Source organism: Rattus rattus, chromosome 2 (genome assembly GCF_011064425.1).
Source record: "Rattus rattus isolate New Zealand chromosome 2, Rrattus_CSIRO_v1, whole genome shotgun sequence".
Taxonomy (NCBI): domain Eukaryota; kingdom Metazoa; phylum Chordata; class Mammalia; order Rodentia; family Muridae; genus Rattus; species Rattus rattus.
In genome coordinates, this window is record NC_046155.1 from 121,318,757 (window position 1) to 121,389,289 (window position 70,533).

General features: G+C 48.6%; 2 protein-coding genes and 1 long non-coding RNA gene across 5 annotated transcripts; all 3 read right to left on the minus strand.

Moving 5' to 3' along the window:
- Positions 1-13,903: 13,903 nt before the first annotated feature.
- On the minus strand, positions 13,904-28,886 carry Isg20 (interferon stimulated exonuclease gene 20). 2 transcript variants are annotated; one of them, XM_032893392.1, is made up of 4 exons: positions 28,778-28,886; positions 19,667-19,917; positions 17,550-17,750; positions 13,904-14,235 (listed from the first exon to the last, which is right to left on the minus strand). In XM_032893392.1, the coding sequence occupies exons 2-4, from the start codon at positions 19,892-19,894 to the stop codon at positions 14,119-14,121; spliced, it is 546 nt and encodes a 181-aa protein (XP_032749283.1). In that variant the 5' UTR covers positions 19,895-19,917; positions 28,778-28,886; the 3' UTR covers positions 13,904-14,118. The 2 variants fall into 2 exon arrangements, with proteins under 2 accessions (XP_032749283.1, XP_032749284.1); XM_032893393.1 differs by lacking the exon at positions 28,778-28,886 and adding an exon at positions 20,193-20,450.
- On the minus strand, positions 26,297-33,009 carry Aen (apoptosis enhancing nuclease). The gene is made up of 3 exons (XM_032893391.1): positions 32,007-33,009; positions 28,778-28,978; positions 26,297-27,597 (listed from the first exon to the last, which is right to left on the minus strand). Exons 1-3 carry the CDS (start codon positions 32,667-32,669, stop codon positions 27,325-27,327), a joined length of 1,137 nt encoding a protein of 378 aa, XP_032749282.1. The 5' UTR covers positions 32,670-33,009; the 3' UTR covers positions 26,297-27,324.
- A 9,601-nt stretch (positions 33,010-42,610) lies between these two features.
- LOC116891953 lies at positions 42,611-48,902 on the minus strand. Of its 2 annotated transcripts, XR_004386877.1 has the most exons (4): positions 48,535-48,902; positions 45,556-45,674; positions 45,368-45,446; positions 42,611-43,627 (listed from the first exon to the last, which is right to left on the minus strand). It is a non-coding gene; the product is annotated as an uncharacterized LOC116891953 (long non-coding RNA). The 2 variants fall into 2 exon arrangements; XR_004386876.1 differs by lacking the exon at positions 48,535-48,902 and having other exon boundaries at positions 45,556-46,463.
- Positions 48,903-70,533: the final 21,631 nt, after the last annotated feature.

The following is a 70,533-nucleotide window of genomic DNA, read 5'->3' on the forward strand; positions in this document are numbered from 1 at the left end:
AGAGGAGGAAACTCCAAAATCTAGGCAGAGATGCACAAAAGAAAGGTCTTAACAATCAGTGGTGCTGGGAGAATCATGGGTCAAGTTGAGTTTGGCAGCTAAGTGAGTCATAAATGGCAGAAGAGGAATCGCAGTGGAAATCTTAACACCTCCTTTAGGATCAGCACTGGAGAATGCCCACAACACGTGGCCTCTGGAAGGTTGTGGAGCCTTGGTGAGAGCAGTTTCACTGAGGCACTTGTGCCAGTTGCGTGCCAGGTTGACACAAGCTAGAATCATTAGAGAGGAAGGAGCCTTAACTGAAGACACACCTCCACCAGACTGACTTACGGGCAGCTTATGGTGTTTCTTCTTGGTCAATGAGGGATGGCCCAGCTCAGTATGGGTGGTGACATCCCTGGGCTAATAGTTCTGGAAACTATAAGGAAGTAGTCTGGTGTGAGGGTTTGTATATGTTTGGCCCAGGGAGTGGCACTGTTGGAAGGTGTGGCCTTGTTGGAGTAGGTGTGGCCTTGTGAGTGTAGGCTTTAATCCCCTTGTCCTAGCTGCCTGGGAGTCAGTATTCTGCTAGCAGTCATCAGATGAAGATGTAGAGCTCTCAGCTCTGCCTGCATCATGCCTGCCTGGATGCTGCCATGTTCCCACCTTGGTGATAATGGACTGAACCTCTGAAACTGTAAGCCATCCCCAGTAAACCTTTATAAGAGTTGCCTTGGTCATAGCGTATGTTCACAGCAGTAAAACCCTAAGACAGCTGGGCAAGACATAAGGTGCAAACCACTGAACAATACTCTTCTTTGGCCACAGCTTCAGTTCCTGCCTCCAGGTTCCAGCATCAAGTTCCTGTTCTGACTTACCTGGATGATGGGACACAAACCCTTTTCTTCCCAAGTCGCTTTTGGTCATGGTGTTCTATCACAGCCATAGGAATCTGAAGACAGATGCCAAGAACAGAAGGCAACACTGGGGAGGGAAAAGGAGAGAATACAGTGACCTCAAGCTTCTGAGTGTTCAAGAAGCAGCCATGGTTGGAGAGGAGCCCAGGCTCACCAAACACAGATGAACACGTATGGTGGGACACCTACTGTTTGGAGACCTCAGTCCAACAGGACATCCAAATATTGACCCAAGGTTCCAAAGATGAAAACACTTTTCAATATTCTGAGGCCCCACCTCAGCGTGAGGGGGGATCTGAGAAAGGCGGAAACCAGAGTAGCGCTAATTCAGTAGCGACTTGGAGTCAGTAGTGAATGCCCAGCTGTCTGTTCAAGTGCTCTCTCTTTGACCAAGGATTCTCATCATTCTTCCTTCCTCTCCTTTCTTCCTTTCTTATTCTTCTGCCTTCTCCCAACCAGAGAACCTTAACCTGCTCTTTTATTTACTAAAGTTACATCATCAATGCTTTGATCATTATGAATAAAATTTGGGGGAATTCGAATTTACATAAATTCTGTGAATCCCGGATCATTAATTCCAATCCCTGCTTCCTTAGAGCAGAAACTAAACACAAAGCAAAAGCACATTTCCTCATAGCTTTACACAGCCTGTTCTTCATGGGGATCTGGGCACAGCTCTTGCCGTTCCCTGCAGTCTTTAGTAACTACATTCATGAGGAACAGAAAGGTGACAAACTGCTAGAGTTAAAATGATTTCTTACATTAAAGTTTATGCAAGAGAAGTGGCTAGCTCTCTCTAATATCTCTCTAGGCACTGTCATCCCCAATCCTTCAAGTAACTAGGAGAACAAGTACTAACTTTGTATATGCTTAGATTATACATCATCTTTTAATTCTCTAATCTTTGTTTCCTCATCGTGGCAATTCCATGGCCTCCTATACGATCCTTCTAATACTATTTGATTCTAGATCTTGTATAAACCTTTCTTCTATAAAATAAATCCATCTATCATTCACTTGTATTTTATAGATTCCTATTTTTTTATCCATATCTATATTAGTCAGGGCTCTCTAGAGTCACAGAACTTATGAGTAGTCTCTATATGGTAAGGGAAATTGTTGACGGCTTACAGTCTGTAGTCCAACTCCCCAACAATGGTCAGCAGCAGCTGTGAATGGAAGTCCAAAGATCTAGCAGTGGCTCAGTCCTACAAGGCAAGCAAGCAGGCAGAGAGCATCTTCCTTCTTCCAATGTCCTTATGTAGGTCTCCAGCAGAAAGTGTAGCCCAGATTAAAGATGTGTAATCCCAACTTCTGGATCTGGGACTTGCTTTGTCCCAGATGACCTTGAACTCAGAGATCTCCTTGCCTGGGATTCATAGCCACTGTGCCTCAAGATCTTCATGACGAGATCAAGGTCAGAAACTTGTATCTCCCAGCCCCCAAGACCTCGATCACAGTTGAGCCTTCCAATTCTGGATAGTAGTTCACTCCAGATACAGTCACGTTGACAACCAGGGATAGTCACTTCAATACCTTTTCTTCATGAAATCACTTTAACTCTCTATCCTTGACATCCCCAAGTTCACCCTGGCTCATTAATGCAACAGTCATTGGACTGAAGGTACCTGTATCTTCTCATGATTGCGAATTCAAGGCCAGTCTGGCAATGAACTATGTCTACAAAAGGACCGTAGGCTTTTATGGCCTCTGTGGTTATGTTGTCTAGATCCTTTCCCACGGCCCTGAAGGCCTCATGACCATCTCCATTCCTCATTCCTGAGAACCACATCTGTTTCGGTTACTAGGGTGTGATTAGCTCTGAGTAATGGAGGGAGAAAGTATTATTCTCCGGAAAGAAAGATTGAAAGTAAAATAGAAGAGACAGCAGATTGTTTCCAGGCCAACAGCAGTCATCAGCGCCGGTGAGGGATGATGGGGATGTCACACCTCCCCTTATAGAGCCACGCCAGACACGGCATTAATGCCTGAAACATGATCAGCCGTGAATCATGATGACAGCAGATTGAGTCTGCTGTGTAAACAGTGGAACGTGTCTGTTATCAGCCTGTGAAAGTAGTCCAACTCTTTTAGATCAAAACTAGAAGACAAATAAAAACAAACAAAAAATAATTACAGCAAAATCCTTTGCTACCAGCTTGTAGCTAACATTCTTGCTTTGGGGGGTATTTATTTATTTATTTATTTATTTATTCATTTATTTATTTATTTATTATTTTTATTCTTGTTGAGATGAGGTCTCATGTAGCCCAGGCTAGTCCCAAACTCATTATATACCTGAGGCTGGCCTTGAACCTCTGAACCTTCTGCCTCCGCCTCCCACCTACAGACATTTCAGGCATACATTACCATATCTGGTTCACTCTTGCTTTCTTCATCAATGTATTTCTCTTCCATAAGCCCAGCAACACCATGGAATGCTGGCTGCCACCGTAGGGGGACAAGGCATGGGATACCCCTCCTCATAGTAATCCTAGTTTGTCAATTACGACCAAAATACCTGGCAAAACAGCATGAAAGAGGGAAGATTTACTTTGGCTCATGGTTTCCTGGCATTCCACACAGGGCTGGTTGTGCCCCATGCCCAACCCCATAGTTAGGCCGAATACTATGGCAGCTGGAATGTGCAGTAAAGAAGATTCCTTACCTTTTGGTGAACAGAAAGCAGACAGAGAGGAAGCAACTGGGGACAAGGTACAACTTTCAAAGCCATACCCCAATGACCCACTTTGTCCAGCTGAGTCCCACCCAGCTCCCAAAGTAGTACCACCAGCTGTAGACTAAGCATCGCCCTGTGAGCCATCAGGGAACATTCCAGATCCAACTCATCGCATCCCAGACTCTGCAGACTTCCAGCCTCCAGCACAGAGAGAATTTTATTCCTGTAAGCCCTCTAGGTGTGGCAGTTTGTTATAGTAGTTGGTAGAAAAAGAATGCACTCCTATAGCTCCCCTCTGTCCAGCCAAGACCCAACTGCGTTTCCTGCAGGGGAGTTTGTAAGCCCTCGGCTTCTCCCAACTATAATCCAACCGTATCTGCATCGCCACAGCATCTCACTCCTCCTGGTAGAGTTGGGGCTGCCTTCCTTTTCCCATCCCATGTTGTCATCCGCACTCTGTCCCGTCTCCTACACTCTGGTCCGGACCTTCAGTTACCTACTCGTCACCCCATCGTTCCTCAGTTGCTATAATAAAAACTGCATCTGAGGGCCAGTGGGATGGCAGAACAGGCCCTTGTAGTCAAGCTTGATCTCCCAAGTCCCATCCCCCAGGATGCATGTGGTAGAAAAGAGAACCCCCTCCCACGACTCTTACCTCCACATACGTGTTCTCAAACATATATGCCCACATAAACAGATAAATGAATGTAGCAAAAGCCTCACTTATTTGAGATGCACAGAAATAGTGTTTGCTACCTGAGAAATGATACACCGTTAGTGTTGAAACTACCCTCGTGTGACTCCATAACTCTATTCAAACACCTGCCACTACAGCGTGCTGGATTCTCTTTTTCTACAGAGTTAACATCGGAAAAATTTTAAAAGAAAGTAAACAATACAACAAATCCTATCATAGCAGACAGTGGCCCTTGGCCCAGCTCCCATCATCTACAGCAAAGGTTGTTCAATGGTCAGAATTTTCAGTGTGCATAACGCTTTCTTCTGGTGGTTACCTCAACTTTCTAAATAGCACCCATGTGCTGATTGTTTCCTGTTTGGGATATCCCTGATGTGAAATGGGAAAGTAACAGTGCAAATGTGCACACGCTCCCCAACCTCCCCAAATAGTTACATCATCTGGGGTAAGGGCCATTAATCAATATTCAATACTTGTGGTGTGTAATATATAAATAACTACTTACTATTTTTGCTCCTTGGTTTGAATAATTGTCTCATTTTTTTAACTGGCTTTTCAATGCGCCTATAATTAATGCTGCTCCAACCAACCCATTCTCTCCTTTAGGAATGACTTCCCCTCTGTATAACCAGATCCAGGTCTCTAGCTTTCCTGCACTCTGCACTGGCTTCGCTGGGCACCACACATACAGTGTGTATCTGGAGGCAGCCCCTTTCCCTTTCCTGGGCACATCTTTTACCTGTCTGTCCTACAGTAACATTTTCCTTTTCCTTCTTTGTTTGTGTGAGGCGCACGCACGCACACGCACACACACACACACACACACACACACACACACACACACACACACACACACACACCCGACAACAGATCACCTCTCTAAAAAGGAATCAGAAAAATAAGCATTTGTAAGTACAGACTTTTTTGTATTGGTTGACCTGATACTCAATATAAGGCTTAGGCTTGCCTTGAACTCAGAGCCATTGTCCTGCTTTAGCCTCAGAAATGCTGGATTACAAGCATGAACCATGTCTTACAGTTACTATTGGTGTCATAAAAACACCATGACCGAAAAGCAAGCTGGGAAGGAAAAGGTTTATTTGGCTTATACTTCCATATCATCATCAAAGGGTGTCAGGACAAGAACTCAAGCAGGGCAGAAATCTGGAGGTAGGAACTGATAGATGCAGAGGCCATGGAGGGGTGCTGCTTACTGGCTTGCATCCCGACTTGCTCAGCCTGCTTTCTTATGGAACCCAAGACTACCAGCCCAGAGACAAGGCACCCACCATGGGCTGGGTCCTCCTCTATCAATCACTAATTAAGAAAATATCTTACAGCCTGATCTTATGGAGGTATTTTCTCAATTAAGGTTTCCTTCTTTCGGATAACTCTAGCTGGGTCAAGTTGACATCAAACCAGCAAGCACAAACCATCTCAGAGTTCTTAAAATATATGCCTTTATCACGCCTTCATATGTGACCTGTGGTTGTGGCAGGTTAGTACTGAAGGTTGGAAACACTACTTCAGGATAGCAAGACATGGCACACTTCAAGTTTCTGGTCCCAAGACATCTGACGCCCTTTAGATGCCTAGTCCATGAGGGTGGACCCTGATAATCCTCTCTGAAGGCTCTAGAGTCTTTTTTTAATCCACAGGAATCTAACTCCCACAATGGTGTGACGTAGTGTAAGCCTTTGTTTAGTAATCTTACTGAGCAGTTCTCAAGCTCTATGTCTACTCACAGTGAACTGCCCCCAGTGCCCGGAACTTTTCTTCCTCTCTGTGAATGAGAGGACCCACTGTGGGGAGATTGAGATGTTGATGTTGAAGGTCCAGAGCCTAACTGCAACTTAACTTGGGCCGTCCAGCTCCCTTAGAAGGCATTATTGCCCACATCTGGATGAGACCTAACATCTTTGCGAGCACTAGGTAAAAATCTGGCATGTATAAACAGACCGCTAGCTTTCATCGTTCAGAAGGCTATGAGTGTGCCTGCCTGATGTCTGGAAAGTTCTTTGTGGCTTTCTTTGTTTCGTTGCTATAAAAACTTCAGGAAACTGCCACCACATTAAAGAGTGGACCTTGGGGTAACCTGAATCAGTGTTCCCAGGACCGTGGCCATTCATATACTGAATTCCTAGCTGAACTTTCTCTCTCTCTCTCTCTCTCTCTCTCTCTCTCTCTCTCTCTCTCTCTCTCTCTCTCTCTCTCTCTCTCTTTCTCTCTCTCCTTTTTGGTACAGAATTTAAAGCTTATGCTATATCTTTAATTGCAAAGAACACTTTAATTCTTAAAATATTTCTTTTTAAACAGTGTTATTTGGGGAGAACAAAGCCTCTTGATTTTCTGAGTGTATTAATTATAGTTTCCTTTTTTTCTCTCTGAGTTTCCTTCCCACATCCTATCTATCCTTTATCTATTCTCCCCTTCTGCTTGTCTACTGTGGGCCTCTCACATCCGTTGCTGACCACTCACATCAACAAATAATGCACTTCGAGTGTGCATGCTGTCATGGCCTTGACTCTGGCTTTGCTGGGCCAGGGGACAGGCTGGGTACTGGGCAGTGTTTTAGTTGCTTTCCCTCTGCTGTGGAGCATATGCAGAGGAATGCCTTATCTAGGCTAACAGCTTTAGAGGTCTCAGCCCATGGCTGCTTGACCCTGTCACTCAGAGCCGGTGACGATGCAGAGGGTGATGCTGGGGACAATGAGGTCAACCAGCGCTACTTACTTTCATGGTGACTGAAAAGGAGAGAAACAGAAGAGAGGGACCAAGGTCTCCAATGTCTCCTTCAGGGGCATGACCTAGCTAGTGAACTAACTTCCTCCATTAGACTCCATCTCCTAACATTTCCACCCCCTCCCAGTAGCATCACAGGCTGGGGACCAAAGCTTCTATAAGGAGGCTTTGAGGAGAACTTAAGATTCCAAAACTACAACAGGGACCCTACTCTGCAGTATCTGTATGTCAGTGCCATTGGCTTGGCTTCCTCGGAGAAATCCTTCAGTCTCATAGGAGGGACAAGAGATGACAGAGACATTCTGTGGGTATAGCATGGAGAATCAATCCTACAGTTATGAGAGGACTCCCCTCTCAGAATGCTACACTTTGCATTACCCCCGAACTTAGCTCCCAATGACCACAAAACTAATCTCATTTGGGGAGCTATGTCATTTCAAGACACTTCAGTAAATGGAACTACACAGTCTCTATCTGCTGGGTCTGAGTCTTCACTTGACATGATTCTCTGGAGAGCAACCCACATTGTGGAGCATGTGGACAGCTACGTGTTATGGACACAAGATAGTTTAGCTAAACATTCACTCATCCATGAACACCCAGGTTGCCTACCCTGGCGAGTGTTAGAAGGAGAGCTGCTAGAAACATTGTGTTCAGGCTTTTGGTGCAGGTGTGCATTTTTGTTCCTCTAAGATAAAAACTCACTCGTGCAATTACACGAGTATTCTAACCAGAGACTAAGGGGAAGCGCCACAGACCATGACTGCCTCAGAGGACCAGCGATTCCATTGGGTGGTGCTTCCCACCGGCAGCAGCTAGTCTCCTACATACCTTGCTGCATGTTTGCTCAGAGCCTCTGTCTGAGCAGTCCATGCAACCCAGCATGCACAAGGCTGTCTCTGACGCCCACGTTAGCACTCAGAGGATGGCACTCTCTTCCTCTGGCTTCAGCTTAAGAAGCAGAGAGGAGACAGCTTCTGTTCAGAGTCACCCAGCCAAGAAACAAAGCAGCCAAATCCAGACCTCATGCTCGCTGCTTAACAGAATCCACCCTTTTCTCTGCTGTGTCCTGGGCCAGACTTACAGGGTTTCAGAGGCACGCCAGTCTGTACTATACAATTCCAGCCGTTCCATGTCCGATGCAGGAAAGATGCTAACTCCATAGAAAGAATGCTTATTTTACATCTGCCCCTCACCCAGGACTCCCGCTCCACCCCAGATCCGCAAGACCCAGGTTGGGGGTCAGACAAGCAGACTTGTTCCAAGTCCTAGAGCAGAGGCAGAGTCTAGCTTCAGGTATGGAGAATGGGCCAGCAGAAGGGGCTGAGACTCCGGCCTACAATCATGGGTTTAGACTTTGTTCCTGAGGCCTCCCTGGAGCAGAGGCCTCCAGGTTCTGCCACGAAACACATGTGGCTGGAAAGGAAAGAGCTGGTGCCGGGCCAGCGCCCTGCCTTCCCCCCCAGCTTTCTCATCCCACAGCAGGAAAAGCATATGTTCTTTCCATATAGAGGAAAGATTGTTCCGAGGGTGAGTAAGTCTCTTGGCCATGAAGCTGGCACAGCCCACAGACCACTGGGCAGGAAGCTGGGCAGCACTGGCTCCCACTCTTGGAAGCCGGACCAGGCTGAGTTGGCTGACACCCCCGAGAGGGCAGGACGGTGCGGGTGCTGAATTGTGGTGCCTAGGTTACTGACGTCTTCAGGGCAGGAACCTGGGGGATGCTAAAGGTCTCTTGGGTGGCTGAGCAGGGAGCACTCTTTCCCATTCAGCTGCTGGACAAGACGAGCAAAGCAGCAGGGGTTGCCAGAGGCAGGCGACCTGAAGTCTGGGTCTGAGTCAGGGTGACTCAGGTGTGTGCTCAGCCAGGCAGGGTCGGTTCCAGCCCGTTATTTCCAATGCCTCCCCAAACTTCCCTCTGTGCTTCAGTGTTAGGTGGCAGTGGGTGACTCATCTTTGACGCCACATATCCTTCCATTAGCCCTAGATATATAGAAGACACTTCTCTCTCCTGACTGGGATGGGCCCAAATTGTTACCCCAATTTGCCCCATTGGTTAAAGAACCTACTATGTGTGGAGTCTGAAGAAGGTGGGGAAAGTAGGCTTGGTGTAGTAGATAGGACGTTGGGCCGGTCAGGTGATCAGAGTAAAAATATTTTAAGAAGAAGTGTGGGACACCATTTAGAAAGTCAAGGGCTTGGGGCAGAAGAGAAAAGTCATGTGGAGATGAGACATGTCCCTGGGTCCTAAGCATAAGCTATAGGGGTCCGTCCCTACTGTATAACCTAGGGGTCTACCTGCCGCCAGACCCCTCCAGTCCCAGGATAGACGGCTCCAAGTGAACGGAGGCCAGAACCAGCTGGCAGGCAGAGTGGTGGCAGACTGGTCGTCTTAGAGACCAGAAGCAGCCCTGAGGTTGACCCCTTGGCCAGTCTTTCTTTGTAGCCCACAGCCTGCTAGGGATAAATGGTTATTGCTTACTCCAGTGGGTGGGCACCCTGGTTCTCATGGCTAGACTTGCTCCTGGGACATTTCCTTCTGGGCCCTCAGAGCAGATGCTGACTTGGAGTCCTCCTCCTTCCCCAGTCTTGTCCAGAGAGTCCCCTCAGGACAGCTAGGAATAAAGACATGGTGCTTTGCAAGATGCAGGCTCTTCCTGTAGACTTTGTACCCCTGGGTAACATCTAGGGTTCAGGGCATCCACACATCCCGGCCTGAGGCAGGAAACTGAATCAGAGCATCCCTTTAAGCATCTAGGTTTGTCCTGCCTTTCAAAAGAACGTGAAGGCACAGAAAGGTGAGCTTTGAGTTGGAGAGCCTGGAGTTATCTTGGACCTGGACCATTTCTCAGCCCCTTTCTGAGACTAAGACTAGCAGTCCCTGATCAGCACTCAAGCTTTTAAAAGGTTTTCTCACTACACCCCATCTTCCTGCCTTCGGGGCAGCCTTGTTAGGCCGATGGTCCATGACTGCCACCTAGTGGTGACTGGCTGCCAGATAGGGTAAATGCACCGGGGAGGGGTGGGGGGAGGGTGGGGGGTTGGAAGTTCATAGAAAACAATAGAACAGTAAGCATGGGGTTGAGGAACACACCCTGAGAATAAAAACTGCAGTCTCCACTCCTGGGAGGAAGTCCCTGAGTTCTGTGAGCTCAGTATCACAGATGACAGGCACGGCCACCGTAAAGCCCCTCAGGATTGTGGTGAGAGAGGGACCAGACCCGAATCCCTCAGATCCTACTTGATCTGCTGTATTGTGTTTTGTGCTGTGTTGAGACGGTATTGTTGAGGCCTAGGTAACTTTTACCTGTCCAGCCTGCCATCTCGTGCTGTGGATAATGGTATAAGGAAACTTTCTATCGTGCTGTTACTAGGAAACTTTCTCATGCTCTGGTTGCTTGCAGGTTTTGTTCTGTTCTGTTCTTTGGTGTTCTTGGAAACCAATCACAACAGGAATCAGCTAGAACGGCTTTGTATAGTTGGTCACAATAAGCTTGGACCCGAACCAACCACCAGGCAGCACTCCCTACGCCGACGTATAAGCCTTTGGTTTCTTGCCTTTATAAGCTGCCCCTGGGATGGACCCCAACGAGAGAGAAATGCCTACACCAATATAAGAAAACGCCATTTTGAGTAGGGGCTAAGTAAAGTTTATGTTCCCAAGACCTCCCTGGGTAACTGGCGTCCTGGTTGGTGAGTTAAGACACGAATGTTACCCAAGGTAAGTCCCCTGCCACAGATGAGTCCCCTAACCAATGACAACAGGATAAGTGTACAACAGAGACGTGTTCCTAAGGACGTCCCCTAACCCTAAATCCTGATTGGCGGAATAACTTGGCACAGATGTTTGTGGATTTTAAGACTTAAAAGCTCTGTAGGACCCTGGCTCCTGGTTGCAGCCAGCTCCTGAGTCTGGTCTTTGCCCCTGATTGATCACCCCTGAGGTGAACGTTCAATAAACTATCCCTGACTGAGATTGGTGTTCATATGGTTTGTGAGTGACTCCTGGAGCCCAACAGGTGTGAAGTGGGCTAAGCTAATTTCATATTTGCTGTGTAGCCAATGGTGATTTTGAACTTCTGATCTTCCTGCCTCAGCCTCCTGAGGGCTGAGAGTCCACACATACAGTACCATGCCTGCTCTATGTGGTTCTGGAGATCAATCCCAGGGCCTTGGTGATGCCAAGTGAATTCTCTTAACAAACTAACCACATCCTCAGCAAGACTTCTTAGGACCCAATGCAGGGCCTTAGACCTCTCTGCATGAGCACTCCAGGCAGAAGAGGCTAGAGAGGTGACCTAGCCCTCCCTTGCTTAGGACAGCTGTCAACCGTGACTACATATTGCACTTGCCTGCCACTCAAGCAGTCCTTTTCAAAGCCAGGACCCCTCGGGACGGTCCAGTTGTCTGAGAGAAATGCTAAGTGTGTGGCGAGAAGGTCCAAGGCAACTTACTGTTCTCACCTGTGTGTCCCACTGCAGATCTATCTACTAAACGAGGACCCAACTCCTGTGGCAGGGTTGGGGTGTCTGTTTTGTCGAGCTCCGTGTGTGATTCTGATCCCCTGCAACTTGAAGCCAGGGGCTGCTTTCTGAGGGACGCTGGGACTTGGGTGCAGTGTGCTCACACTCAGTACGCATGAAGTACTGACCGTCCCCGGTAGCTTCCTGTTCTGCTGGTCTGGGTTGAAGCCTCTGCTAGGTAGTTAGATATTAACAGACTTGGAAAGCTTAGGTGCTAGACCCTGCCTCGTATGCAGCCTATAAACCAAAGGACAGGGACTTGTGGGTATTAGTGGTCACGAGGTTGGGACCAGATTCATTTTTCTTGCTGTGAGAAGAAAAGGGACCCCCCCATGGACAGTAACTATTTAAAATGGGCTCCATAGTATCCAGAAGTTCATGAAAAGGGGAGCCTTCTAGTAAGGAATGAAAAATGCATTATTCTGGACACACACCACTGAGCCTCCTCCTGGAAGTCAGAGCAAGCCAGTCCAGAGAGATCTATCACCACGGAACAGAACAAAGGCCTCAAAGCAAGGCCAGGGTTTTGTTCTTGGGATTGTAGAAGTGACCACAAAACTGCCTGGTGTGTGGGTCCGGTCACTGGTCTCCTTGGCCATTGTCTGCTGTCCCCCTTGATGGCACTTGCTTTGCAGTAAGTTCTGTCTTCTACCCACCACTTTGTGGTTCATATCTGAGTTCTTTCACTGGAAATCACAAGGGCTAGAGATGCGAGTCCAGGTGGAGAGTCTGGCAACAACCCAAGAAATGATGACAGTCACTTGGCATTTGCTTCCAAGAAGATACGGTGCTGGTAGTTGGGAGAGGGAATGTAGCAAAGGAAAGCCGAGATGCTTGCTGATGGTCACACAGCTACTAAAGGGCAACTGGCCTCCTGACCTGGTTCCCTCAGACTCCAGACTTTCTCATTTTACAAATAAGGGAAGGCAGTGGCTCCACTACATCCCCAGTGCCTCTGCCTCAAAGCACCAATCTCACAATGGGGTGGGTGGACCCCAGAGCAGGGAGCACAGGAAACAGTGTCCCTTCCTGTAAATGCAACGGGAACAGGGTGGTGGGAGCTTAAGATTCGTGTTACTCAGATTCCAAAGTGGCTTCCTTGAATGTATAGGACTGAGGATGCTAAGAAAGGCCAGTGGCATAGGCCTACAGTCCCAGCTAGTAGCTAGGGTGAGGCAGAGGGATTGCAAGTTCAATGCCAACTTTGGCAATTTAGTGAGGATTCTTTTACAAGCAAAAAGTTAAAAAAAGAAAAGAAAAGAAAAGAAAAGAAAAGAAAAAAGAGGGGTGAGGTTGGGGGGTGGATGTAGCCCAATGATAGTACTTACCATATGCATAAAGAACCTGGGTTCAAGCCTCAGTACTGGAAAAAAGCAGGGAAGAAGGGAGAAAGAGAGACAGGGTGGGGCAAGATGGAGCAGCAGATTAGGTATTTGTCATTATACTTGACCTGAGCTTGACCCTTGGGACCTTATGTGGTAGGAGCAGAGCACTGACTCCCAAGGGTTGTGCTCTGAGCTCCATGCGCCAGCCATGGCATGAGCACCCATGCCCATGCACATGGGAGAGAGGGAGGGAGGGAGGAAGGGAAGGAGTAGAGAGGGAGGGAGGAGAAGGAAAAGAAAGGGGGGAAGGAGAGACAAGAGGAGAGAGAGCGACCTGATAGAATGAGGAAGTGCTGAGCACCAGCTAGAACGTGTCATCTAGGATATGAAGCTAGTTGTTTTTCTAGTTCTAACTCTGCCATGATTTTTTGTTTGCACTGGTGGACAGCGCATAAAAATATATTGTGAATGTAATGTTCGGCAGCTTCCATTCCAAATGGCTACTCCAATTGAATAGACAGCCACTGAATTCTTGGAATACGGTTGATTTGGGTGTGTGATTTTTTTTTTTTTTTTTGCCCTTTTCAAGTAAAGTTTAAAAATTTAAAAAAAAAAAGTAATTAATGGCAAAAGTGGGGTGGGTGAGGGAGAGAGGGCTGGGGGTGTGGCTCAATGGGAGAGCACTTGCTTAGCATCCATAAAGTCCTAGGTTCGATCTCCAGAAGAAAATATCTAAAGTCTCTATGTACCTAAGCAGGCTGTGGTAATACACACCCCCGAAATGCTAGCACTCAGGAGGCAGAGTCAGAACAGTCATGAGTGTGAGGTGGGTCTGGGCTCACGAAGAAAAAGAAAAAGCATGTTTTCCCATTACTGCCATGCCCGGTGCCCACTTTACAATGTACAATATAATAAACCTGGGGTAAGGAGGGAAAGAGAAAAAAGAAGACAGAAAAATGAGAGGGGTCGGGGGACAAAGGAGTAGAGGAAGAGGCACTTGCCCATTTCCTGGGCAAAAGGCAAGAAAGAGGTCCTGGTGGTTGATTAGACAAAATCAAAGTCATTTATTACTAAAGTTTGGTTTTTTTTTTTTTTCTTTTTCTTTGCTCCAAAGCAAGAGAACTGCTGTAATGGCGGAGTGTTCTTGGTTTTGCATTTTGTGGTTGTTGTTGTTGTAGCTAGAAACAGGTCTCATTCATGGAAAACTATGGTCCTTCAAGGAGTAGCTGCTTCTGATCCTGGATGAGGATGAAGTTCAGGCTGATGTTCCCAGGCAGGGCAGCCCTCGCTGGGCTCTGAGTCGCTGAGAGATTTTGTAGAGCTCCATTGTGGCCCTGGCATCTTCTACAGAGCAGTGGCCCCGCCAGTTGTTCTGCAGACACAGGGAGAGCGGGGGCTGAGGGGGCTGCCTCCTCAGTTCTGGGGCTGCAGAGTGACCCTGGGGTCGGGTTCAGGAGGGGTGTCAGCGGATGGCTAGAGCTGACAGGGCAGGAAGGGCAGCAGCAAGAGGAAGCAAGCAACTCCCGTGAGCAGTGGGCGAGTGAGGCAGCTCAGGGTGGGAAGGGCATCAGCAAGTGGAGACCAGCAATCCTGATCATTCTACACAGAACGTAAGACGGAGGTGTCAGTGCTTGTCCAGCTGCATCCTCCTTCCCCCAAGAGACTGCCAGCACCTGGGAAACAGGCCAGAGTGAGGCGCTAAAGCAGAAGCTCTTTGAAGAGGAGGCGGAGCATGGGGTAGACCCTCCCCCTACACTCCAAGAGCTACATCTGAGCGTCCCCAATTTTAGAAGTGGTGAAACAGGCTCAAAAGCTGCAAAGGTTATGGAGTGAGGGCTTTTGTCCACGAGCCAGGCCCACGCCTGCAGCATCTTTTACCCCCCTGTGCTTTCCAGGCCTGGCTGAGGTCTTGCCTGCTCCTGGACGCAGGGGCCGCAGCAGGCTGTTCAGGCCTGTTTCCCTGATGTCTGTTGACTGAGGTGGCCTGCCTTTCCTCCCAAGGACTCTTTTCCCATCACCCTCCATATTGGGTGTCAGGGACATCTGCGGAGAGACAGGCTGCAGCATCCCATCCCCTGTTGCTAATAAGCAGGTGGCTGTGGTGTCTGGCTTCAAAGACTTGCCCTATCACCACTCTCACTTGCCAAGCAAGGAAACTAAGGACAGGTTTCTGAAGTCTACTGCTTTGCTATCTGTGGAAGCTACAGGTGGACTGGAGCATCATCCCGTGTGTGTGTGTGTGTGTGTGTGTGTGTGTGTGTGTGTGTGTGTGTGTCGGGGGAAGGAGAGTGTCAGTGAGAAGTGGGTAGTTCTAGCCTTGATCACAGTTTAGTTCTCCTCCTAGGGCCTCAGGCGAGTCACCAACCTCCCTATGGGGCTCATGCCCTTGAGGGGAGGGATCAGCACCTGACTGTGCAAGCCTGGGTCAGCTCTGGTTCAGGTGATCAGCAGGGTGATTCCCCTCATGTAGGAGCTGGCGGGCAGGTTCTGAGGACAGTGAGGTGGGAGCTGGTGAGGGGAGTGAACCAGATAATTAATGCAGATGAGGAACAGAGCCTAAGACCGGGCTCAAGATTTCCCATGACAAGGCCTGAGCTGAGAGCTACAGAGGGTATGGAGGGACAGGTGTGGACAGGTACGTGAATATCCCTGTAAGGCTCCTGACTCACCAGATCACAGCATGCACGCCCCCAGGTTACAAGAGAAGCCAGGACCATTCTCCTGGGTCAGGAGACTGACAGGCCAGCCAGGTTCAGGCCCACTCCTGCTTCTTTCACAATTCCCACACATGTGGGGTGGGGCTCCATGCCATTAGCCGCTTACCCAGCCAAGTTATCTCCAAACTCCAGGCCCCGTGGCTCATGTACCCTCTCCAGCCCTCTCCTTCCTCTCTAGACCTCTGTAATTTTGGTCCTGCAAACAGTGCTGGGATTTACTCTTCTATTCCGCAGACCACTGTTTTCCCCAACCCTAGGATACTCTCCCCCACCCCCCATATTTTAAGGCTAGCCTCTGTGGCTGAGGGTGACCAGAAACTTCTGATCTTCCTGTTCTACCTCTCAAGTGCTAGAATTCAGGCACGTGCAGTGCTTGGTTTCTGCGGTGCTGGGGATTGAACATGGGGCTCTGTGCATGCTAGAAAAGCAGTCTGCCAACTGAGTGTTATCCCCCACTGCCCCCTACCTTCTACTGGGCAAAGCCTGTCCCTGGGCTGCCTCCCATTCAACCAAGAGCTCCTCCTAGACAGGGGCATCACATGCTAACCTCCACACGTGACACAGAGTAGGTGCTCAATGAAAGCTACTGAAGCTGGTCATTCATATACTGCAATGCCAGCATTCAGAAGGCTGGGGGAGAAGGATTATGAGTATCAGGCTGTATAGCCAGAGCCTACTATAAGAGAACAAAGGCCAGGGGTGTAGTTCACGGTAGGGCATTCGCTCTGCACGCTATGTTCTAAGCTCTGGGTCTGATTCCCCGGTGCTGGAAAAACAAAACAAAACAAAACCAAACAAAAACCCAAAAACAGCTGAGCAGAGCCAACAGACCTTTATTCCCAGCCCTCAGGAGGCAGAGGCAGGCAGGTCTCTATGAGTTCGAGGCCAGCCTGATCTACAGAGACAGTTCAAAGACAGCCAGGGCAACACAGAGAAACCTTGTCTTGAAAACAAAACAAAAGAAATTATTGACTAGGAGGGCCTCTGTGTAGTATTTGGCTGTTAGGGTTTGTCCCCCACTGTGATGGTTTGGCCCAGGGAGTGGCACGATTAGAATGTGTGACTGTGTTGGAGTAGGTGTGTCACTGTGAGTCCTGCCTGGAAGCCAGTATTCTGCTCACAGCCTTCAGATGAAGATGTAGAACTCCCAGCTCCTCCTGCACCATGCCTGCCTGGATGCTACCATGTTCCCACCTTGATGATAATGGACTGAACCTCTGAACCTGTAAGCCAGCCCCAATTAAATGTTGTCCTTGTAAGAGTTGCCTTGGTCATGGTGTCTGCTCACAGCAGTAAAACCCTAACTAAGACACCCACCCACAGCTCTTCCTACAGGGGTGAGGGTGAGTCCTATGTCACAAACCGAGGAGGTAGCACCTAGCAACAGCACTGACTGATCTAGGACTGGAACCCCCCAGCTGTCAGGTCCCACGATGGCCACAGGAGGTGCAGGCTTTCCACCACCTCCCTGTGGGGAGGGCGGCTGTCACGGCATAAGCCTTGTGGATTTAAACCAAGAAGCCTGAGCCAGGGGCTTTGCCCTCTCCCTCACTGTGGGTACTCATGGGATTCAGAGACTTTCTGAATTCTTCCTGGACTCTGGTCTCCTGAAGCCAAAGACGCATCACACATACAAGCATCCAGTCTCTCGGGAGGAGAGGAAAGAGTCGTCCGCACAAGGGCTCCTCGAGGGGATGGATGAGGCCTAGAATCAGCACGTGCTGCAGAGGCTTCTCACCCGGAGCCTGCTTAGGCCAGGTGGGACTGACCTGCCCTTAGGAGGAGCGGGAGCACGGGGAGGAGGGAGAGGAAGAAGCAGGGAAGGAGAGGGAGGACTAAGGGAGAAAGTAGGAGAACTCCTTGCTTGGAGGAGGAGAGGAGGAAGAGGAAGGGCAGGTTACTCCTTACCTGAGTGGGAGGAGGGAGGGAGAAGAGAGAGGAGGGTCACAGGGGCCGGGAAGCTCCTCACCTGGATGCTCTTGTGCAGCAGGCGCTTGCACAGCAGCCTCAGGGACACACGGCTGTAGCAGTGCAGCTTGGCCTCGTGCCACAGCAGCATGTCTGTGGACGTGTCGTAGATGGTGTATTTTCTCATGTCCTCCTTCAGGGCACTGAAGTCATGCTTCAGGTCATGGCCCACCACCAGCTTGCCTTTCAGAAGCTGCAGGATCTGTCCAGGAAGACAGGTTGTCTCACACACTGTCCACCCTGGGTGCTCCAGGCCGAGGGATCTCCCTTCCCCATAGTAGCCACTCCTGGGGTTGCTAATTGACCTTGGGCAAATCATCCTCCCTCACGGGTAGGAAGCAGGGCCCGAAGCCCTTCTCAAAGCAGTCTTAGTCTGTGAGGATCCCTACCCTGGGCTGCTCCCGTGGCTCATGGGATGGGCCTTTGTGAACAAACAGCACGCAGACTGCGTCCTTTAATCTCCTTGGCAACTCGGCTGTGGCGGGGCACATGACCTCCTGAACAATATCCCGACCCCTCTGAGGAGAATCCGTGACTACATCCCTAGATCGGGGATGGGGTTGGGGGCGGGGCAAAGGTGCATGTGGAACTTACATTGTTAGCCAGATGATGGTATTTTAGAAAGGGGACACCTGCTGGGATTGTAGCTCAGCTGGGACATTCTAAGATCCAGTCCCTGACACTGGACAGAGAGGATGGGACAGCTCCAGAACAGGTCCCCCTGATCACAGGGCCCTTACTCTTGAAGGCTAGGGGTTCTTTATGAAGAGAATTTGTGGGCTGTTGGTCATTTTGAATATGGAGGAAGGACTAAGGCCAAGGTGTCCCAGCACCTCCGGAAGCTGGGAATGAGCCTGAAGAGCCAGTCTTGCAGATTCCTTAGCTTTAGTCCCATTAGGCCTTGAAGAACACCAAGATAATAAATCCACCTCGTTGTAACACATGAAGTCAGCGGGTCGATTCAGAGGCTACAAAAACTAGCTCCGTTAGGAAGGAGGCCCAGACTTAGCAGGACCTTACAGGAACAATGGAGACCCTCGGGAGTAAATGATTGTGCCCAAAGTGCCTCTGACCATTGTAGATATTTGCAAAGACCGTCGTAGTCCTCTTTAAAGATTGATAACTAAGACTGGAGTGTGGGTCAACTGGCAGAATGCTTGCCTAGCATTGGAGGACCTAGGTTCTATCCCATATAAACCGGGTACCTTGGCACATGTCTGGAAGCCCAGGATTCGGGGCAGATGGAGGCAGAAGGATCAAAGCCAGCCTGAGCTACATGGGACCCTATCTTAACAGTAGGCAAACAGAAGATGGGGAATGGAACTCCCATGGCTGGGGAAACCCTGAAGGAAAGTCATGCACGGAGAAAAGCCTAGAAAAATCCCGTAGGGCGGGCAAATATTACACCTAATTCCTGCCCACTGGCCCTGACGCACTGCCCCTCTACCTGTCCCTGCCAACCGCAGATGCATCAGTGTGACAAATGCTACTCATGTTTGGGCCATTTGGGGGGTGTTTTGCTAAGCACCATCAGGGTACTGGGATTTCCACAGGGGTGGGGGTTAATGGCAGAGGCTGATCGCTTGTTACGCAGCTGATGAGCCAGCCTGATCCAGGCATCTGGCAGCCCAGGAGGAGGATGGACAGCCCTTAGCATGGCTCAGCTCCGTGTCCTACATGTCTGGAAGACATACTCACAAGGCTGAAGGGTAAGAACCTTGGGCTTCAGTGACCCAGAGCACGTAGTCTGGGAACACAATCTCCTTCAGCCAAGGAGCCTCTGGCTGCTGAGTCAGAACTAACTCAGCCTCAGAACATCATCTCCCAGGCTCACCAGAGCAGTGTAGAACATCATCTCCCAGGCTCACCAGAGCAATGTAGCATGGAAGAGAGGGGACTCAATGTCCCCATCGTAAGACCGGAAAGCTGGACCAGACAGACGCTCCAAAGGGGAAACTAGCTAGCTGAGGGCTGTGACAGGGAGACCCGGAGTTCTCCCCTCAAAACTGTGAGGAATGTCTCACGGGAGTCGAAGACCACAGACCTCAGGAAGGAGCTGAGGAGGAAGGAGGGGGTGCCTGCAACCTCTGCTGACTTGACTCATGGCCCTTCACTCACCTCTAGCCTGGCTTCAGCAAATGGTGTGGCCCTTGCCATGTGCTGAGGCGTGATCCCGCTGACTTGGGTTCTGTAGTCCGTGATCGCTCCCTCAGGCTGGATGTACTTGTCATAGAGGACTGCGCCGTGGACGTTCACAATGCTGCAGCGGGCGAGGCCACTCACCCTTTGAGGCCCGAGCCCCACCATCTCACAGTCCATGGCTACCACCTCTGGGCTGCCTGCCATGCTCCTCAGACCCTCAGGAAGTCCTGGAGGATGGAGAGGTGGGGGGGAGGGGAGAACCAGGGTGTCAGTCAAGAACCAACAACCCTCCAGGCATCCTGCACCACCCTGCCAAACTACACCCTGAGCCCTGCCCATTATCTCCAGTGCCACCTGGCAACAGGCGAAGCTGGCCTCTTGCCAGCCTTCAGCTTCTCTGTGCTATAGGTCCCAGAGTTTGCTGATCCTGTCTGGCTGTCCCACTAAGAAGCCCCCTTCCATTGCCTCCCAGTTTGAACGCTGATGTAGTATCTGTTCTCACCTGTCCCAGTGCCCTGGGTTCTCTTCTGCCTCTGTTTCTACTTCTCAGCTACTTTAGTCACTTTGGGAAGTGACTCATCAAGCCGAGCCGTTTTAGTTTCAGTTTCTGGTTCATTATCAAGGGAAGTTGGGGAGTGGGGGCAGGCCTAGTAGGCTGGGCTGTTCCATCTCCTCAAGGCTGACAGGTAAGGGGGCTGGCAGGTTGAGTCAGGGCTGTCTGCGTCAGGCTGTCCCTCCTCTGGCTCTGCCCTCCTCCTTTTCGGATGACGTGTCTGATGTGGACAGAGTGGATTGCAACATCTTTCTTTGCTTTTTCACCCTCCACCCAGAGAATAAACATCTCCGGAATTGGAGCCTGGGAAATGTCCCACAACTTCTGGGACCTGCTGTCAGTGTGCTACGCTGTGAGGTTTTCTGTTGGCAGAGCATGCTGTCCTCGAGGCACCGGTACCATTAACTGGGAAGGGCAGGAGGGGGTTTGGGTAGGAGGGGGTCTAGTCTTTGGTGGCTTCTACCAGTTTAGTGCCTCGTTGGACCGAGACTCTACCTGGGAGAGTTTGACAAACAGCACCAGACCTTGAGAGGGCCTCAAGCCAGGCTGTTCTTCCTACAGGGTTGTAGTCTCCTAGGCTGGAACTTAGAATCTTTAGAGTGGTACCTAGTATTAGGTCCAAAAGGAAAAATCCCAAGACCCCCCACCCCCACCCCATCCAGAAAAGGGCAAGCTCACTGACTTTGTCCAAAATGACAGTCTGGGCTCAGCTCAAGCTAGACTATAGGATTTCTGGGGTACAGATTAAAGTTCTCAAGCAGTATTCCTCAGAAACGTGTCAGGTTTCTGCTTGTCAGAATAGTTCTGTGGTTACATTCGACAGCCCATGCTGGCCTCCAGACTCCTTCAGTACCTATTCACATGTACCTGTTCTGCACTAGCCTCCGGAACCTTCTTCCCTCCGTGACTCCTCCACTATGCTAGCTCCCAGGCTCTCTCCATTTTCTTTAAGACCAGCAATACCCCCACCCCACCGGGCTTCTCTTGCTATTCTCTTCTCTAGCTCCTCCCTCCTATTTGCTCCCGTGAGATGGCCCTGTTCACTGGCAGTCTGCTTTTCCTCTCTGCTCTGGACTCTTCTACATGCCCCTGGCCTTTCTCCTATAGCTACACTAAAACTACTCCCCTGAACATGGAGCCGCCTGTTGCTTACACCTACCATGCAGGGAACGTTCAGTATCTACTAAACAAACTGAGCTACGCATGGATCAGAAACAGACTCAGCTCTCTAAGAGGAGCGCTCTTGAAGAACAAGTCAGGATGAGAGTTCAAGGGGATGTATGTAGATCTGCGTTCCGCTTTGCCCCTCGGGGAGGCAAAACACAGAGGCGCTAGGCTACGTTCCTTTCTCTCCGCTGGGGCGCTGGGCTTGTGGGACACACAGCTCAGGGGGGTAGGAAATGAAACCTAAGATAGGGGTCCCAGCCCATTTTTTTTCTGGTCAGAAACTGGTTCTCAAACTCCCGGGAATGGGAACTGCAAGAGTTGAAGGGGCGGGAGGCGGGGGCGGGGCACAATGAGCCTGGAGCCGAATCGGCTTAGCTCCAGACCTCCTCCTGCAGGAGACTTCAGCGCGGCTCTGTAGGACAAAGGCTTGCCCCCTGGGAAGCCTCAATGAAGGAAACTGTCGTTGCTTGTCCAAACTGTTTATTCACGGAGGACATTAGTGCCTTCATCTGCCTTCGTGTGGAAGGACCTCAGCTGTTGTCCCTTACGTGACTGATTGTCACAGTCCTCTCAATGGAGTGTCATGTTCAGTCGGGAGTAGATTTAAACGCCTACGGGTCTCGATTATGGGAATTGCTGGGTTTCCTGAATCTGCTTGACCTTACCACGTTTTCTGTCTGGTGGCACGGTCCACTGCCCCACATAGACAGTCTATGTATTTGCTCAGATCTATATAGACTAACAGCCCTCAAAACCATGAGACATAACAAAGACTTGTGGCTTGGATAAGAACTTCCCAGATGTCTGACTTTAAGACTTCAAAAGTTAAATGTTTGGGTTGAGGGTGTAGTTCCGCTTGGTAGAGTGATTGCTTAACATGCAAGAAGTCCCATGCTCGATGTCTAGCACTGCATTAACAAGATGTGGTGGTTTAGCATATAATCCTGATACCAGCTGATGACACCAGCTGATGGGGATAGGAAGATCAAGAGTTTAAAGTCATTCTTAGTCATACAGCAAGCCCAAAGCTAATCTGGACTACTCTGAGACCATGTCTTTTTTTTTTTTTTTTCAGCAACTTCTAGGCAGTTTTCATCTGTCCCACTGTCCCTTCCTTCCAGTCTCTGTGGCACCCTCTCTGAACTATGGCTTTAAACCTGAGCTCTGGCTTTGTTCTGGGGCTTTATTGGGTGCCTCTTCCCAGGCCCAAAGGTCTCAAAAGCCTCCTTCAGACCATTGTTAACCATTTCCTCAGTGCCAGGACCAGTGACTAGACTTTAGTGGTTCTCAACCTTCCTAATGCTACAACTATTTAATACAGTTCCTCATCTTGGGGTGACCCCCAACCATAAAATTATTTCTGTTGCTACTTCATAATTTTGTTACTGCTATGGATTGTAATGTAAATATCTGATATGCAGGATATCTGATATATGACCTCTGTGAAAGGTTCATTTGACCCCCCAAAGGGGTTACGACCCACAGGCTGAGGACTACTAGAGGAACCAGCTAGGCTCCCACTCTAGGTGGAGTCCTGCAGCAGCACTGTGAAGTTGCCTTCTCATATGTTCATGTCTCAGGGTTTGGCATTTACGGCCCTGTTTCAAGAATTGCTTTTCTGGGAGTAATAAAAAAAAAAATGTTTACCTTCTCCTTACAAAGTCCAACAAGCGAAAGAACAATTCTACCAGATTACAACTTGTGGGGCAAAGAATTCATTTGGGCTTACTTATAGAGCGTGGGTGAGAGGCTACTTACAGAAGCCTGGAAAGACATTAAAACAAACACACTGGTAAGTCTTTGTCCAGTGTGGGTGGTGGCATCCCTGTAGCCGCTTAGTGGGAGCGCCAATCTTCCCTTGTTTATAGACTTTATCATTGCCTAAGCCCCCCAGATCCCATGCTGTTAGGACAGAATTGCATGCAAATGGTTGAGGGAGCAGCTGAAATCTCAGCTGAGGGCCCAGAGACCCTCCCAGCTACTCCCCCTGGGAGGGGCTATCAGTAGTTCATAACTGTAAGCAGGCACTGCTGATCCATAAAGATAGAGGCGATTGAAGAACAGGCTTCTACACCTGCCTGACATTCTAGAAAGCGCCCTCTCATCTGCCTGGCAGCTCCCCCTCCAGGCCGCTCTGTGTATGTGCACCTCCTGTCTTCTTAATTAAATGATTATCTAATTGCTAAGGCAGTCTCCAGCCCTCTCCTTTTCTATACAAGCAGTTATACTGTGTATTCCGTTTGCTCTCGTGTGGTTCCCCAGAGCTGGGCCTCAGCTCCCAGAACCCTGTCTGAATTACGCTGAACTTCTGTCCAAGTGTACAGTGTGTTCTGTTGGACCCAGGTACTGGTGATTAACAGCCCTCATGGAGGAAGCCCTGACTCCAGCTAGCAGGCTCCTTTCCAGCTTCACCTGACAAGCATCAAACATGCAAGCCAAGTCCACAGGCCTTGATCAGGCAACAGCAGGAGTCACTCAGTTGCCCTGAGTGACTTGTCAGCCTTCCAAGGACACATCCCATCAGCAGCTCACCCATCATGCCTGTAGCTGGCAGGAGGCAGCTTTTCGGATGGCTTTTTCTAATTCCCACTGGGCGTGATCACACACTGAGAGGACAATCCATGCTATTGCTCTGGTGTGACTTGATCTAGGGCCTCAGTTCGCAGTGGCTGAATCATGCAGTGGGGCCTGGTGGGAGGAATGTGGGGGTAAATGGTACACATACCACCTTTGCGAGTGGGTCAATACTGTCTCTTGGAGTTCTAGGCCTTTGTGAACTGTTGTTAGCACTGTGCAAGTGCTTACAGTGGTCTCACTGTCCAAGACTCCCCCACTTACTGCCTTGCCATGTGGTCCTTTCCACGAGTGCTTCTGCTACTACATCATCCACTAGAGCGGCCCCCAGCAGAGCCCTTCGGACCAGCACCATGTTCTCCAATTGCTGTGGCTGTGATTTATGTAAGTCTTAATCAAACACCAGCCTCGGGTGTTCTGTTATAGAGTACAGAAGAGTCTGAAGATAATTAACTGCATCAGAGGCCCTTCTCCCTAGAGGCAGTGTGCCCGGCAAGCTCAGCTGTCTCAAACGGAGGCCAAGGCAGGAGGCTCACCACAAACTTCAAGTCAACCTAGGTCAAATGATGTGACCCTTCCTCAAAGTAAAACTGAGATTCCTGTGAACTGTCGCAGCAGCTGTGGGAAAGTGACAGTTGCTTGGTGTGGACGGCATGGTGACCACTGCACCAATCAACACTGCGGACCACAGTTCTCCAGCATCCTTCTACTTTCTTTTTGGTGATTCTCACTGTGTTAGGGAGTTTCCTTATGCTTCTTCCTTTGGGGAATTCTGTATGAGCTTTGTCAGAGGATGTGAATGTGTACAATGGCAGTCTCTAAACAAAAGCTTTCTTTAGAAAACCTCTGTGCCACAGTGGAACCATATAACACGATAACTCTGTCTACTACAAAGAATCGCCATTGTGCCCTTGTTTGCACTAAGAAAGATGGTTCCAGGAACTCTCCGGCACTTGCAGCCTGAGAACACACAATCCAAAGAAACAATGGGCCCTGGCCCAGAGTCTGAGGCCTTGGCAACTAAGGGCAAGAGTTCAGTTAATAAGTACACAAGAGTTCCCACAGTTGATTCTCTGGGTACGTGACTTACAGGATGAATGGGAGGATTGGGAATGACCCATGAGGAGTGCTTTCTGTTAATAAGTTAGACTGGCTTGCTCCCCCTCTGCCATATATAGGAGCATACACTGAAGAACGTAAGGTGGTATGGCAGGCATAGTGAAAGAGGAGTAAGATATCAGGACTCTCCCTTTGGGGAGCACATGAGACCAGGCCCACATTGTAAGGCTGAGGCACACAGGAATGCAGGAAGCATGATGCTTACTATGCTACCTAGCACAAATACTGCACCATGCCCCTTGAGGAATTAAAACTGCTCTCATGGGTTTGTTTCTCAGGACCACAAAGGCTGAGTTCATGCAGGAGGAAATGTAAAGGCACCTGGTGTGGTTGCTGAACCTTAGAAAACAACAGGGACTCCAATGCTTGCTAAACTTACTGCTTTTGTGTCAAAGAAAAATACTGTAATAAAGTTGACTACCGCTTTCATTCTGGATGTTGAAAATTAGGGCTAAAATGGGTTAAAAACAAATGTAAAAAAATCATAACCTCTCAGAATCATTAAGTCCACTTTCTACATTACCTGTCATTAAGTTACTATGCAAATGTAGTAGGTGAAGCCTTTTACTCAATAAACAGCTGCTAGCTGTCCTGCTTTACCCTCAGATCCTGTCAGTCTCCCTCTCCAGATGACACCATATCTCCCTGGCCCAGCAATTCCTCTCCTGGGAATCTACCTAAATGACTTGAAAGCAGGATCAGAGGTATCTGCATACCACATTATAGCTACTTTAGTCACAATAGCCAAGAGGAAGTGACCTGAGGGAGTGTTGTGCAGGCATGTGACTAACATTACACACACACACACAGGACTGTTACCCATAAAGGGCAGTTGTAGAGGAATGGCAATGCATGCTCACAATGCAGACTGAGTGGGCTAAGACAGGAAAATCACCATGAGCTCCCTAAGGAGTTGCAAGCAGCTAGATTCTATCATGAGATTCTGTTTCAACAGCACACAAAAATCCCCCAAACAATTTCTGATATGAAAGCATAGCTTTGGGGAGAGACCAAATCAAACAGTGTGCCGTGTAACAGCCAACTCCAACTGAAGTCAGAAATTGTGGAACTAACGTGTACCATCTCGAAAGGTGTCAAGACCAGCATCTAGCAAAGCTCAGAGCCCTAGGTAGTCCCTGCCCTCAAAACCCTTCAGCCCAGCTTGAGCATCCAGAAAGGACCAGTTCAGCCACTTTTCCAGTTGCACCTTATTCCTTTATTCCTCTGGTACCACAAACAAGCTGATTTCTCACAGTACACTTCTCCCAGCTAATAGTTCCACCACCCTTCAACCCACAATGGCTACTGCCCAGCACCAAGGCTCGCACAAGCTGCTGCTTTTTAAGGAAACAAGAGTTTACCCCTGGCGCCAGACCAGAAGTGGTGGTGACGATTTGGCCAGCTCCCCTTTTCCCTGGCAGGGAGGAGCCAGCAATCAAACAATCCCGACTAAAACTTTCTGCAATCAGGACCTCAGTGGAGGGTGGGAAGTGTGGTCTCAGTAGTGTCCCTTCCTTCCTGACCCTGCCTGGATTACTGTTGTCACTTTCCCAGATGCAGTGTCAGGAGGCTGGTGTGGAGACAGACGCTGGCAGCAAGACCTGCAGAGACCTCTGAACTCCCCTGCCCTGCTTTCAACACCTTGCCCTGGCCCCACCTCATCTGATGGAAAAGCCAAGTGAAAAAGTCCTGCCTGAGCCATAGCTGCTTGGAAATCAGGCCTGAATACAGCCCATGCACTGTATCACTAGGATACACTCAACATGCTTACACACCCATGAGGTAGGTGCCACCACTCTCCACTTTACAAAGGGAAAACAGGCTCAATTAGGCTTGCCTAATGTATCCATGCTAAGTGGCAGGAATGACGAGACTCTGACAGAGGATGGTGTGACCTGAGTCCTTGCCTACTACTGCCCTAAAGTCATCCCAGACCAGTGGTTCTTAACCTTCCTAATGCTGCAACTCTTTAAGACAGTTCCTCATGCTGTGGAGAGCCCCCAAAATAAAATCATTTTTGTTGCTACTTCATAACTGTAATTTTGCTAGTTACGGATCATAATGTAAATACCTGTGTCTTCTGATGGTCTTAGGTGACCCCTGTGAAAAGGTTTTTCAACCCCACAAAGGAGTTCTGACCATCAGGTTTTGAGAAACACTGCCTTAGAACCCTGATCCTGGTTACCAGGAGGTTACTTCAGTTACCTCCCACCCTGTGTGACTAGGGAGGAGCACTCCTGGCTCCCTGCCCTTCCTCTCCCTCCTGTCTATCCTGGGCCTCCCTTGTGCCTCCCCTGGTGCTCTGGGCCAGGTCCTCAGGCCAGTACTGGTCGTCCATGTACTGCTCCACATCGGTGCTGCTGTCAGGGCCCCTGTCCTCAGGATGGGCCTTGGCGGTGCTGGCCACTTGCTGTTCCCACTGCACCTCCACCAGCTGGTACAGCTCCATGGCTGTCATGGCATCCTCCACAGATGAGTGTCCATGGTGACCTACCTGTGGACAGGAGCACAAACATCACTACATGGTGAAATGGACCTGACCATTGAGGGTCAAGAGCACTTATCTCTGAATGGAGCCTGCTATGATTTTGATACAAAGTATACCCCAAAGGCCTGTGTGATGTGGGCCTGTTCCCCAGCTGGCAGTGCTATTTTGAAAGGTGGGACTTGGCCTAAGGAAACACATTGCCAGAAAAGGTCCTTGGGAATAGTCTGTCTCTGTTCTTTTGTCTGCTTCCCTTTCACTATGGGATGGGCATATAGCTCCATATGCTTCTACCTCCATGATGTTCTGCCTAAGCACATGGACTCTATAAAACCATCAACTACAATAACCCTTCCTTTATGTTGGGCTGGAGAGAACGCACTGTGGTTAAGAGCACTGGCTGCTCTTCCCCAGGGCCCAGGCTCAATTCCCAGAACCTACAAGGCAGCTCACCAATTGTCTATAACTCCAGTCCCAGAGTTCTGATGCCCTCTTCTGGTCCCTAAGAACGTGTCATGCATGTATGCACGAATGTATATGCAGGCCAAACACCTACACACATTACAAAAAAATCCTGGAATGGAGTGGTGGTGGCACAAGCCTTCGATCCCAAAACTCAGGAGGCAGAGGCTGGCAGACTTCTGAAGTGGAGCCCAGTCTGAGTTCCAGGACTGCCAGGGCTACACAGAGAAACCCTGTCTTGAAAAACAAAACAGGGGTTGGGGGTTTAGCCTCAGTGGTAGAGCGCTTGCCTAGCAAGCTAAGGCCCTGGGTTGGTCCCCAGCTCAAAAAAAAAAAAAAAGAAAAAAGAAAAACAAAAAACAACATACATACATACATACATACATACATACATACATACATACATACATAAAATTCCTGTCCCAGAGGTTAGAAGACAGATACCAAAACAGCACAGAGCAAGAGTCACAGGCCCCTTGACCTGAGCCTCTAGAGATAGTGAGTCAGAATACATCCTATAGGGACATAGGACCCGGGCAAGAGTTAGGTGGGCAAAGACCTAAAGAAGCGATAGCCTAGAAGATCTTGACTCTCACTGGGGAGTCCCAGAATAAAATGGCTCCACATGCACAAACAGCAGGCCACAGTGCTAGCCACACCTCAGCAGTTATGTAAGTCAGATGAGCCTCCCTCCCTCCCACCCTCTGAGAGATTCCGTACCACATACCTGGATCTTCTTGTGCAGCAGGTTCAGGGCCAGGTCCTTAAGAGAGACCCGAGTTCGGGTGAGGGAGCTGGGCTGGCTGAGCAGGTTTGGCACATAAGTCGTATCCCGGATCTGGCTCCCAGGGTGGACGTACTTCAGGGCCTGGAAGTCATTGTGCAGTGCATGCCCCACCACCACCTTGCCCTTCAACAGCTTAAGGATCTGTGAGTGGAAAGGGAAGGCAGGAAGACCCCACTGTCAGGCAGGAACACACCTGAGCTCCCATACCATAAGTACATGGACTCCCCATCCCCCAGAGGAAGGCAGCAGCGGGAAAGGGAGGGTAGTTTATGAGCCCAGGCTACCATGATGTCCCAAGTTTAAATACTTAGCAACTGCAAAAGGAATACTATCCGCACCCCTACAGGGAACAACTGTGAGGGTCAATTTGTGTGTGTGTGTATGCATGTATGTATGTGTGCATGTATGCGTGCATGCACGTACTCGTACCAGGTCTTCGAGTTGAGAGATCCAAGCAGCTTTGCACTGGCACGGACACTTAGCTGTAAGACCTTCTCAGTCCCTCTGCCACTCAGGTCTCAGCTCATGAGCCTTCCCTGGAAGGCTTCCCAAGACCCTCATCTACCTAGAAGCCCCGGTCCCTCCTTCAAGTCATCCATACTTTCTAAGTATGGATTTAGCTTTTACACACTTCACACATTTAGCTCTTGGGACACTCTATTCTCCTTTCCTGCACCGTAAGCTCCATTTGACTTGACCAGTGGTGCTCAACCAAGGCACAGCATGCACAGATTTGCTTTTGTTTGTTGGGCTGGTTCTTTTAAGACGAGACTCCCTCTGTAATCCAGGGTAGAACTTAAATCAATCCTCCTACCTCAACGTCCCAACCAACTTATTTTCTGACCAATAAAGAGCCATTGAATGAAACCAACAGAACCGTGTCTGGTGCTGGTTAAGAGTTAAGGAGAAGCCCTGTTGGTACTAAAGGAAACAGTTCCTTGCTCCTGTATGCACTGGTTCTCCCTTCCTTCCCTCTAAACCTGCTCTGCAGCTCTGGTTGGGCACATCCTGCTCCTCCCTTTCCTCACACTCAGGGAAAGGAGTCCTGCTAATGCCTGGCCTTCTGCAGCCTACCTGTACTAGCTAGAACCCAGCTTTTATAGTCTGAATAAGATGCATGTAGATTTTTGATGGGATCACCCTGGTCTCACACCGGACCTGCCATCAAGAGGGGAAGAAATCAAACCTACTCCATGAGCGAGCAGAAAGGAGATAAGCCTGCTCCAGGGGTCACTGCCCACCACAAACATGGATGGGAGGAATCAGAACAGAAGGCTCACCACACACTTACCTTCCTATGCTTCCATTCATGATCAAATCTTTCCAAAGCAATGCTTTGGGCACATGGTATGTGTCTTAATTAGGGTTTCCACTGCTATGGTAAACATCATGACCATAAGTGAGGAAAGGGCTTGGTTCATCTTTCAGCTTCGTCACTGAGGGAATTTGGGGAAAAAAACTCAAGCAGGGCAGGTAGGAACTGATGTGGAGGCCATGGTAGAGTGCTGCTTACTGGCTTGCTCAGCCTGCTTTCTTACAGCACCCACAACCACAAGCCCAGAGGTAGCATTGCCCAGTGATCTGGGCCCTCCCACATCAAGAAAATTCATCCGAGTTTGCTAACAGGCCAGTCCAGAGGAGGCATTTTCTCAACTTTAGGTCCTGCTTCCTTTGGCTTATGTCTAGCCAGCACACTATGACAAAGATCGTAAGATATAAGTATTTCTCAAACCTTCCTGATCCCAATAGCCCAGAGACATTAAAAAGTAGTTCTGGGGCTGGAGAGATGGCTCAGGGGTTAAGAGCACTGACTGCTCTTCCAGAGGTCCTGAGTTCAATTCCCAGCAACCACATGGTGGCTCACAACCATCTGTAATGAGATCTGATGCCCTTTTCTGGTGTGTCTGAAGACAGTGACAGTGTGCTCACATTAAAATAAATAAATAAGGTTGGGGATTTAGCTCAGTGTTAGAGACTGGCCTAGCAAGCGCAAGGCCCTGGGTTCGGCCCCCAGCTTTGGAAAAAAAAAAAAAAAGAAATAAATAAATCTTTTTTTAAAAAAAAAAATGTAGTTCCAGGGGGTGGGGAGCGAAAAAGAAAAAAAGTAGTTCTGTTCTAATGCTTGTTTTGAAGAAGTGAATTTGCCAATATAACCGTGATAGAGCAGAACTTCAGAATGTGGATTTTGCCTTTGTTTCTGCATAATTTTATACCTGAATAAACACTACACGAATGCAGCAAACTGCTGCCAGCTAAACAGATCCAGGAGCACACGGCACTGCACACCTCCACCACCTGCCAGCGATTGTTTTGTTTGCCAGGGCGCTGAGCCACAGCAGCCTAATACAGTGTCAGACTCGGAAACTCTACCCCACTTCACACAGCCACAGCAGCGTCCTCCTGACCTTCCTTCCACAAGCCTTCTCAGGCCTTTCCTAATCATGGCTCTGATTACTGTCACTGCATTTCCTAACCACAGGCCAACCAGAGTGCCATTTTCCATTAGATCTCTCTGCTTCTGTGGTAACGTCAAGTCTTTTGAGAGCTGTGCCTGAACGCCATTACCTTATAAAAAGCCCCGTGTCATAGAGTTTCTCTCGTCAACACCAGGCATGGCTCTGTTGATATCACCCAACAGGTCATTGATTAACCCCGAGGGAGGCCTATTTATAGGGACGCTGGCTTAACAGTGATTGTCAGACAACCGTGGCAAGCCCTAGAGATCCAGGAGAACAGTGTCCGTGGAAGACCGGGACAAGGCTTCTAGTCCATCTATACGGCTTCTACTGTTTCCTACAGCCAAAGGTCTTTGCAGATTCCTAACACACAGGGGTATCCCAACTACTAGTCAGTTTTCCAAGCACTGAAGAACCATAACGAGATGGGACAGGACCTCGGGCAAAGTTTATAGATTCTGAGCAGTCTCTAAGTTATCATGCCCTTACCTGTCATATAACCTTTCTACAAGCAGCCCCTTGCTTGGCAACCCTTCAGAGTGGCAGCACCTAGATTTATGCTAACCCATTCTCTGGAAAAGGAGCTGCGTGTTTGGAGAAGTAAAGTGACTTCTCAATCTCAAGGCCCTTCACTCTAGTCCAAAGCGATCCCTCACACCAGGGCTTCTCTCCCCAAACTGTCATTCTGGCCAAATAAGGCCCAGGGTCCTTACCTCCTTCTGGGCCACCTGAAAGGGGATAGCCTTGTGCATGTGCTGACGGGTAATGCCACTCCAGCGGGTTCGATAGTCCACAATGGGCATTTCAGGCCGGATGTACTTGTCATAGAGAACATCACCACTGTAACTCACCACGGAGCAGCGGGCTAGCTCACTCACTCGCCCTTGGGGGCCGGTACCCACCATCTCACAGTCAATGGCCACATACTTGCTAGGCCCAGAGCTTGGGGCTTCTCTGGGGACAGGCCTTTTGCTGCACAGGCCATTGCTGCCAGACCTGGCCTTGGTACGTTGTTTCCTGTTGCCTGAAGCCTCTGTGCCTGCTGGCGTCTGTGATGGGGAGGGCAGAGGGCAGAGTCCTGGCCCTGGTACCATGTTCAACAACTCCTGCTCCTGAAGCAAGGCCTTGCGGGCCATGAACCGCTGGTGCTGCCGGCTTCTCCTCTTGTGTCTCCTCCGAGCCACATCCTTGGTCTTCAGGCTGGTGAAAGATGGACACTGGGAAGACTCAGGGACTTCCCTGGGCACCATACCAGCCAGCTCACAGGCAGCGGTAAGAAAGCTCTGGAGGCTGTCTGCCCACGAGGCAGTGTGCTGAAGAGAGAGCACAAAGGAAGAGGTGCTGGGAGGAGGATGCCAGGACACCCTGCCTCTCATCCTCAAGCACCTGACTGAAACTCAGACGACTTCACCAAGAACTGCACTCAAACACTGCACACGCCATCCATGCCTCCTGAGAATCCCCTCAACAAGAGCTGCATGGAATATCCCACCCCCACCGACACCACAAAGTATCATTACCCTCGCTGTACAGAAAAGAAACGGGGTAGACAGGAACTCAGAGTCCATGCTCTGAACCTCAAGCTCACTCAGTGGTGTGAGAAGTATGGCTACAGGGCAGCAAAGGTTACGAAACAAGAGTCCAGCTGAGCACCCCACACCGAAAACCCCCAAATCTGCAGAACAAGGTTTAACCTGGGTCTTTATAAACTCTTGTGCCCAAGTCTGTCTACTTCTCCCTCCCTTACAAACACACACACACACACATACACACACACACACCCTTCCTTCTGCCTCTTCCTCAGCAAAGCTTACTCTTTCCTACACCAGACGCCAGCCCTTGGGCCAGAGCACCTCCACATGGACTCACTGCTGTTCCCAAACCACACCCCTCCAATGCCTTCAGACACAGTTCTGTATCACGGAATGCTGTTCTGGAACCCCTGGATCTCCCCAACGTTACAAAGAGGTTCCCTGGGGTCCCAACTGTGCCAGGTGCTGGACAGTTACAAAGATGGATCCCGAGCCGGGAAGCTTGGTTGGACCAGACACAGAAATGCGGCAGACAGTGCGCTGAGAACCAGCTAGCCATACAAGGAGGAAAAGAAGGCAAAGAGCTGCAGATGATCCCAGAAGTCACTTCCGAGTAAATGGGGAGCAGTAACCCTACAGGGAAGAGGGAGTGGGCAATGGAAACACCGGGGACAAAGGCCTGACTAGCCTCATGCTGGGGCAGAGGGGCCACCAACAACTTGAAGTCACCAGTTATAACTGTCTGGTGGGTTACCACCTCACCTTCTGCCACTGACTTGAGCGGTCCTTCCACAAGCCACCCTTACCCATACTGGTGTCTTCAGCCTAGTGTCTGCTGGTGAAGTGAGGGGGCCCAAGGCACCAAGGTGGGCCAGTAAAATGTGGACCAAGCAGCACTGATCCAGGCCATTAACTGTCTATGAGGAGAATAAAGAAGGTCATCCTGCATACTGCAGTACATTGGATTTTGCCCTCCTCAGACAACAGGCAGCCTTCCTCAGAGTCCCCTCAAGTCAGCAAGCTGCAGAGCCCCCACTGTGTTTGCTGTCCCTCTCTCATGGCAGACTGGCTTCAGAGGCCCAAGCTAGGCCTCCCAGTGGCAGGCCTGGAGGGTACTACAGAGCTCAAAGTCCTCCAAACCACGGATCAACAGGACAAACAGGAAGGGAACTTGAGAACCTGGGCAGTCACCAGGAAGGGAACTTGAGTTAAGGAGAGCCAGGAAGCCCAGGCTGGGAAGAGTATTCAGAAAAGAGAAACCTGACAAGCACAGACCTAAGAGCCAGGGAGAGTAGGCAAAGAACTTGGTGCAGCCTGTAAACACCTAGGGGGCAGTACTGAGTCACTGGAGGACTCCAGGGGACATCACGGCTACCTCATCAGAGGATGAGCAGACTAGGAGCCCAAGATGTGACATTTGCATATGCTTGGCCCAGGAAGTGGCACTACCAGGAGGTGTGGCCTCGTTGGAGGAAGTGTGTCACTGTGGGCGTGGGCCTTAAGACTTTCATCCTAGCTGCCCGGAAGACAGCCTTCTGTCTGCCTTCAGATGAAGGTGTAGAGTTCTCAGCAACTCCAGTCGTATACCTGCCTGGATGCTGCCATGTTCCCATGTTGATGATAATGGCACCTGTAAGTCTGAACCTGTAAGCCAGCCCCAATTAATTAAATGTTGTCCTGATAAGAGCTGCCTTGGTCGCAGTGTCTGCTCACAGCAGTAGAACCCTAAGACACAGGGTGGAGTAGCAGTAGCAGAGGAGAGGAAAGAACAGTCTGTGTTTGCTGATGCCAGCATGTGCACTAGGAGTAATGGTCCACTTAGCCAGGGGGAGGCTCAGTGACCCATGCTGACACAACTGCTCTCGGCTTGCTCATCTGCTCTCTGAATAGTACCCCCTCTTTAAAGAGGTTGTCAGCAACTTCCTCATTTCCACAAACCACATCTCAGAACTGACAAAAATTCGGAACCTCAATTTGCCTTAGCCCAGCAAAGGAAGAAAACCTGGCCTACAAGACCTGTGCTAGCCCTGCTGATCACGGACTTCCGGTTGGGGGCAGGAGGATGGACTCTCCTACCCCCTGCTGGCAAGGTTTGAAAGAAGCTAAAATTAGGTTCCCCGGAGAAGAGGTCTCCGTATTTTTGCATTTGTTTGAAAAGATAAAGGCAGTCATTTTCTATAGTCCCTGAACCTGTGGACGTGCCAGAACTAACAATTATCACGGGAACGCACTTCCACAGCCCACAGCCCTGAATGACACTCACTCAGTTTAGCTCGAGAGAAGTATTCAGAGGACACAGCTCTTTCAGCAAAGCCACGTACAGATGTTCCACATCATAATTCTCTCTGGCCAGTATGGTAGGCACTTGGCCTTCATGTGAGGGTCCCTGACCCAAGAGGACTCCAGATGAGAAGGTTCCCAAAAAACTGCAAGGCCAGAATCGTCACTGGCATAAGGGTCCCACCTGCCATGCTGGTAGACCCGACCTCCGTCAGCGGGCCTGTCTAGACACTGTTCTGGCACGAAATAACCTGATGACATCAGAAAGTCACTGTCCCTTAACCATCAACCGCCCCAGGTAGAAGGCAAAGCTTGGGGACAGGACCCGAGACCCCACCCTCAAGTCACGATTGTGAAGACCCCAGTTTGAGAAAGGCTGGCGCAATAAGGTCCCCAATGCTACCCAAAAGCTTACCGGACCAGTTTTTTTGTTTGTTTGTTTGTTTGTTTTTTAAGTATGAGGGCAGGCCGCAATCCTCACAGCTGAGGCGTGCAGTGGACGCTCAACGTCCACGCGGTCCCCTGATGACCACCGGCTCCAAGTTGGGAAAGACCGCGTGAGGCCGCGTTCCGGCCTGGCTGCACACCACCCCAACCCTAGAGCCACGTGAGGCTGGCGACAGGAACCGGCAGCCCCGGGCTCCCTGTGGCGGTCCCCTAGCTCACCTGAAGACCAGGCCGCACTTTTCGGCTTTCACGTGGAAGCCTTGACGGCAGCAGAAGTTGCTTGCCCGGACATGCCGGGCCTCGGCTGCCTGTCTATTGGTTCGCTGGGGCGTAGGGCCCGCCTAAGGCCTCTTCGAATTGGCTGATCCTGCTCCTCCTGGAGTAGGCGTGCCAGTCAGAAGGGGTGGGGCTACCGTAGGAGGAGCGCGTGGTCTGCGCCGGGAGAGGGCAGTGTTTAGGAAGTTAGTAAAAAACTGAATGGAACGTCTGGTTTCTGACCTGACGCCTAGTGAACGTCAAACTTCAAAGACTTAAAGCCACAAGGAGCACACCCAAATCTGCCTAGGTTGAACTGCAGCCCCTCCAGTCTCGGAGTTCTGAGAACCGGGTGAAATAATACAGTATTCTTTAAACTTGAAAAAAAAATCAGGTTTGCTTTTTCTGCATTGCTTTTTCAATATTTATTTAATTTGTGTTTTTTTATTTTTTGTTTTGTTTTTCGAGACAAGATCTCCTGTAGCCCAGGCTGTCTCATTTTCCTTCTTTTTTGTAGTATCAAGTTCGTATTTTCTGTGTAGTTGTGAATGAACTTCTGATCCTCTTGCCTCTGACATCCTAAGTACTGGTATTACAGCATTTTGCCACCACACCCATATTAAGTATTCCTTTGTGTATTTTATTCGTATACTCATTTCCCTATGAAAAGTTTTTAAAAGGGGGATGGGAGAGTTGCCTCGGAAGTAAAAAGGTGCTTGCTGGGTAAACCCGATGACCTGAATTTGATCCCTGAACCTTCTTAGAAAGCTGATGCAGTGCTGGGCATGGCTGCCCACACCTTTAATCCCAGCACTCAGGAGGCAGAGGCGGGTGGATCTCTGAGTTCCAGGCCAGCCTGATCTACAGAGCAAGTTCCAAGACAGCCAAAGCTACACAGAGGAGAAAGGAAGGGAGAGGAAGAGGGGGAGGGGAAGAGACAGAGTACTCCTACAGTGCTACAGTGAGATGGTAATGGAGACAGAAAAATTAACCAAAGCTCTCTGGCCAGCTAGGGTAGGCAGAAACGAGATACCCCAACCAACAAGAAACTCCCTGAAGTAGTCCTCTAACATTCAGGGGCATGCTTACTCACCCACCCACACCCACCCCAGTCCTTACACACACACACACACACACACACACACACACACTCACTCACACACAATATAGGTTTTTTTAAAAATAAATTTAAAAAGGAAAAGCTAGAGGAGCTCATAGGCCCCAGAATCAAATCTACTACTGTTTTGCTAAACTGACAGTATCAAACTGCCCTTAAAATTTGTATACTCGTACATTCGATTAGTGCAACCCCAGACCTCATTAGAGTAGTTTCTTTGTGCAGTGGGCAAGAGGAGACATCTATGGCCCACCCCTTCTCCCCAAAGCTCAAGACCATCTTGGAAGACTGGGCAGAGAGACTGTAAGAGCAAGAGCAGGAGGAAGAGGACTGGGGTCATGTCCATGTCTCCTGGACAAGACAGGACCACAGCACTCTTAACTTCACAGCCCCTGGGGCTGCCTCCGCAGGATCAGCACGGTCACCCTTTCAAGAGCTTGAGTCCTGCAGCAGCTCACAAGCCCTCCCCATCCTTAGCTGCCGATAGTTGCTGGGAGAGAGAAGAGCTGGCTTTCCTGGATGAGTCAACAGAATGTGGCTATGGATAGGTCGACCGACTGCGCTCTAGTGGCTAGTTCCACATCCGTGCAAACCTGGGCAGCGGCAACTGGAATCAGTGGGTCGCAGTAAAAGAAAAAACGACCCGAGATTGGAAGGGAGAGGGTGGCCAGTAGATCTAGGAGGAATGGGAATGAATATGTTTAAAATGCATTGGATGTTTATAGGTTTAATTCCCAAATAATTAAAAGATATTAAAAAAATAAAGTTAGGACTGGAAAGCTGGCTCTACTCAGCCATCAAAGGCTAGGCTCACAACCAGAAGGACAGAATAGAAAGTAAAATTTTAAAGGAAGGCTAACTTAACTCAGATCATTTGTACAAAGCAGTGGGCTTTGTCGATGTGTTCGTACCTGTGCACGATGTGCTTAGATCTTGCTTGACCCTGTCTTTGCCCTCTCTCACCAACCCATGGTATCCCCTTCTTTCACGTGAAACCCTCGTAGATACGCCTTTTTTCCCCAAAAGGAGCAAACAGGTGTTGTATGAACAGGGTATAAGTATAGGTGCCCGTGGCTCTGGACCCTAAAGCCAGCAGACCAGGGCGTGCTTTCCCTTCTTGAGTCAACCTACGCCCCAGGAGCGCAGTTTGGAAGAAATGTAGGCTGCTCGAGTTGAGGATGGGCCAAAAATCTGAGACCTTAGAGAGGGACAAAACCAAATTTTGATTAGCAAGCCATTTGTTCCAGTTGATCTATGGAACAAGCGAGTGGATTGCCAAGGCATCAGAGAATGTGAGTGTGAACGGTTCTTTTGTCAGAGGCCAGAAGTAGGGGATCTATGAGTTTGAGCTCACTGTATGGGAAGGACCAACCCTTTATAGAAAGCCATTTCCAGAGCTCCAGAAGTGGTGGGAGAAGTTCTTAACCAGTGTGATTTTCTTAGAGCACTTTGGGAAGGTAAAAAATCAACAGAGTCTTTCGTATGCTTTTAAAAGGGCAACGATGTGGTGGGCATGGTAACCAGCCAGGGCTACGTAGGGAGCCACCATCTAAAGAAAAGAAGAAAAGATGCCGTGCTGGGTAGTAGTGGTGGGCACACATGCCTGTAGCCCCAACACTTAGGTGGGGAGGCTTACATAGTCATCCTTGGCTACATAGCAAGTTAGAGGCCACCTGGGTTACAAGTGACCGGTCTCTAAAACAAAACAAAAGCCGATGGGTAGAGCTGAGATCAAAATGGCTGTACTATGGAGATTCGGTTGTGGCAGGCAGTTGGGTTTTGTTGACTTGGGAATGTTTGGGGCCTTTTGGTTTTGGGTCCATTTATTTTGTACGTGTGCCGGTGTGCCCATGCCATGCAGTGGGTGCGGGAGTCAGAGGACAACTTATGACAGTTGCTTCTCACCTTCCTCCATGGGGGTTCCGGGGATAAAACTCATGCCATCCACCATGGCAGCAATCGCCTTCAGCTCCAACCATCATCTCACTCGCCTGTATCTTTTATTAGAGTCCCGTGTAGCTCAGGTTGGCCCCTAACTTGCTCTGCACCAGGGATGACCTTGGAATTCTTATCTCCATCTTCCAAGTGTTAAGGTTATAGGCATGTGCTACCATACCCAGTGGATTAGGTGCAGAGGGCGGAACCTCACGGGATCCTACATGCAAACATTCTACCAACCCAGCTTTGTCTTCAGCGCTCATATTTTATGGTGTGCGCGTGCGTGTGCGTGTAAGATAACTCAAAGGAGTGTTTGTTTCTCTCTTTCTACCATGGTCCTAGGTGTTCAACTCAGGTTCATCAACAATAGCAGCAAATTCATTTACCAGCTGAGCTATCCAGCTGGCCTAAAAGAAACATTTAAGATGCCAACATTTCTGGAACATCTTTTGGATTATGACAGAAATATAACCCAACAACAGCAAAGAGGTCCCAGGCACTGGTGACAGCTGGCACGTTGATGGTTTGATGGCAGGGACCATACTCACTTTGTAAGGGGAGCCACTGGGCTCACTTTCCTAACCCTGGAGTCAGACCCTGAGGGATTGGTAGGAGCATAGCTTTTCCATAACAGAAACTTCAAGAGCTGGGACCCTGACTGAACCCACCTCTAGGGACCCCTTCCTCTCCGTCTTTTCAATCAGGAAGCACGATTTGATCCCCAGCACCACCTAAACCAGGTGAGTTTGGAGTGCTGTTGGGAGGAGCTGTGCCAGTAAAGTCATTAAATGATTTAGTCCCTCAGACCCTCTCACAGCCGATCTGGAACTTGGTCCTGCTTCTGGACCGCTTCTGTCACAGCACTTGAGAGGTGGAGGCAGGAGGATCAGAGGTTCAAGTTTACCATTAGCTACACAGCAAGAGGGAGAGGGAGAAAGGAAGCATTTGTGACACGAGACTTGATGTTTTGCTTTTGCAAATGGGTGTGCACAATGCACAGTCCTACCTGCCATGTGGACTCTTTCTGAGAACAACTGGGGGTGCTGAGGGGATGCCCCTGATGCTGGACTGGGTGTAGATCTCAAAGGGATGCTCATCTGTTCGGCTTTCAGAGTGATGGGTCTTTACATGCCGGCGCCATAGGCATTACCTGTTGGACTCACTGAAAAACGAGGGGGAACCCAGCAACTTGGTGTGTATTGCTGGGGATAGAAAACACACCCAGCCAATCAATATGTCTACAGGCTAACAAGATGTTTAGCCATGGTCCAGAACCAGGACCGAGTCAGAGGGACTGAAGGGACCACATTTAAATCATTCCATCACCTTACTCACACAGCTGCCCCTTCCAACAGCACTCCAAACTCAAGGGTGGCTGGACTTTGAATCTAGATGTTTGAGGTACCATTATGCTTCTCCCAACTCCTGAGAATGTGCAACCCACGTTAATATCACACTTTATTTATTTATTTTTATCATGAACCACCAGATGGATTCACAACCAGGGTAGTTCCATCTGGAGAATTTTATTCTCCCTATTGCTTGTTCTGTTTTAAGGTATGTCTTTTTCACGCATCAAACCAATCCTTAAATCAGTGGTCCTTAGTTTTGACTGATCCAAAGAGCCTGAAACACCACCAAACATTTGGGTCACAGCCCCAGATTCTGATTTTGCAAGGTCTGGATTGGTTCTTTTTTTTTTTTCCTCTCTCTTTTATTGGATACTTTTTTATTTACATTTCAAATGTTATTCCCTTTCCCCGGTTTCCCGGAATAAGCCTTCTATCCCACCCCCTCCCCTTCTTCTATAGGGGTGTTCCCCTCCCCATCCACACCCTCTTCTTAGGTTCTCTGACCCATCCTCCGAAGAACGGCCACTAAAGAACCGGAACCCAAAAGAACCAGCAGAGGGCGCTGCGGCCCTGCATATTACGGGAACCGTGCTGCTAGGCGATCTTACCACCGCAGAGGTAAGCAGCCGGACTCTGGAAAGAGGCATTGATGGAGTTACAGAGACCGAAGATCCGACCCAAGTTAACCGCTCCTTTGTGTTCTAGAGCTCCTCGAACCTCGCCTTACTTTAGAAAGTAAAGAATTGTCCCTTTTGCCAAGTAATTAAGAGGCAAGTTGCAACCACTCTAAACCTTGATTTATGTCTTTAAATGGAGAGGTTTGGCCAATCTCTTTTTTAATTATATATTGATTGGCTTGAAATAGACATGGTGCTACTCTGGGGAAAGGGATTAATACTTAAATGGGCTGATAAAACTGCATACAGAGAGAGGCTAGTAGTTCTCACTTACTCTGACTTCAAAGTAAAAGAGGTGGCTTAGACTGCCTGGTGACAAGGGGAGACCTAAATGCCTTCATGTGTTATGATGCCTCCCCCTTGCCTAATTATCATAACAAACTAACTAGGGGGGTGGGATCAGTTATACACAACAGTTGAGAGTTTGAAGCTCAGAGATGGCAAGTGCCTGGCTCGAAGTCACACAGCGATAAAAGTTGTGGAAGGTGGCTTGAAACTGAGCTGTTTGACTTCAGAGGCAGGACTCTGCTCCGCACCCACAGGGGCACTTATCCAGCTCTCAGATCCGAGATAAACCTCCCTTCCCTCCGCCTTCCTACATATTTGCATCATGAATACAGCTACCCCATGCCACCCCTGGATGCTGAGGGCAGCTGGGGGGAGAGCTGAGTCCCCTTCTCTCCTCTTGTCAGCTGTGAATTCTCTCTCTCTCTCTCTCTCTCTCTCTCTCTCTCTCTCTCTCTCTCTCTCTCTCTACACACACACACACACACACACACACACACACACACACCACACGGGTAAGTGCATGTCCCCACTGCCATTTGCAGGCCCAACACCTGCTGAATGACCCAACTTATAGACTTCTCAAGTGTGAGTGAGATTTTCAGTAGGACAGGCTGCCTACTGGCAGGGTTGGAGCAAGAAGCTGAAGAAGCTGAAAACTGGAAGGAGCCATGTGTAGGAGGGGGGGCGATGGCTGGATGGAATGACCTGGTTCAGAGAGGCTAAGCCCCTTGCCTGAAGGTTGCACAGCTTCCGGGGGTTAGTTACTGTCCCCGCTGAGCTTAGTCAAAGACTACATTTTCCTGTTTTCTAAAAGCGCACAGCTCCCGAGCCAATCTAGGTGTAAGACACTGTAACGTGCTCTGCTTCGTGGGTTGGGGACGGCAGTGGGACTCTGCTTGGAAAGAAACAGAGGAGGCACTTGAGTTTATTGCTCAGAAATTTATTTCTACCAAGGGTGTCAACGTTAGGACTTGGTGCCCACCTTATGGCAAGGTGACCCGGACCGGGCAAGATGGGAACCGCGCAGGCTTAGCGTGTGTGAGACCCTAGGCTCTATCTCTAGTATAAGAATGAAAAGGAAAGTTAGGAAGGAGGGAGGGAGAGAGAAAGGGGGAGGGAGGGGAGAGGGAGGGAGGGGAGGAACAGGAGGCAGAGAGTGTGAGAAGAAGGGAATAAAAGAGGAAGCAAAGGAGCAGAAGGGCTCAGTGAAGTGCTTGCTTCTCTTGTGTGAAGCCTCGGGTTTGTTTCCCAGCTATGGTTGTGCACATGCCTGTAGTTCCAGCACTCGGGATGGAAGCAGGAGGTTCAGGAGTTCAAGATCACCCTCAGCACATAGGGAATTTAAGGCCAGACTGGGCTACGTGACACCCAGAAAAAGGATGGGGCGGTGTGTGTGTGTGTGTGTGTGTGTGTGTGTGTGTGTGTGTGTTCGTTCTATCTCTTTCTTTCTTTCTCCCATTTTGAGACAAAGGTTTGCTATGTAGACCAGGCTGGCCTTGAATTTAACAAAAACCCACCTGCCTCTGCTTTTCCAGGTGCTGGACTTAAAGCACATTTGTGGGGCATTGACTACTTTTGCCATCAAGGTGACCTCCAAGCACAGGCTGGGGGCAAGGCTTCTGAAATTCTGTTTCTTGGAAGTGGGAAGTTGTAACTATAACCTTCCTTCCCACACGCAGGCACAGATACTCCAGATCAGCCAGGATCCTGTGACCCCCTTGCTCCTGAACCCTAAGGTTAGAAGTCCATGCTCCTGTGCTGGTCCACACTGTCATCTGCCCTCTGTGTGTCTCGTGTGGTGGTCTCTCAGGAAGGAGGAGCTTGCAGGGTGAATGAGGGTCTGCAGGTACAGGGCAACCCACCACTCCCTGAGGACAGGCATCCTGTCCCCCGTCCCACGCTAGAGCCAATGTCCTTGTTTCTGGAGAAGTCCCTCTGAGGTATCCTCGGCCGAGTCTGGTAGTTTCTGGAGGTGTTTGCTAGGAAACATAGAAGGCAGGAAAAATATATCCAGAAGTGGGGCTCCCCTCCCAGCCCAACTCCCTGCAGCCGCTGACGTGGCCAACACCATGTGGCAGACTGGGACTTGTTGTTGGACACAGACACAACAACAAAATCACTAGTCTTCCAGACAGGGCTGGTCTGTCCATGGTCTTGCTAGCCACCTCCTCCGGGCCTTGGCACACCACCTGCCATCAGCTGGACACTCCTGTAGGGAAGGCCAACTTTTGTGCCCACTCCTGTTGCTTTGTCCATATTCCCATGGCACCCTGCCTGCCCCTGATCCTACACCTAAGAATTCCCTAGAGCCTCTGCTCAAAACTGGGGAGAAATAATTTTCTTACCCCTTCCCGAACACACTTCCTTTAACCATAGGGACATCTTATTTCTCACGGGAAGCAGCTGGGTAGCTCGTTTCTCTATATCTTCTTCACGAATTATAAAAGCCTGCACTATCACAGAGAAAGGATTTAAAAAAAAAAAAAAAGCAAGCCAGGTAGTGCCCATCCCGGCCTCTTCTCCCCTTCCCAAGGATCCTCAGGGCCCAAGATGAACATCCTCACGGGTCTCATGAGTCACAATTCAAAGTCAAGTGGGAGAGCAGGCAGGGGATGTAGGCTGTACAGTTAATTGTCCTTTCACTACGCTGATAGAAGGTAGGCGAGGCCCTACGGCCTGGGCCAGCCTCTAATTGCACGGGCAGGGCACATCCGCTCCTTAATTAGGAAAAGCCACAATATCCTGGCAGCTCCAAGAGCGCATGGCCCTAATTGTATTTCTGCAGCAGCTGAAGGATAATTACTCTTCCCGATTGGTGCTTTTAATTCTTTTGCTTTTTAATTGCTAGCTCTTCCTCTTTGCCCCACCCCTCCCCCATCCTTTGATGCATTCTGTTCATCTAGACTGGGGAAGGGCTTGCCTGGACACGGAGAAAATCCTGAGACAGATGAGGATGCTTGGAGAAGGTTCTCAGTCCAATCCCTTCAGAGCCTATAGCCTGGGTTGGGGCAGAGCTCTACGCAGGCCTGACTAACTCTGAGTTCTTTGTGGGGGATGCGAGGGACTGTGCCGCTCCACAGTCTGAACCCAGGACCGCTCTGAGGTTGAGAGTCTGCCTCAGTGCCCGCTAAAGGACAAGTCTGACTGAGCTGCTAAGCATGAGTGGGCGGTAGGAGAGGGTCATACAGTATTTCTGGGAGGAAAGGGATTTCCTTAGGGACCTTCAGGTGACAGATGATGACTTTGGAGAGAATCTCAGAAGCGATCCCTAGACCACTTTGCAGACCTAGATTCGAGCATCCCTGACTCAAAAGCTACCAACCGAGTCACTGCCCTGTGCCGAGCTCCCTGAGAGAGTGGGGGCTCTTACTAAGTAGCCTGGCAAAACAGTGGCAAAGAGGCAGAGGCTAGAGATGGAGCAGCATCGAGTGACTGGGACCCATCCGTTCCCATTGCTTTTCTCCTTGTAGATACAGTGGCAACGGTTTTGGCCTGAGGGTGGGCGATTCGGAGTCTCTGAAATTCTTAAACTCTGGCTCCTTGCTGAGTTGGAGAAAGATGCCCAAACTATTGCTTCCGATAACTGTCTTCTATCCAGATGATAGGATCTTGGAAAAGTGACCTGCCCTTGAGCCCCCACTAAGTGTCATTCCCCACTTCTCATTTCTTTCCTCTGAATTTAGAGCTGTCCCCTTAGCAACCCTGGTTTCCATGGTTTCCTCCATGACAACCATCCCCAAACCCCTCCTCTCTTTTACTTCATGACAGTAATGGGTGATAGGAATCCTCAGTATGGCCACTCCATGTAACCATGGAAACAATTAATTGAGCCTTCATGTATCCTTTTGTGAGGCAGGCTGGAGAATATGAAGCTTTAGTTATGGAGGAAGAGTCTGAGGTGGGGGTGGGTACAGGACCTGAACTACAGTGCTCATAGGGAAGTTAGGAGGCTTTTCCAGATGCGCTCCAGGAAGGTTAGGTCTTGAGCCTTTGCTTCAAGTACGACTAACTTCTGGGGAATCAGAGTCCCTAATACAGTCTTTCACTGGAGCCCAAGGTCCCGGTTGAACTCAGCAAACGGTGGGAGGTGGGGAAAGGAGGTGGCCCTTCATGTCAACACCCTGCACCTTCAGGTGTCTCTGTACTCCCAGGAACTAAGGGGAGACAAACCGAGGAGACTATACTCACGTTCAGGCTCCTGCAAGCTGTCGTCGGAATGTGTGTCCAAGATGAAGAGGACAGCGGGCTCCCCTGTCCCCACCTTTCCCTGAGGAGTGGAAATACACATCAGCATTTCAGGGTTTGGAGTAGAGAGAAAGGAAATAAATGGTGACAACAGTCCAAGTACAGTTCCATGGACCCACCTTGGCACCTACCTGCCCATACCCTTCCTAGGAAGTGATCCGTCTGCTCCGCTCCTGTGCGAGGGCCGTTGTCTCCGTCTGTCCTTGGCAGCTGCCAAGACTCAAAGTGCAACTTCCCCAGTGCACCAGGGCTGAGTGGAGTGAATCCAAAACACTGAGACACTTGCTCCCTGCAGGTGAGGGGACACTTCCCTCTTCTATTTCTCCATCCCACCCCCGCCAAAGTTTCCCAAACCCCTCACACTAAAAGTCCAAGTCTCTGTCTCTAGAGATCTCAGATCCATGAACCCCCTGATGTACTGATCCCCGAGAATAACCCGTACTGGCTTGGAAATAGATTTAGGCTGCATCAGAAAATGGGAAAATACAGAACAATGTAGCCCGCGGCTATGCTCAAGTGAGCTACAAACAGCTAGGCGGAAGAGTTGATTCATGGAAACCAAGTGCGATCTCAACTGGCTAAAGCAAACCCCTCGTTCTGGGTTCCAGAATTCGGAACCTGTCCTTTGCTCCTGGACAAAACTAAGGCAGATTCAATCATTCTGGGTACCCTGCTCTCTCAGCTAGTCAGGAAAGGATAAATGGCATCCTCTTATTGGTTGGCGAGGCAATACATTCCAACCAATGAGAGACTGGCTTTTCCTTTCTGGCCAATAAGGTCTCAGTTATCTTCTTGAAAGGAAAGTAAACCCTTTGTCCATGAAGAAATGAGCAAAAGAAGGAAGAACAATTTTTTAAAAGGAAAAAAGGACTATTGTTGCTATGGGACATTGCTGATGTGATCAGTGATAGCTGGCCCAGAGAATTAGTAAAGGGAAGCTTTTCTCTGAGCAGAAATCTCAAAAAGCAGACCAACTGCTTGATTTGGTGTAAATGAAGTTTCTATAGTAACATGTAAAGGAAAGACATTTTGATATAAATGTGTCTGCCTGACTGACCGTCTGCCTGCTTGTCTGTCTGTCTGTCTGTCTGTCTGTATGTATGTATGTATGTATGTATGTATGTATGTATGTATTAGCACCAAGTGGAGAGAAAGGCTGAAGGAAACATGATTTGTTGGTGCAAGGCATCTTCATAGTTACTGCCTAAAACAGGTTTCCCCTCTCTGTGTCATCAGGTGTTGGACATGTGGAAGTAGCAGGTTCTTGGCTCTTAGCGAGAGCTATTCTAGATGATAAACGTATAAAACAGGTTGCTTGGTAACTTCCTGGGCTTTCCCCTCCCCCACCCTACCCACGAGAAGGCTACAGTCACCTTTGTAAATGTGCAGGTACAATGATTTCCCGCCGTGTGTTACAGATGAATGCGGGGCTGATGTGGTAAGTAGTAGTCAGAGCTGGTCAACCCAGGGAAAGGGGGAAAGGCACGAGGACTGAACCTCTGAGTGCTGGTTTTGTAAGGAAGCCAATGCAGAGGAGGAAGAATAGATAAACGTTTGGAGAATCCAAACACTGCTGTGCTATAGGGCGATTGTTAAGGGAGACACATGTCTACCTGGCTTCATTCTCTGTGAAGTCTCAGCGGTGAGGAAATCTGGAATCCAGACCCATCTCTCATGAAAAGAATGGGAGGTGTCTGGGGAACCAACATCTATAGCCCCCTCCCATTCCTTACTGGAAATAGGAAATATCCTTGCACCTCTCTTTAAAGGGGAAAGAATGTGGTGGTGGTGGTGTGGGGTGGGGTGGGGTGGTGTGGGGTTGGGGACAAGGTAGAGGAGATCAGCTCCACATTATAAAGGGATAAATAAAAGGACCCCTAACTGCAAGTCCCAAGAAAATGACTGGGCAGGTTATGATCTCATCTCTGAATTGGGCTAGGGTATGGTTGGAGAGGAGTTCGGGGGTCTTATTTCCTTGATTTAGGGGGAAAAATCACCTAGGGTGTCCTCGAATATTACATGAGAATGGCAGTGACTCCCACGCAGCCAGGACTGAGGCAGGGGCTACCAGGAGATATTTAATTTAGAGAATCAAGGTACTCAGAGATAAACAGCGGCCCAAACCCCTCCATTCACTGTTGCCAAGGCAACAGGAAGCAGGGGCTGCGGGTGGTTGCTTGGTAACCACACTAGAGCTGGCGTCCTGTCCGCTCTGCTCTCCTCCTCCCCCACCTCCATTAGCCCTTTTGTGACAGCTCCCCCCTCCCCCGGCCTTTTCCTTCCTGCCAAAACAATTATCTGTGCTCCTCTACAAAGGCTTTTAGGGCTTCTTCAGATTAAAAATATTATATATATAAGTAAAAATGTGTACCTGGATGCTCATTTGGGGCAGACTTCATCTACACCCAAAGGTGCAGCACCCAGACACAATGTACTACTACTTCCTACCATAGCCTTGTTTTCTTTTCTCTCCAACTCCATGTTGTTTTTCCTTCGTTTACCCCAACTAGGGTTTGGGGAGAAGACAGACTCAAATGTGGCGATTCCCCTTTGGTTTAGGTAGTGAAGGTGACGTAGAATGCCCTAGACACCCGAATCCCTGGAGAAATGAGAAAGCCGACACCCTCCCCAGACCCCCGCCCTCTTTCTTCTACAAACCGCGTCGCACCTCCTGGCCTCGTTTGAATGGAGACTGGGATTGTGGGCATGAGCCTGGTTGCTTAAGAGCCCGGGAACCGACCTCTGGTACTATGCAGACCCGGTGCTGTCCAGCTTCTGGTGCCGAATGAATGGTGCTGAAGCTGTACAGACCGTACGTAGTGGTGTCCTTAGCTCCATTCAGGATCCCAGAGAGTGGAAAGGCAAGCCTGGGATTTATCTGGCCTGTTTGCACCTTTTCAACAGCTACTTCTCCGGCCCTCACAGTCCCTTGAGCCTCTCTCTCCCTTCCCTTCCCTTTCCCCTCCCCCCCCCACCCCGCTAGCGGGGCCACCAACTAATGTCGCAAAGGGTAAGAAAGGGGGTTGGTTGTCTTGGGATGGTTACCCGTTGCTTTTCCCAGCACTGTGTTCGTTTTCCTCCCGTGGGCGTTGGACTCTGGGGATGCTCACCAGCAGGATCGCGGCTGACTTCAGCGCGGACTCCTGGCGCTCACATCTTGTGGGACGCTTTTCCCGCAGGCAACAGGTCGGTTAAACCTAGAGTCTGGGCGAAAGGCACCGGAGACCCGGCGGCAGCGCGGGGCTTTGCTCTCATGCAACCCTATTACTCCAGTTGGCAAGAGAGCTCAGTGCCAGTTTCAGGGCGGCTTTCCCAGCTACGCCCCCCCCCCCGCATCCCTTCCCACCCCAGTTTGGAGGAAGGGAGACATCGCACCTGTGGCTGAGCAGCTCCTTTCCCTTCCCTCGAGGGACTTGACCTCGTGAATCCAGTTGGGACTTGGTGTTGGCAGCCCTTCCAAGATGAGCCCTTGACAAGAGGAAGGGGGGGGCACTACTAAGACTTGAGACAGCCGAGGAGGAAAGCCTCTGTTCTGCTTCCTTCTGGAAGAAATCCCTTGCCCCAGAGCGAGAGCGTGGGCGCGGGGACTGGGTAGGTGTGGAGGATGCTCTGTGGTGGAATCCTCCGTGGATACCTGCCTGTCTCCGGTCGTCTGTCCTGTCCACTGCTACCTTCACGCCGAGAGGAGATAGGAAGATCTGGAGTCCCAGCACACTCTCAGACGTGGACAGTGGCCACCCGCCGGACTTCGAGGGGACAGGGGCACAGCTGCTTTAAAGCCGAGACCAGTCTGCAGGTGGCCTGTCAGGGACGCGGACGTCTGTGACGTCATCCTGAAAGCGAGCGAGGAAAGGAAGAGGAGGGGGTCATGGCGCTTCGCATCAAAAGTCTCCAGTGGCCATGGCAACAGCTTCGGAGGAGAGGTGGAGGGGTCCAGCGCTCGCCTGCTCTCCCTCCCTCCCTCTCTCTCTCCTCTCTCCTCTCTCCTATCTCTCCTCTCCTCTCCCCCCCCTCCTCTCTCCTCTCCTCTCTCCTCTGTCTCCTCTCCTCCTCTCCTCTCCTCTCCTCTCCTCCTCTCCCCCCTCCCCCCCTCCCCTCTCCTCTCCTCTCGTCCTCCCCTCTTTTTTCTCTTCCTCTCTTTCTGCTCTTTCTCTCCCTCCTTTTTCTCTCTCCCTTTCTCTCTCTCTCTCTGCGCTCGTACCTTCCCCCCTCTCGTGTGTTGTTGGTACAAGAGTCCTGAACCTAGCCCTTTCCCTTACCTGGCGAGGCGACCGTGCAGAGTCCTCATGGCTGTCTTTTCTCAGGCTGGCCAGATCCTGAGATCCGCTTGCCCTTAGGCTCCCAGAGGGCGACCTTGCAGAATCCTGCATTTCATTAGGACGTTTCTTGCCTCCCCCGACCCCCCATCCCTACGCAACCGCAACCGTTGAGGTCCAGTTCACTTGACCACATACAGACTCTTTTTTTTCTTGAATTCAAGGACTTGAAAGCTCAAGGCTCCCACTCACTCTCCACAGACCCGCGCCTGAGCTCCCCACTTCCCACGAGGCGGCGCCCACGCAGAGCCACCTGTGTCATTCCTCCTATCTGGCTCCCCCCGGGATCCAGAAACAACCAACCAACCCAGGAAATAGCAAACCCTCCTAGGATCTCTGGCTTCAAACTCATGGCAGCAAACTCCACAGTCCAGAGCATTTGCTGGCCGGAAAGAATGGAGAATTTCTTATTAAAATCTGGGCTTTTCTCTTCCATGAAGGGTTGCTATATCTTATGATTTCCTTGTTGAAAGGGCTAGGGGCTCAAGGTTGCCTCTCCTTTTTGTCAGGGTCTCCAAGGCTATTTTATCACATGCATCTCCCCTTAAAAGAAACAGGAGGTGACTTTTGTCCTCGCCTGTCTCACTTCACGAATGTTCCCGGTGGGATCTTGTATGCATGTGGATTTCCTGTCCTACACTGCTCAGAAGCTCGCCCCGTAGCTTCCCTCGGGAGCAATTCCCACTTCACACTTGGGAAGTGCCCTGCAGGCCCAAAGCTGGACCAACACATGGCTATCCCAGCTGCTTCCATCCTGACTTTACAATCAGCAGGATATGTCCTGATAGGGGGGTGTGTGTGTGTGTGTGTGTGTGTGTGTGTGTGTGTGTGTTTGCGTGCACGTGCATGTGTGTGTAAGCAGGGTCATTTCCTTTTTTTAAAGTATATCATAAACCAGGCATGGTTGTATCTGCCTATTATCCTAGGTTCAGGGTATGGAGTGGGTAGGACCAGAATAAATTCAAAGTCAAAATATCCAGGTGCTTGGGAACACTTAAGAACATTTTTCATTTATCACTGAGGCATTTAGTGAGAAAGAACCTTCTTTCGTAGTGTTGGGGACTGAAACCAGAAACTTAACAAAGAGCATTCTTTACATCGTTTAATTTAAGAAATAATCTTTTTCATAAATACGTAGGGGGGGATTTGCAAGGTGATTTTGCACTAAATCAGTTCCAGTGTGGAACCTTTGCAGCTTCTCCCTTTCAGATAGAATCAGATAGAGAATTAGGATAATTCTCTTGTGGTAAGTAGAATCTGCCAGCTCTTTTATTTTGTTTATTTTGACCCTTAACACAACACCGGTTTCTTGGAGGCACCATACCTGTGAGTCTAAGTACTCAAGTGTCCATGTTAATCCACTTTAGCATCTTGGAGCACTGGATAGTTTACCATTTTCACAGTATCTGGTGGACAGCTCACCGGCATTTTTACAGTGTGTCTGGTAGACAGCCCATCCACATTTTCACAGTATCTGACTGTTTGCTCTGTCTAGGAAGAGCAGTGAATGTCACCTACAGTTACTACAGCTTTTTCTACTAACAAGACCCATTTGTCTCCTCTGTACGAGTTTATTGTTATTTATTAAATGACTAAGGATGTGCCCTGGGACTCAGTTCAGTGGTTAGAATATGAAACAGGTAACTCACAAACAAGCAAACCTCCCAAAACAACAACAAACTCCCAAACTCTGCTTTATTTAAAAGAGGAATTCCCACATCCTGAATTTAAATGTTCTTTTTTAATGTACTCTTAATCCTGGGGAGGGCATACCCTGTGGAGGTTGTAAATTGCTTAGTTGATTCATTGGAAAAGAATTTTACAATTTCTATCAAAAATTATTAATTCATTCACACCCTTTGGGGTAGTTCTGAATATTCTAGGAATGCAATGTTAAGTGCAGGGGAGGATCAATACACAAAAGAGTGTGTGTTAGCTGCTGTGAGGAGATGCCGGACAGAAGCCTCTTGAGGAGGAGGAATTTGATTGGCTCATGGTTCAAGCATACAGTCCATCATAGTGGGGAAGGGAAGGCAGGGCAGCAGGAACTTGAGGCTGCATCTCACACTTCATCCACAGCCAGGAATGAGAGAGAGATGGATGCTGGTGTTCCTCTCACTCCTAGTCAGTTCAGAAGCAGCCTACGGAAGGCTGCTACCCACTTTCACAATTCGTCTACCCACCTCAATTAAACCAGCCTAGGAGCTCCCTCACTGGTACGGCCAGAGATCAGCTTCCTTGATGCTGCTGCATCTCGCCAGGTTTAAAAATCAATATTAACCGTCACAGTGTGCTTTGTAACACTGCTTAATGATTTTAAAATGGAAACAGCGTAAATATCAAGCATTCAGCGATGCTACATAAGTGGTCGAGTGGATGACGTACCGACTCTAAAATCTATGTTTAGGCTTGGCAGGATGATGGCTCAGTGGGTAAAGGCTGTTGCTGCTAAGTCCGTGAGTATGAGTTTCATCCCCAGGACCCATGTGGTGGACATAGAGAACCAAGGCCTCTGATCTTAATATTTGTGTTGTAGCATGAACACACCTCCCTTCCCAGCACCTTCCCCACCAACTGGGGAATGTAATACAGTTAGGTTTATATTGAAAGAACTAAATAAAATATTTGCCCTAGAATGTTATGGAAGGAAAGGAACGAAATGTAGATTTTCTTGCTCAGCCATAATTAAAGTTCTTTTGGTTTGCTTGTGAGACGCTGGGAATACTGAGCCCAGAGCCTTGCACATGCTAGGTAAATGTTCTGCCTCTGATCTACATGGGAAGCCTGGGTCATAGTGAAAACAATGTCGTTGAACTGCACACGCGGGGCTGCTTGGTGTTTGCCTCATGCAGCATTTAAAAACAGCATGTGGACCTAAAACTCTAGAGATGGGACACATCACATTGTGGCTGTTTATACTACAGGACAACGATAACAGGGACTTTTACAGTTCTTTTTTTCTTTTTATCCTGTTTTCCAATTTTTCTGAAGCCCGATTGTGTAGTTTCTATAGTGAAAATGTGCACTGACAGAAATGGGGGAGGGAGCAGGACTCATCACAAAGCCACCCTTTACCCTGCCCTGTTCCAGATGGACACAATTGGGACAGGTGTGGAGGTGTGGAGGTTGCTTCAGATCTTGCCTGGGGTGTTCAGTGACCATGACATAGCTTGAGTTTGTCAGCAAAAAGGCTGAGAAGGACCAGTTGGTCGCTAGTTAGCTAAGATAACGTCATCCGCCTAGCTGACCTCAGTCTCTTCTCCAAAAAGTTTCTCTCCATTAGTGACCACACTTCCCTCCAGACCTGAAGGAACAAGGCTATGGTGACAAGGGCCTGTCCCTGGCTGTTTCTGGAAAAAGGGCATGTTAGATACTTTTCTCCCTGTCAGTGGCCAAACATCCAACAAAAATAATGTAAGAGGGCTGGAGAGATGGCTCAGTGGTTAAGAGCACTGACTGCTCTTCCTGAGTTCAGTTCCCAGCAACCACATGGTGGCTCACAACCATCTGTAATGGGATCTGATGCCCTCTTCTGGTGTGTCTGAAGACAGCTACAGTGTTATCATATAAATAAAAATAAATAAATCTTAAAAAGAAAAAAAGTAACTAAAGGAAGGGAACACAAGAGAAAATCTAGACAAGATAATTACTTTTAAAAAATCATATGTGTGTATGCGTCTCTCTGTGTGTGGAGTGTGTATGTGTGTGATTGTGGGTATGACATGTTTGTGAGCAAGGGCACACAGTGGTGCCTATGGTGCATACGTGGAAAGCAGACAACACAGAGACAAAGACCTGAAGAGACCTCTCCAAAACAGAGATCTGTAAAGTCAATGGGCGTCATATCATATACTTGGGTAAACGTCAGTTAAGGCAACAGGATACCACAGCACGCCTGTTTAAATACCAACATTTGGAACAGTGCTCACTCTATGTGCTGGTAAGGATAGGTGCAGAAGCAGCTTGTTACCGGTAGAAGTGTGGAATGACACAGTTTGGAAGGACGTCCATTGTGTTCCACAAGACTAAACACTTCCCTCTCTAGAGTCTTCTCTCCTTGCTGTGACACGGGCCTGAGGAAGGCAGCTTAAGACAGGAGGAGTTGATTTGGGCCTACAGTTTGAGGGTACAGTATTGTGGTGGCAGGAGAGTGGCAGTTGGTCACATTGCAGTCAAGAGATACCTGGGATGTGTTCGACCGACCAGCTAGCTTTCTCTTCTATTTCAGGCAGGACCCCAGCTTGGGGCATAATGTCTTCTGCATTCAGAGTGGGTCTCTCCCCCTCAATTAAATCTTTCTGGGAACACCTCTCAGACATATCCAGACGTGTACTTCATGATGATTCTAAATCCAGTCAAACTGACAAAAGACTATACCTACCACACTTACATATGACCCAGTAGTCATATTCCTGAGTCTACACAGAGCCTGTGCACATAACAGACTTACTTCCTTAGCAGTGCACTTAGAGTCTGGAGCAATGAGTCATTTTTTGTAGATAGGAGATGTTATTTCAGAGTGAAATCCTGGCCAGGGCTGCTGAGGTTGTGGGACGTCTCTCCACAAAGGGAAGGGTTCCTGGACCACTCAGCTAATTTCTCCTTGAAGATGAGAAAATGTTGCTTTTACTGAGATTTCCCCTGACCCAGGAACCTGTCTTACAGACAGGCTGAGGACGTCTGATGAATGCTTAGGACCTGAAGCAGGAGTGGGATGTGGGCAGGGAACCTCTCTGTTACCTTCAGAAGGGCAGGCAACACTGAACTGCTTCAAGGGGATTCCTGTGGCTTCCCTGTTTCCAGAACATGAACTGCTCACCCTCATCCTTTCTAGAATGATTTACTCCAGCATGGCTCCTAGCAGCTGCCTTGTGTGGCTGCCTCTCTCAGTCTCCAGGAAAAGGCTCTTGTGATGAACAGTGCCACCGCTGCTGGGACTGACGATGTGGGCGCTCTTCTCTGGGCAGGCAGCTTTTATCTGTACTAATGGGAACACCCTGGGGAACACAAGGGAGATTAAGTTCCATCTCCATAACTTAATTCAAAATTAGAATGATTGTGGGTATAAATCTCAGATTGAGTTGTCTGCTTGTTATGGTCTTGCCATTTCATTTCGTGAGATAACAATAACACCATGCATTAGGCAGAACTTATGGTCGTCCACGTGTGCTCCTTTCCTCCCTCCCTTTCTCCTCCCTCCTCCTCTCCCCCCTCCCTCCCTTCTCCCCTCCCTTTCCTCTCTCCTTTCTCTGCTCTCTCCTCTTTCTGTGTCTCTGCTCTCTCTGTCTTTCTTCTCTCTGTGTCTCTCTCCCTCTCTGTGTCTCTGTGTCTCTCTTCTCTCTCTCTCTCTCTCTCTCTCTCTCTCTCTCTCTCTCTCTCTCTCTCTCTCTCCACACATCTGTCTATCACCTAAGCCCTGGTCCACTGCTCCATAGAAAATGAAGAGAACCTATAAGATGGACCTATAAGACCAAACACCAATTTCTACCACCAAACAATCTTGTGCACAGATCACGCCTGCTCTTTAAAAAACGAGTTATTAGTGCTGGCGAGGTGACTCGGTAGGTAAAGGACACCTGCTACCAAGCCCGACAACCTGAGTTCGATCCCTGGGACCCGCATGGCAGAAGGAGAGAACTGGGAGCTCCACAAACAACTGTCTTCTGACTTTGGCGTGTGTGCCATGGCAAGTGCAACCTCCCACCCACGAATAATAAACATGAAGCTAAAATGAGCTGTTAAGACTTTTGAAGATGTGCTGGCTATTCCCAGTTGTCATCTTGACTACATCTGGAATGAACTATAACCCAGAAATGGAGGGCACCCCCTTGATCCAGATATTGAGCCTGGAAGACACGGGCTTTTGATCCGGATCTTGAAGCATAGTGGCCACGAAAAGCTTAGGCCTATGAAAGGTGGTACGCACCTTGAATCCCAGGAGACAGAGGCAAGCAGATCTCTGAGTTCAAGGCCAGCCTGGGATAGAGCAAGTCCCAAGTAAAAACAGCTTAGGTCCAGGCGTGGTGGTCACACCTTTAATCTGGGCCACACCTTCTGCTGGAGGCCTACATAAGGACGATGGAAGAAGGAAGGCTTCCTTCTCTGCCTGCTGGCACTCCCTTGCCAGAGCATCTGTTGGAACCTACTTCTTCAGGATTCCAGCTTCTACAGGAGACCAGCTGAAACACCCAGCCTCGTGGGACCGAGCGACTACGAGATTCCTGGACTTCCCGTCCACAGCTGCCCATTGTTGGGTTAGCTGGACTGCAGACTGTAAGTCATTCCAATAGTTTGTTGTGTGACTCTAGAGAACCCTGACTAATACAGGAGTCATTTACCATGCGTGAATAGGTGCTGGCACTGTGAGTTGATTGAAACAGAGCTTACTTATCTGGCAAGCACAGGTTAGGCGGGCGACTCCATCCCAGCCCTTGAGAAATGCAGACAGGATGGAAAGTTTGAGGGCATTCTCAGCTACGTAGTGAATTTCAGGCCAGCCTTAAATAACTGCCTTGAAAACAAAAGCTAACAACAACAACAATAACAAGACAAAAAAAAAAACAAAACCAAAAAAACAAAGAAACAAAACAAACTAGAAAGGCATCTGTCTATAGCTCTCTGTCCATCCATCCATCCATCCATCCATCCATCCATCCATCCATCCATCCTTCCATTCTTCCTTCCTTTTTCTAGGATCTAATCAAGGTTTAACCATTTTGCCCTCCTATGGGCTGAGGGCTCCAGGCACACACAAGTTGCATAGATGTAAATTATGCAAAAAACCCGAGAGATAAATTATTGCATCAAATTACATATTTTTAAATCAAAAAGATTTATTAAACTACCCCTAAATAGCTTTCTGGCAAGCCAGGGAATGATACACAGCGGCTCATCCCGTCTAGTTGTGGTGGCAGTGGTATGCTGAGGTGCCAGGGTCTACCTCACAGGGGAAACTGCATCTGCATTAGCTCTGCTGCTGCTGCTAGAATTGTCTCCTTTACGGTGAGTTCCGTCAGTTGCCAAGTGGAGGAAACTGATCCTCAAACAATATTTCAGCCATATTGCTTGCCTGAGGGTCATATACATCTAAGAGAGAGAGAGAGAGAGAGAGAGAGAGAGAGAGAGAGAGAGAGAGAGAGAGAGAGGTGGCGCTTATCATGTTCTAGAATCATCAAGACCCAAGCTTCTGAGGGCAGAGCACATCAAACCTAGAAAACATCGTTTCACTGTAAGCACTGTTGGAGTTAAGGGCGCCATGTTTCCCTATGAAGTTATACTTTCTTGTCCAACAGTTTGGGGGATACGGGCTCTGCCCACTCACTGTGTGACTAAAAGCAGCATGTTTATAAGAGAACAGTGGACAGGCTTGTGGTTTTGTGTTGTTTTAATCATACTGCAGTTATTGGCTTCCTTAATATATGTAATACATAGATTTTTTTTAGGATTATTTTTACCATTTCTAACCAAACGTACTACATGTCTGTATGACTTATTGTGATGACCCACTCGTGTAATCCTTATGGCAAATAGGGGCAAATATCAGGTTAATTGGTTTCTCCTTCTTTTTTTTTTTTTTTTTTGGTTTTTTTTTTAAGGGGGGGGGACCGACCCCGGGGCCCCTTCCTTTTGAGCTAAATCCCCAACCCAATTGGTTTCTCCTTAAACACTGATAATGTGATGTTTCCCTCCCCAATCTCAGAACACAGTGCAGCCAACCACACTGCTGGAGTAAAGAGACTCTTCTGAAGTAAAACGTTACTTTTAAAAAAGAAGGGTTTTTTTTTTTTTTAAATGTGCATTGGTGTTTTGCCTGCATGTCTATCTATAGGTGGGTGTTAGATCTCGGATTTATAGAACAGTCCGGTGTGTGCTGGGAATGGAACCCTCTGGAAGAGCAGCCAGTGCTCTTAAGTGCTGAGCCATCTCTTCAGCCCCTAAAAAAAAAAATTAATCATTTATTGGTTATTTCTTTTTGTTTGTCTGCTTGGTTTGTTTTCCTGAGGCAGGGTCTCTCTCTCTCTCTCTCTCTCTCTTTTTTTTTTTTTTTTTTGAGCTGGGGACCAACCCAGGGCCTTGCGCTTCCTAGGCAAGCGCTCTACCACTGAGCTAAATCCCCAACCCTCTCTCTCTTTTTTAAAGATTTATTTATTATATATAAGTACACTGTAGCTGTCTTCAGACACACCAGAAGAGGGCATTGGATCCCATTACAGATGGTTGTGAGCCACCATGTGGTTGCTGGGAATTGAACTCAGGACCTCTGGAAGAGCAGTCAGTGCTCTTAACCACTGAACCATCCCTCCAGCCCGAGACAGGCTTGATGTAGTCCTGGCTGTGCTGGAATTCAGTATGGAGAGCAGGCTAGGCCCAAACTCAGAGAGAGCCACCTGTCTCTGCTTCCCAAGGGCTGGGCTTAGAGGCCACCGCACTGTCATTTATTACCCTTAAAGATTCTTTACAATTCTTTTTTGTTTATTTTTACTTTACGTGCATCGGTGTTTTGCCTGCATGTGTGCCTGTGTGAGTGTCAGGAGCCCTGGAACTGGGGTTCCGGACAGGTGTGAGCTGCCATGTGGGTGCTGGGAATTGAACCCAGGTCCTCTGGAAGAAGAGGCAGAGCTCCTAACCGCTGAGCCATCACTCCAGCCCCTACCATTAAAGATCTTATTGACTATATTCAGACCCGGAAGTAGATGTTCTCAGCAAGGACAGCCTGCGTCTCTTGCTAACCTGTTCCTCGTGATTCTCTTTGGTTTTCTTCCATTTTCTTGGTCAAAGGTCTAGCACATCCTGCAGCCTCCTGATTTTTCTTAGAGCAATGTATCAGGGCCTGTGCCGCAGGACCTGTCAGGTATTAAGACGCTAAACCTTGGGGACTTTGGCCCTGGGGGGTCTTACCTTCTTTGTTTAAGGGCTTTCTGATAACACACTGGCAGATGTCACCTTCTTTGGGGAGACTGAAAAGTTTTCAGATTCTGCAGCTCTTTAGGGTCTCAACTGCCGAGGCTCAGTAGTGTCTGTCAGTCCAGGGATAGCCTTTTCTCCCTTTTTTTTACAGTAACCGTGTTGAGAACACTCAGGTTGGCAGCCATCACACATCCTCAAACAGATTTGTAATTCCTCTCTCCAGTTCTCATTGATCTATAACAAGAATTCCCCTTACTCAGAAGCACACATACTCTGCCGTGGGTCAAGACACTGTGCTTTATGGGAAAATCTTGTTTGCCGTTCCCGGCATCGATTCAGATCACATAACCTTTCCGCTCTGCAGCTGGAACATCGACAGCGATGTCTGTGGTTGCACAGCTCATCGACACCTTGACCACATCATCCACTTCAAGGAGTTTTGGACAATTGGTGGCTAGGAGGACGATGTTCATCTTAGTGCACCTTAGTGACCACCTAGGACGTGGCAGGAAAAAACTCTACCTCCCTCTTCTGATGATGGCTAACATATTTGCCTTATTTAGGTGATTTCATTTTTTTTAATGTGTGTGAAGTTTAGACATGAGCTTCTTAAGGTTTTCTCTGTGTAGCCCTGGCTGTCCTGGAACTCACTGTAGAACAGGCTGGCCTTGAACTCAGAGATCTGCCTGCCTCTGCCTCCCGAGTGCTGGGGTTTAAAGGCGTGTGCCACCATCACCCCAATGCTTTGGATACCTTTTTTAAACATAAGAGGAAAGTATACAAATATCGATGCCTCCATCCCATCTTCTGTCTTTCCCGTCAGATGTGAATGCTAGCCTGAAGGCGAGCCCTGTCTGGCTGTCCATGTTACTAAACACTTACCGCTTGGATACTTATCTGGAGTAATCTACATTAATATTATGTGGTGTTTGTTTGTTTGTTTGTTTATCTAGCTGTTTGTTTATTTATTCTGAGACGAGGTCTGGCTGTGTTTCCTAAACCGGCCTGAAACTCTCAATCCTCGTGTCTCTGCCTCTCTCGTGCTGGGATCAGAGGTGTGTGACTTCATGACCGGCTTGGCCTTACTTTTTATCTTAACACTACAACTTTGGGCTTCCTATAACATGGTAGCTCCTGTACGTTTAAGTTCACTTCTAAGATCCAGAGGTATTGATCACTCTATTTTTGCCCCTGACTATTTCGTTGCCTAAGTAGAAAGCTATTTCTGTGTCTTCATTGTTTATAAGCAGTGCTACAATGAGCACCTTGCTTCTAGAATGCTGCACAGAGGATAGCATCATTCCAGGTGCCAAGGTTCAGACATGAGCTTCGTAAGTGGATGGACCACTAAGGAGATCTGCTGGATCTTAACTGCTGAACCATCTCTCCAGCCCATTACAATGTTTTATGTTACATTGCCTCTATGGCTGGTCAGTTTGGGTACCATTTAATTATTTCCTTATTTCTGAAACAGGGTCTTATGTTTCCTCGGTCACACAATGTAGCCAAGGATGACCTTGAGCTCCTCCTATCTCTGCCTGCCAAGCATCCTGGGATCACTACAGCTGCCCATCGTCAAAGTCTGGCTTCTTGTGATACTAGGCAATGAACCTGGGGATTTGTGCACACTAGGCAAGCGCTCTACGAAGTGAGCTACATCTGAGGGCTCCCTAGGCATCTTTTATAATATTGTTGTCCTTTTGGGCATCCTCTGCTATGGATTGAATGCCTGTAACCTTTACTGCGTTTTCAATACTCTTGGAGCTGGAGAGATGGATTAGCAGTTAAGAGAGGCTATCACTCTGATAAAAGACTTGAATTTGTTCCCAGAATCCATGTTCGGCAGCTTTTAGCTCCAGCTCCAGAGGATGGAACAGTCTCCTCCGAATCCCATGGGCGCTGGCACTCAAGCACACACACCCCGCCCTCCCAATATACATAATTAACAATAGTAAGACTTAAAACGATCAATACTTTCTCTTTCTTATCAATTTTACTAGTGTTTTGGGTATTGTAACTATTAACTTCTTGTTGAAGATAAGCTTTGCAAGTTTTTTTCCCCAGTGTGTTGACTTGAGTTTTACCTTAGTTTATGCATTTTCTTAGGTTTTTATGTTATTGACTTTATCTTTTTTTATTTGTGTCTTATTTAAATTTAAAACCCATTCTCTGTTAGTGAGGCATGGTAGTACACACTGTAATCCTAGTACTCGGGAAGCCGGGGGAGGGGATGGAAAACACAGGGACAGTGGGATAGCCTGGGCTACGCCATGAGATTTTTTTTTTTTAAAGACAGGAGGAGAGAAAAGGCAAGGAATATAGAAAGCAAAAGAGGAGGAAAGAGAGAGGAAGAGCTAGCAAGGAGGGAACGCTGCTATTCTGGAGATGTGGTCTGACCATGCCCTTACACTACTTAGCTAAAGCAGTTCTCTGGCCTTAGCTTCCCAAGCATCTGTTACCCACACACCCAGGAGCAGTGGGGTTTTTATTTTTTTTAAGATTTAGTTTATTTATAAGAGTACATTGTAGCTGTTTTCAGACACATCAGAAGAGACCGTCGGATCCCATTACAGATAATTGTGAGCCACCATGTGGTTGCTGGGAATTGAACTCAGGACCTCTGGAAGAGCATTTTAACTGGTTGAGCCATCTCTCCAGCCCTGGATTTCTATCTTAATTCTTTTTTTTTTTTTTTTTTTTTTTTTTTTTTTTTTGGAGCTGGGGACCAAACAGGGCCTTGCACTTGCTAGGCAAGTGCTCTACCACTGAGCTAAATCCCCAGCCCCGATTTCTATCTTTTAAATCACCTTACATGTCAAAAACTTAACCTAAGACTTAGCAAAGAGGTTGTAGGGACGGCTCAGCAGTTAAGAGCATGTACTATTCTTCTATAGGAACCAGGTTTGAGTCCCAGCACCGATGTTGGGTAGGTCACACCTGTCTTTAACCCCAGCTTTAAGGTGTCTAACTCTAAGGTATCACACACACTTATTTAAAAAAAAATCAAACTAGAACAAAGACTTGAACAGACACCTCACCAGAGCAGAGATCCCTGTTATCAGTTGACTTTAGACCTTAAATCTGAGAAACAGCAATTAAAACAGCAGTATCCTCGGACTTACTGGCCAGCCACTCTAGCAATTGACCAGTTTTAACTTCAATGAGAAACCCTGTCTCAAAAACTCAAATCCTGAACAGAGATCATGGAAGACACTGTACATAAACCTCTGGCCTCCATACAAACATATACATGTGTAGCAGTATGTACACATAAACACACACACACACACACACACACACAAACATGGAGAGAGAGCGAAAAGCAAAGCATGTGGTAAGGTTGCCACCTGTGTGTGTGGTCATGGATTTCCCCCAAATGGATCATGTGGTGTTTAACTTCTAGTTCATTGCCTGTGCCCCCCAGCTTGTCTGTCTGCTTTGTTCAGTGCATTACCAGCCCACGGCCATACCAGGCATACACTCCTGTTGACAGACATTTGTTATCGACTGAATGAACAGGGCAAGAATTCTGTAAGGTCCATCTCAGAAGCACAGGCACGGTCTTAGTGACGGTGGATTCAGAACCGAGCAGATCTCAGATTGGTCCACACGATGACTGAACTAGATGCTGTGCTAAGTGTGTTTTTGAGCCTGGCCTGGTGCTGAACCCTGTAAACCCAGCACTCAGGGGAAGGAGGCAGGAGGGGCAGGAATTCAAGGTCAATCCTCAAATGTAGCAAATATGTAGCAAGTCTGAGGCCAGCCTGGGCTACATGACCCTCTGACAAAGAGAAACAGAAAACATAGGAAAGAAAGAAAACTCGGTTTTATGAATGAGAGCTCTGGAAAAGAGATTGGGCGTGGAGATCGAGTTAGTGTCCTTTCTTCTCATGGACATGAGGTCCATAGCAAAGTTTTGAGAGAAACCCGTGTAGTTTTTTTTTTTTTTTTTTTTCGGGGCTGGGGACCGAACCCAGGACCTTGCGCTTCCTAGGCAAGCGCTCTACCACTGAGCCAAATCCCCAACCCCAGTTTTTCTTAAAGAGACAACACCAGGTAGCCTGGACATCTATCTCCTCAACAGAATAAGACCCTTAAGTGGCTGAGTCATTTCCTAGAGTGAGGATATTGCTCAGGAAACAAAGGTTACCTAAGGCACTATTAAATTTGGATTTTCTGACTCTTCTTGCTATAATCTTTTTTTCTTCTGACTACTTGGTCCAATTTCTCTTTCTCTTTCCTTTTAAAATCTCTTCACATTTAAATAATAATTGCAAGAACAGTAGAAAGAATCAATATCTAGTTCTCTTCCGATGTGTCAATGGTGTGATGTTCTTCTATTGACATAGCTGATGACAAATATCAGGAGGAGATGGTGGGTCTTACAGAGGACATCTGGGTCTTACACAGGAGAAGAGGCGGTGTGTTTTTCTCAGCCCACCAGCTCTGGGCGTCCATTAAGTTTGCTATCTTACTGCTCTGGCTGTTGTTTGCCTTGAACACTTGGTTAGAGAGGTCCTGACGTGTTTCTCTAGTAGAAAACCACCACTGACACCTTTGCAATCAATAACAGATGCTTTTAAAAATTACATTTTGTCTGTCTCTGTCTGTCTGTCTGTTTGTGTGCGGGTGTGTGGACCCATGATTTGGTGCATTTGTGCTTGATTCTCTCCTTCTATTATGTGCATCTTGTGGTATGGAATGGGGAGATGGAAGGAAGGAGAGATCAAACTAGAATCTTCAGATTTATTGGCAAGCGTCCTCTACCTGCTGAGCCAGGCCCTTGGAGAGATGATCCCAGGTTATACTATCCAGCATCCTTATCAACTTTTGTCCCCTGAATTTAGCTACAGGCAATTTTTACTTATAGTTTCCATATAAAATATAGTCTCAGGCTCAGTTTGCCGAGGACAACTGTGAAATCGTGTTTACTTTTACCACTCAGGGTCCCTTCCGACCCAGAGATAGAATCTGCCCAGTGGTGTCTTTCTGCTCTGATTTTTATGTACATCAGGTAAAGTCCATCTGGTTCCTGTTCCTCAGAGGTGCCTTGCTCTCTCGGTAGACAACACATGTCCTTAGCTTCTTCACTACCTTTCTCAAATATTTATTGTATCTATAACTACTGTTGATGTTTTTCTTCCCTATGTCAATGACTTAAATACAGTCCTATGCCTTGTTTTATGCTTCTGTATAACATATACCTTGGAGATCATTCCGTGTTAGTATATAAGATTAATTGGGTCTATTGGCCTCAGAGCCTCTTTTTTTTAGGAAGGATTCCCCCGGAAGTTACTAGTTTCCCCTGTTCAGTTAGTGTTCCATTAGCTTTCAATCTTTTTGGGGTCAATGGTGTGGCAAGGCACTAGGCAGATGCCCTGGGCTGTGACCTAAGGCACCTTCTGATAAAACCACCTTAAAGTTGAAAACGTTATAGATGGAAAAGGCACCTAATGCACCTGATCTACTGACACTTTCGCTCAGCAGAGCAACTTGCTGTTTCCCTGGGACTACAGACTGCATGCAGTTAACTAGCAGATGCAGCTTGCTACAGCTTCTCAGCATCACGAGATTCCATGTCCATATTTCCTGCCTAGGAGAAAAACCAAAATTCAGAGTATGGTGTCTTTAGGAGCAGGGGTGGGGTAGGCAGAGTTTTACAAAGCTCAGACTGGCTCCACCCTCACTGTGTAGCTGAGGATGACTTTGAACTTGTGAGCCTCCTCTTGTCTCCTCCACCGGATCTGGGAGCATGCATGAGCGCGTGCACACACACCCATGCACACAGAGACACACACACACACACACACACACACACACACACACACACACAAAACATATGAAGGAGCAATTAATATAAAAAGATAGGGGAGCTTCTGTGTGTGTATCACACACTTATAATCCTACATGTGTACTTCAAGGCCAACTAGACCTACATGAGAATCTATCTAAAAACAAAAAAACAAAAGACAGTGGTTCAGTGGGAGCCAACATCATCCAGAACTTTCTCGAACCTCTTAGCGGCGTAGAGACTCATATTCAATAGCTACTAACTAGGCTCACTGGCCCTGGCACACTCACTCAAGGGTTCGTCTTTACTGTAGGATCATCCAGGTTGCCTGGCAACCAGCAGCAGGTCGAACTCTCACACGGTCTCCTTAAAGAACATGGCAAAGCTCTCCTTCCTGTTACAGTCCAAGAAGGACCTAATTAGTGTGAACCAGAATCAATGCTGGGAGAGGGAGGGACGCAGGACGGTTGCAAAGTGTGAAGAGTACAGCCCGTCCTGCAAGGCGCACATAGGGGCTGGCATGACAGCAGCCATGACTTCTTAAAGGCCTGTGTATGAAGATCACCCACAGATAAATTCTCTTCATACTGCCTCTATGACAGAACATGGTACAGGGCCCAGCAGGGGGGGGGGCTTTTGAGGCTCATGGCTGACCTACTGTGAAAAGAATATAGGGTCTATAACCTGGACAAGGCTCCTGGGAGGTTGGGAGTCATGATGGATTTAAATTACTTAGCGCCTAGAAGGGTAACATGGCGATTTTGGAAATGCAGATTCAGAAGCAGGGAACATGTTCTTGTTTTTATGTAAGGTTTCTTAGAGGCCAGCCTGGCCTCGAGCTCCATATGCAGCTGAGAACGACCTTGATTTGAGCCTCCAGCCTCCTGAGCACTGGGATTACGGTCATGGTCATGACACTAGGTTATGTGGTGCTGAGGATTGAACCTAGGGCCCTCATGCATATTAGGCAAATGCTTAACCAAGTGAGCGGCATCCCCAGCCCAGGGGGTGTTTGGAAATGAGGGGGATTCCTCATGAAATGTCTGTCTTGGGGAGTCATGGAGTACATGTAGCACAGACCTATGAGCCTGGGAAGAATGGGCACCGATGGGCCTGGTGCTTTTGATTCATTCATTAAGTATGAGCAGGCTCTGAAATACCTCACTTCAGATGGCCTCATTCCCGAATGGGCCTAACTATTCAATGTGAGAGCAAAAGATCTGCCCCTGCTCTCTTAGTGTGTTGGGCAGCTATAATAAAATACCCCCAAACTAGGTAGTGGATCAGCAATAGAAATGTTTCCCATAGTTCTCCAGGCAGAGAAGTCATGATCAAAGTGCTGGCTGCTCTGACGTCTGGTGAGAGCCGAGTCCTGGTTCTTAGGTGTCTTCCTCTTCACAGCATCCGTATATAGCAGGGGGGTCAGGTGAACTCTCACTGGTCTGGGACTGGGGATGTAGCTCAAGTGACAGGATGCTCTTGCGTGTTGGACGCCTTGGATTTTGTCTGCTACACCACATAAAACTGGCCATGGTGGCACATACTCTTAGTTCCGGCACTGGGCTACCCACAATCCCAGCAGTGGGCTCTCTAGCAAGTCACCAGCCTGGGCGACATATGACTCTATCTCAAAATGGAGATAGTTTAAATGACTGAGGATGTAGGTCAGATGTAGTGTTGGCCTAGCATGTCTGAGGACTTTAGGTTCAATCCCCAGGACTGAAAAACAAAACAAAACAAAACAAAACAAAACATTACATACAAGCATAAGGTGTAATTTGTAATTTATAATGTTCTCAGCCACGCACTGGTGACTTGGGCTCCTCCCTAAGCTCTCACAGATCTGAAGAACCATTGTCTGGGCTGGATACAACACACACACAGCAGACCCCCTTTTTTTCTGTATCATATCAGATCTTTATTGAAAGGGTTAAATGTATACATTAATGGCTTATGTGCAGCTGGACAGGACCTAATATGATTTGCTAACATAGGTACCAAGCTCTCTTCCTAAATGCTATGGTTTCCAGAGAGCAGAAGAGGAGGGGATGTGGAGATTGTACCACAGATAAGCTTCAGAAGCCCAGCTTTTGAGATGATTAATGGTGCCCGGGCTGCTGCCCTGATTCAGTCTGATAGGAGAGAGGGGAGTCTTGTTTAAACTATCCCTGTTCCCGACCCACACTCTGTTATCTCAGCAAGGTCAGAATCAATCCACGCTTAAACTATTAAGGGGGTGGGGGGGAGGGTGGCTCGCACAGGTCCCGCCCCACCACTTCACAGCTAGGGACACACATCTGACAAAGCCAAGAAGCAATTCCAAAGTGTTACCTGGGGACCTAGAAGGCTGCCTTACAACATTGGGGTTTAGAGAAAAAAAAAACCCTCTTTCTCCAGCAGGTGTTTTGGGACCCCTCCAGCCCTGACCTTTGAAGAGGTGGGCAAAGGAGGCCCAGGGTGGCTTGTCTGCCGAACAGAAGTGCCAGATGGCCAGGCAGGTGTGCTTGCTAACATAACAGCCTTATCAGATGCATGCAGGGCCCAGCCCCCACACAGTCCTGATTATTGAAGGGGAAGGTGTCCCCTCTCCTCCCCCTCCCCTCCTCCCAGGCTGAGCAGAGGACCATCCAGGTGGTTCTCAATTGTTTACTATTACTTTTTTCCCATCCACCTCTTGGTCCTTAGAACTTTGGCGGTCTCCTAAGCTCCCCACTCACAAACTGACTGGAAAAATGGGGCTGCGGGGAAACCCCTTCCTGGCTGACCCAGAAAAACCAACAAGAGTCCTGTTAGGGTTCCCGGAGTGCCTGATCTCACTGAGGTCACACTGCGTGGCTTTGGCATCCAACTTCTCTGTTCTCCTGGGCTAGACCTGGCCTCTGCCTTTTCGTTGATCACTTGAAAATGTTGTGTGGGTGCCAAGGGAAGCAACTGTAGATGGCCTCACTTTTAGGAGGGGTACCAAAGTTCATGTCCAGTTGCTATAGTTATTAGATATCTATCACAAATATCAACGTGCTGTGGTTCAGGCCTACCCAACAATGTTGGGACAGCACAGTGGATATACCAAAGATGCTTGGGTTTTTGGGTTTTTTTTTTTGCTGTTTGTTTTTGTGTTTTCATATATAGTCATTCACCTGGATCCGGCAGTCACGACCCCTCCCAGTATTCTAGCTCCCACCAGCTTCTGAACTGCTGAAGGGGAATACAAAGTTAGTTAGGCGGCACTGTGAACGCACACACTTTCCCCTTTCTCCCGTCTGGTTCTATTAAAGGGAGCGGCATATAGAAGGAAGTGGATAAGCTAGGAGCAGGGCCTGGGGGTGGGGGTGCACTGAGGGCAGAAAGTTCTGGGCAATACTGGGCAGAGGTTTGCTGAATGCTACGAATGCCGCAGTGGACCTTGTCACTTCCCCTAAAAGGTTCCAACTTTAGGCTGGTATAAAGAGCAACCCTCTGCCTCTGTCTACTCCTGGAGAAGGTGGAAGAGCGAATTTGAGACAAAGCCATGGGCTCTAGGTGTGTCTGACAGTGTGCTAAGGCCGTGGCTCAAAGCTGCACAGGAGGAGCTGTGGAAGTTCTTCAGTGAGCCCTGGGCCGGGGGGCTGGAACTCATGTCGCCTACCTTCTCTCCGCTTTTTTCTTTTTGAGCTGGTGTCACATGTATGCCAGGCTGCCCTTGAATTTACCGTGCAGCTGAGCATGATCCTCTGGCCTCTACCTCCTGAGCGCTGGGACTGCAGGCATCTGCCGCAACAACTCAGTTTTATTCAGTGCTAAGGAGGCCCCTTACCACTGTGCTGCAGTCCCAGTTAGGACTCGGTATTTTAAAAATACTTCCGTTGAGTCCTTTTGGTCAGCCAAGATTGGGCACCACCCCACCACCACCACCACCCCATCCCCTCACCCCCACCCCCCATCCCCCACCCCCACGCACACCTTCTTTCTAGCACCAGGAAGTAGATGAATCAGCCAGCCCCCTGCCTGCTGCCCTAAGGGAAGCCTGCTAGGCAATCACAAAGGTTGCTAGGAGACCTCCCTCCGGAAGCCCTCTGCCTCTAGCATGCCAGGATTACCTAGGATGCAGAACCTTGATCGTTTCCCTCTCTGAATGGTGCTGTACTGAGGGAGAAGAGGATGTATCCTTACCGGGTATTGCAATGTTTCTCCAGGGGCCCTGCCTGCTCTTCCTGAGGACCAGCTCCGACTGTCACTCACAACCCTAAACTCCTTGCAGTCTTCGGAGTCCTAGCAAGGACAACGGGCCCGGTTCTCACACTTTTCTTCATAAGCAAATTCCCTCCACTATCCTGTATGTCAGGTCAACTGGACGTGGGGCTCTCTTGGTCTTCCTGTATCCTGTCCTCATCCCCACCTCCAAAACCATATCTAGTCAGCTAGATGGCTCAGTGCTTAGCATAACACCGGGTGCCTGGATTGCAGAATGGAAGAAAAGATCTGTCCTTGCGGAGACACTGTGTTCATGAATAGCTTGTTCTAAAGGAGAAGAGGAAATATATATTACTATGTTATATATGTATATATGTGTATATAGATACACACACATATGTATATATATACACATACATTTTTCTCCAAATCTTCATCCTTTTACTGTTTAAAAATATCCCAAGCATATCTTAATCATTTTATTGATTACTGAAATAGAATAGGCAGTCAGGAAGATCCCAAGGGCTCTCTGGCTACCAAGCCTAGCCTAACCAGATCGCTTCAGACCTGTGTGAGACTCTGCCTCAAAAAACCATGGTGTCGGCTCCTAAGGAATGACACTTGATGCTGTCCACCACGTACACATGTGTACATACATTGCTGGGCTCCAAAAATCCAAAGCAACTGAAGCAGGCACAAGAGTCCAGCAAAGCAAGAATTTGATTTGAATTAGGGAGCGAAAGCTGACCAGCCAGGGACAAGAGCAGCAGAGACTTGGAAGCTGACTGAGTCTTTGAACTTGATCTCAGCGAGTATTTAAGCAGATGACAAAATTTTATTGTACTCGGGGCTGGTACTGATTGATCAGGGCCAACGATCAGACTGGGAGCTGAATTGCTATCCGGAGCCAGAATGCTAGAGTTTTTAAGCCTGAAATCCACAAACATTTGTGCCAAGTTATCCTACCAATCCAGATTTAGAAGTAGATGACTTCCTTAGGAACATGTTTTTGTGGTACATTTTTATCCTGTCCCCATTAGTTGGGTTATTCAATGGTGGCAGGGTGACTTGCCAACCAGGATGTCAGTTACCCACTTGTCTCTTTCTGCCAAGCAGGATATCAGCTACCCAGAAAGGTCTCGGAAACTTAAATTTTTTTTGACCCCATTTTTGTTCAAAATGGCTTCATTTTGGTTCCCTTCTTACAACTCGTACCCTTCTCACAAATATCCATGCACATGGGCACACACAAGGACGGAGATGTCTATCAAGTGAAAGTAACTCTCACTCTTTTGCTCACTAGTTATAATCAGTCAACAGACCCCGGTCTAAATGTGCTGACATTTTATGACCCATGTGCTGTGTAACAATATTTGTATGACCTCCCAAATCTATTTGCTTAGATCTTAATGTCCAATACACTGGTGGTTGAAGGTAATTAGGCCATGAAGGCAGCACCTGTGACCTTGGATGAAGATACAAGAGAACTTGATCCATTTACTCTCTGCCTTAGTGATGTTAGGTCATAACTGATAATTTCTAACTGAGGTCTAGGCTTCCCCACTTCCCTTTTCAGACTATGGGAGTCACTTCTGCCCCTGTAAGGAGCCACCTCCCCTCTTCCTTGGCTCTTTGCTATAAATAAATATGGTTTCCCTAAGGTCAGACCAAGCCTTTTTCTTTCTGTCTTTCTATAGCTTCTGTTAATCCTGAGATTCACTGGAAAAACCCAATTCTACCATTTCGGGCTAAATTTAAAGCAAGCTTTTTAAAATATTAAGTACTGACCAAGAGATGGACTTTGATCAGGACCACTCTCTGGAATTTTCCCAGTTGAGTTGCCCTGAGACATTTGTTGCAGGGGTTTATGAAGACAAACTTATAGGTCACCATATTTCCCCGTGAAACTTTGTTATTTTCCAAGA

Excerpts from the sequence above, each read along its gene's own strand:
- Isg20 (XM_032893392.1), bottom strand. The coding sequence starts at position 19,894 with ATGGCAGGCAGCCCAGAGGTGGTAGCCATGGACTGTGAGATGGTGGGG. Across the intron at positions 17,751-19,666 it reads TTGCTGAAGCCAGGCTAGAG|ATCCTGCAGCTTCTGAAAGG; the intron begins GTGAGTGAAGGG and ends CTTCCTGGACAG. Across the intron at positions 14,236-17,549 it reads TGCTGCACAAGAGCATCCAG|AACAACTGGCGGGGCCACTG; the intron begins GTGAGGAGCTTC and ends CTGTGTCTGCAG.
- Aen (XM_032893391.1), bottom strand. The coding sequence starts at position 32,669 with ATGAGAGGCAGGGTGTCCTGGCATCCTCCTCCCAGCACCTCTTCCTTT. Across the intron at positions 28,979-32,006 it reads TTCAGGTGGCCCAGAAGGAG|ATCCTTAAGCTGTTGAAGGG; the intron begins GTAAGGACCCTG and ends TTCCACTCACAG. Across the intron at positions 27,598-28,777 it reads TGCTGCACAAGAAGATCCAG|GTAGGTCACCATGGACACTC; the intron begins GTATGTGGTACG and ends TCCTGTCCACAG.